Genomic DNA, 70,467 nt, shown 5'->3' on the forward strand with positions numbered 1-70,467 from the left:
GGATGTCTAAACATGTAGACACTCTCGGCAGCCCCCGAGCGATGTCCGTGCCCCTACTGTTGCTGGGGTCGGAGGCTCGGTAGTAGCATTGACATGCAAAGCAAGTAAACAAAGGTGCTTATCTTTCGGTAGCCATTCGTTTAGCGTTCACCTAGGCTGTTCGATCGACTGAGGAGGCCTGTTGGGCTGCCCTTGATAGAGGTTCTGTGGTTGGGTCGTTCTAGGTCCTGCCTAGGGAAGCGAAGATTCACCTGTATGCGGGTGCGCCTTGTTTCTCGTGCCTAGCATGCATTAGTGGTGGGCCATGCCCAGGCCATGTCCCGTTTGACTAGGTGCCGTTTCATTAAGCAGAGCATGTCCTGTTGGTCTAGGCGCGTCCCCTCAAATTCCTCTCTGCATTGAATAGGGGAAGGGAGAGGGTTTTTTGTCCCAACCTTTTGCCTTTCTCCAATTGATGCGTCTCCTCCTTAAATAGGGGGAGGGAGAGGAGTTCTCGTCCCATTCCTCTACCTATTCCTGAGCTGCCGCCTCCCCTCCTTCCTTTTCATTGAGCTCGTTTGCATGTTGTGATGGTTCCTAAGTGAAGAGGGTAATGCGAGGGAGAGGAGAACTCACAGATCCATTTGTGAATCTGGAGTGCGATGTTGAGCTGGAGGTCATCCAACATAGATGAGATGGTGCTGGCCACCTTTGCTGAGAAGGGGCCGCTTCTACCAATGGAGGAGGCACATTGGAGGGTGCTAAGCATCATTGGCTTTGTCATCGTCCGTGAGGCCTTTGTTGGAATGGAGATGTACGAGGACCTCTTCTGGCAAATCTTCTCTAGGTGAGCCTTGTTGGTGGGGAAGCCACCCAGGACTATGTCGATGGGGGGTTTCACCCTTGCAGCCACTTAGATTGGCCAATTCATGAAGCTTGATGAGATGTCAGAGACTTCCATCAGCCATGGTGGCCTTTCTTCGGTGGGGAGCGCCCCCTGTCTAGGTGCCGTTGTCAAGGTTGTAACTGATCACGATGGCATAGTCCCTAGATGCCTCAGCAAAGGTGCCATGGTCACCAACATGGTGCTCGATGTTGTAGACGACGACATCCTTAGGGATCCTACGGAGCGGTAGGACGTTGTTGATGGAGAGCGTGGCGTGTCGACCATAGTAGTACTTAGAGTAGATCTGGTTAGAAAGTGTAATCATTTAAGTTGTGGGGGAGCCCCCATGGGAATAGTTTTTTGTTTTCATGAATACATTAGTCCCTTTTTCTGATGAAATCACTTTGTAAGTGATGAATTTGTGCAAAAAATGAATAAGTTCGTAAATTTCCTTATGACAAACAACTTTTCAGCTCTTCTCCCTCTTTTTGTAAAAGAGGTTCAGTGCCTTCCGACCCTTCCTGTAGTTAAGCTCGCAAAAAACTCAGAGTGCGGGTAAGCCAATTCTGATCACGCTGGTGAGCAAGGAGACCGTAGCCACTGGGGCATGGATTTCCCATAGTCCTACCAGTTATACTCAGATTTTGTTCCCAAAATCCTAGTCCTTAGGACTTACCATGAGAAAAGAGGGAAAACATGGAGAATGTTTGCAAGATAACACAGAGAGTGTTTGCAAGATAAATGTACTCATACCAACCCCCGAGTGAGGTCTGACCCCTCACACTTGTAGGGGTCGGATGTCATGAAAGATTAGGAATTTTGATGACAAAAACTGATAAGAGAAAGTATGCATTTATTTAGGGGTAAAAATGACGTAGCTGCTCAATGTTCTAGGCGTTGGTGAAGACCTCACCGTCGATGGTTTTCAACTTGTAGGCGCCTAGCCGGAGTACTTCCATGATGATGTACGACCCCTCCTAGGGCGGGGAGAGCTTGTGACGGTCCTTGTTGCTCTACACGAGGCGGAGAACCAAGTCCCTGATGCTGAAGGCTTGGTCCTGCACCTGTCGGTTGTGGTACCATCGCAGCGCCTGCTGGTACTTGGCCGAACGGAGGAGGGCAATGTTGCGAGCTTCATCTAGCTAGTCCATGGTGTCTTTGTGGGATACCTTAGCTCCATGTTTGTCATATGCTCTAATTCTAGGCGCTCCATAGTCGAGGTCGGTTGGGAGGACAGCCTTGGAACCATAGTCCATGATGAAAGGCATGTAGCCGGTGGCTCAGCGTGTGCCAAATTTATTCAATCAATTGAAGATCCTAGGCTTGAGGCCCTATAGGAGCATGTCATTCGTTCGGGGGTGCGCAACGGCAGCCCAATCGACTTGGATGTGGTGTTCATCGTAGAATCAAAGGAATTTCTTATCAATGAACTGTGTGCCCTTGTCCGTGATGATGGAGTTTGGTACTCCAAAGCTATGGATGATGTCGAGGAAGAACAACATGGCTTGCTTGGATTTGATCATGGAGATCGACCGAGCTTCTATAGTGACAAGCAAGTGGGTGTAGCCCCTGGACGCCTTCTTGAGAGTTCTAACCAGATCAAGCCCTAGACCACGAAGGGCCATGTGATGGGGATCATTTGGATTGCCTAGGCTAGGAGGTGAGTTTGTCGAGCATAGTCCTAACACCCTTCGTAGATGCGCACGATCTGCTCGGCGTCGGCTACTGTAGTGGACTAGTAGAAGCCCTGTCGGAATGCGTTCTCAACCAAGGTTCTAGGTGTGATGTGGTGACCGCAGACCCCACTGTGGATATCACTCAATAAAAGCTTCCCCTGCTCGATGGGGATACAGAGCTATAGGATCCCGGCGTGACTTCATTTGTAGAGTTCCCTTCTACAAGAATGAAGGACTTGACGTGATGTGCGGGCCGTTGAGCTTTCATCTTGTCCATCGGCAACATGTCATGGAGGAGGTAGTCAAGGTAGAGTGTTCTCTAGTCGAACAGAGGGTCAGGCTCTGACGCTAGATCCTCTTCAAGCTCCATGACCCCGGGGCTAGATGGAGACATCGATTGGTTAGCCCCCAAGGCTAGATCAAATGGACCGTCGTCGGCCTGTTCTGACCCTTCATAGTGCACCGAGGGCTTGTGTTGGTCGCTGGTGAAGACACCCATTGGCACTGGCTCTTGGCTGGACACTGCTTTTGCAAGCGTGTCGGTCGCCTCATTGAGGCACCTTAGGATGTGATGGAGTTCAAAGCCATCGAATTTGTCCTCCAGCCGTCAAACTTCTTGGCAGTATGTAGCCATCTTAGCGTTGTGATAGCTTGACTCCTTCATGACTTGGTTGACAACCAGCTAGGAGTCACCTCGGATGTCGAGGCATCGGATCACCAACTCGATGGCAATGCGTGGGCCGTTGATGAGCGCTTCATACTCAGCCATATTATTGGATGAGGGGAAATGGTGATGGACCATGTACCTCATGCATACCCTAAGGGGTGATACGAAGACTAGTCCTATGCCGACACCCTTCTTCATCATTGATCCATCGAAGTACATTGTCTAATACTCTTGATCGACGACCGCCGGTGGTGTTTGGACCTCGGTCCATTCCACGACGAAGTCAGCCAACACCTAGGACTTAATAGCTGTTTGGGAGGCATACGTAATGCCCTGGTCCATCAACTCGAGCGCCCACTTTGCGGTTCTTCCTATGGCATCCTAGCTTTGGATGACCTCATCGAGGGAGAATGACGTCACGACCGTCACCACGTGTGACTCAAAGTAGTGGCATAGGTTCCTCTTCATGATGAGGACAGCATATAGGAGCTTTTGGATTTGGGAGTAGTGGGTCTTAGAGTCGGATAGTACCTCACGGATGAAGTACATAGGGCACTGTGCCTTGAGGGCGTGCCGCTTTTCTTCCCGCTCTAATACTTGGGCTGCGCTGACCACTTGCATGGTGGCTGCTATGTAAAGCAGGAGGGATTCTCCATCGCTTGGAGGAACCAAGATCGGGGCCCTTATCAGAAGCAGTTTGACCATGTCAAGTGCCTCCTAGGCCTCGGATGTCCACTCAAAGCGGTTGGCTTTCTTTAGGAGGCGATAAAGGGGGAGACCTCATTCACCGAGGCGTAAGATGAATCTGCTGAGTGCGGTGAGGCACCATGTGATTCATTGAACCCCCTTTATGTTCTAAATCAGGCCCATTCTTATGATAGCTAAGATTTTCTCCGAGTTGGCTTCGATACCATGCTTGGAGACGATGAAGCCGAGCAGCATGCCCCTCGAGACCCCAAAAATACATTTCTTGGGATTGAGTTTGATGCCATTTGCTTAGAGTTTTACAAAGGTTTGCTCAAGATCGATAATGAGGTTGTTAGCCCATTTGGACTTAACCACGATGTCGTCAACGTAGGCCTCAATGGTCCGCCTGATGAGGTCATCGAAGCATTTGAGCATACAGCGCTGGTACATAGCCCCAGCGTTCTTCAGACCGAATGGTATTAAGACATAGCAGAATGATCCGAAGGAGGTGATGAAAGATGTCACAAGCTGGTCGAAATCTTTCATCATGATCTAATGGTACCTGGAGTACACATCAAGGAAGCAGAGGGTTTCGCACCCTGAGGTAGAGTTGACTATTTGGTCTATGCGCGGCAAAGGAAATAGATCCGTTGGGCATGCCTTGTTAAGACACATATAGTCAACACACATCCTCCATTTCCCACTCTTCTTTCATACAAGAACGGTATTAGCTAACCACTCTGGGTGGTATACTTCCTTGATGAATCCAGCAGATGATAGTTTTGCTATCTCTTCACCGATGCCCTGCATTTCTCCTCGTCGAAGCGACATAGGCATTGCTTCACCGGCTTGGAGCCTGGGTGGATCTTCAAGGTATTCTCAATGAACTCCCTCAGAATGCCTAGCATATCCAAGGGTTTCCATGCAAAGATGTCTTTGTTGCCATGGAGGAAGTCGATGAGCGTGCTTTCCTATTCGAAGGAAAGTGTGGTACCAATGCGCACCGTTTTACCCTTGGTGCTCCTAGGGTCTACGAGGACTTCTTTAGAGCCCTCGACTGACTCGAATGACCCGATCAACTTCTTGGCATTAGGCACCTTTTTGGTGACCTCCTCCCTAAGGGTGGCGAGTTCCCTAGAGGCGACGATTGCTACGGCGTGGCCGTAGCACTCGACCTCACACTCATAGGCCTACTGGAAGGAGGTGCCGACGGTGATGACCCCATGGGGGCTCAGCATCTCTAGCTTGAGATATGTATAGTTGGGGATAACCATAAACTTCGGGTAGCATGGTCATCCCAGGATGGCGTGGAAAGTTTCGAGGAACCCAACCACCTCGAAGGTGAGGGTTTCAGTCCTATAATTGAACTGATCCCCAAAGGTAATGGGTAGGTCGATCTACCCACGTGGCATGGCCTGCTTCCTGGGCATGATGCCATGGAAAGGCGCTCGGGTTGGGTGGAGGCGTGTTCGGTCGACGCCCATCTCGTCGAGCGTCTTGGCATACATGATGTTGAGGTCGCTGCCCCATCCATTAGTACTTTGGTGAGTCGCTTTGGGCTGACGATTAGGTCAACCACGAGTGGATATCTCTTCGGGTGCGGGACGCTATCTGGATGGTTGGTTTGATCAAAGGTTATGGTGAACTCTGACCACCAGAGGAAGGCAGGCGTGGTCGGTTCAGTCGTATAGACCTTGCGGCGCGTGACCTTCTGGCGGCATTTGGAGTCCTAGGCCACTGATCCTTCAAAGATCATAAGGCAGCCGTCTGGCATCGGAAAGCTATCGTCCTTCTTCTCACCATCATCCATAGTGGGGGCAGGGTCCTTTCCCTACTCCCCTTTGTTGGAGCCTCCGAACATGAACCACCGCATGAGGCTACAATCCTTGAGCAGATGCTTAACTGGGAAGGCGTGGTTTGAACATAGCCCCTCAAGTAATTTTTTGAAGTAGTTTGGAGTGCCCTCTATAGGGTTTTGTCCACCCTTGCGGTCAGCAGCGGCCACGAGTGAATCCTCGCGCCATTGCTTCTTGTTCTTCCATTTGGCGGAACAATTGGAGGTGCCTTCACTGGCACCCTCGTTCTGCCTTGCCTTGCCCTTGAGGCGATCGAAGATCGCTCTGACCACCTCTTCTCCTAAGGCATGGCTGGCAGCGATGTCCAGGAGTTCCTTGGTGGTTCACGGGCCTTTGCATCCTAGCTTATGAACCAAAGACTCACAGGTCATCTCAGATAGGAAGGCTCCTATCACGTCAGTGTCGACGATGTTAGGGAGCTCGTTGCACTGTCGAGAGAAGCATTGGATGTACCCATGGAGGGCCTCACTAGCCTTTTGAAGGCAATTCTTTAGATCCCATAGGTTCCTAGGGCGCTTGTATGTGCCCTAGAAGTTCCTCTCAAAGATCTCCTTTAGATCCGCCCAACTCTGTATCGCGTTGGACGGTAGGTGTTCTAGCCACACTCGTGCCAAATTAGCTAAGAACAGTGGAAGGTTGCAGATAATAAAGTCATCATTATCCGCACCACTAGCTTGGTAGGCAAGTCGATAGTCTTTGAGACAAAGTCTAGGGTTTGTCTCCCCAGAGTACTTTGGGATATTGGTAGGTGGTCGGTACCTTGGTAGGAAAGCAGCGTTGTGGATGTGCCAGCAGAAGGGCTAAGGGTCCAGCAAGACATGGCTCAGGCTCTGGTCCTTGCCGCTGTCATAGCGTCTGCCATGATGAGGATGATAGCCATGGTGGGCTCCTTCTCTCGGGTCACCATAGGTGCATCTGCGGGCGTCAAGGGTGCTGCGGGGGTCATGGTTGCGGCCGAGACGCTGATGTACCAGGACCGCAGTGCGTTGCCTGTCGCCTTGCGGTGCCTGATGGACTAACGCATCCCTAGCGTGGCATGTTGAGGGCATGCGCTGGTTGGTGTCGAGCTCTCGTCACCGAGACAATGAGCTTTCCGCCTTCTGCGCCGCCGCACACTCGAGTAGCGTGTGAATCTCACGGTGGGCCTAACGATCCTCGGGCGTCGTGGCCTCCGGAAGGCCATGGAGCAAGGCCATCACAGTGGCTATGTTCTCCTTGCTCGGGTGAATTGAGGAAGGGCTTCATTGTCAGCGATGATCCTTCGGTTCACATCATAGGCCCTGGCGCGTGCGCGCCCGCCTTCTCCCGATTGAGCTCCATGCATTCCTGCACCAGCTGGATTCTAGCTTCCATGATCTCTCATTTTTGAGTTTTTAGCTGCTCCACCCCCATGCGAGGTGGGACCGCTGTCACCCTTTAGTTTTGTCAATGAGGTCTCCCACCGGAGTAGCCTCCTCCGTGGGGATGCTTTCGACATGTCCCTCAGGGGAACCCACCATGAAACATTCCTGAGAGGGGTGATGGCTCCCCCTACTGGAGTCAAAGCTAGAGTCTAACCTTGGCTCCTCAGTAAGGAGGCCATGGAGGGATTCTATGATGCTTTTGATCATCCCCATGGACTCGTTGTTCACGGGGAACAGGATCACATGTTGTGGCACAAGGTGGCTAATGGTTGCCGTGGTGTTGCGGAGTCCAAATAGAAGCACCATTGGGGCACTCTGTACGGAGTGTTGTGGAGAGAGGGTGAGGTAGCGTGGGCCCTCCTTGGACTGTTGGGGTCCAAGGGAGACGTCGGGCTAGTGCTTAAGCCTTCTGTAGTTGAAGCCGGTGGAGGGGAGAGATTGGATGGTGGCGTGAGCCAACACCAACTCTCCTCCCACCATGAAGATGAAGTCTAGGTCACTGAAATGCACATGTGTGCCTAGGACCTCACTGATTGCATGGCTAGCCATCCAAGGCCTGATATGGCACACACAAAGGTCTCCTACCTGGCATGCCAACTGTCGGTGTTTCAAATAAACACCAACTGGTAAATTTATATTTGTTGTGCGTTAGGCCTAGATGGTGTACTAAAGGACATAAGGTTTATACTGGTTTGGGCAGAATGTCCCTACATCCAGTTTACTACTGCTCATGTTATTAGCACTAAAAAAGGTTCGTAGTAGGTGGTACAAACGGTCGAGAGAAGAATAGGTCCCAAGTCTCTGATGGAAGGGTCGAAAGGGTGCCAAGAGCTTGGTTGCTGCTTGGCTGTGTGTGTAATGTGTTGTGTGTGGAGGTTGGAGCCCCTGTGCTAGATTGGTGTTGGAGCACGTTTGGGTCAGATCCTCTTGGATGTGGGCCGACGGCTCATGGAGGTCGTTTATGAAGACCCTGTTGGCGGGCGGTTCCTGTCTGGTCACCAATTGTGAGGAAGTCGGTGGCGGCATTGTCCTTTTGAGGGACATGATGTAGTTTGATCCCTCAAAACTTGTCCTCGAGCTTGTGCACCTCCTGGCGGTACGCCGCCATGAGAGGGCTCTTGCAGGAGGACTCCTTCATGACTTGGTCGACGACCAACTCTAAGTTACCGCGGACATACAGCCACGTGGCACCAAGCTCGACAGCAATACATAGTCCATTGATGAGGGCCTTGTACTCCGCGGCTATCAACATGGAATTTTGTCCTATGCTGAGGATACACGAGCAAGCCAGAAGAGTCTGCTCGATGGAGCTGGAGATCCTCCTAGCTTCAGCACATGGGTGGTCGATCCTACGCACTCCTCCCGACGTGACAGTCAATTTGACCCTGCAATTAACAAGGAGAGAAAGCTTATCAGTAACTAAGTGCGGAACATGCTAGTGTTGCCAGACAGTCCCGAATGTGCGGCTCTAAGAGCCAATATGAATAGAGATCGACTAAATAGCCGATTCCAGCATATTTGTAAGAATAAATTGGTTAAAGCTCATGGGGTTGTGTAAGAAGAATCGGTTATCATTATGAATATCATTGTTTAAACAAATAATAGTCACTGGCAAAAAATTATCAACAGTAATTAGTTCATGCTAAGCCAATGACTGCAAGTAATTGAACTCCTTTTTATAAAAGAAACAATTCATCATCATTCAACCATTTAATAGAGATAAATCTAATAAACATATTAGATCTCATCTATCGCTATGACTAGTGGGACATGAGGCAAAATCATGCAGGCCATAGAAACAACAATAGACTCGATGACTATAACTTATTACTAATATCAGTGGGGCATGGGGCAGAATCATGTAGACCATAATACAATAATAAGATCATGGGGCTAACACATCTTTCAACCTATTACTACTTCAATGATATCATGATACGAACCATTCGTGAAAGCTCTCGATATCGGCTAAAACAACCGATTCAGGCATAACGCACAGTTAAGGTCATGCCTTCTCAGGAACAGATCTACCAAATAACGGTCCCCACTCCACGATGCTAATAGGGGGTGTGAGGTAGAATCACACAGGCCATGATAATAGGCCATGGAACAGTTTTCGCTAGCCAATAGATTTACTCAAGATCAAACATGCCTTAACCGCATGCTATGCACGATCAAGATTGACATAAAACAACCGATAAAATATAACTCATCGTTTAAAGTGCAGATTAAATCAGTTTAGACTAACAAATGATGGGTTAACAAAGATGTAAGGCCGATCTAGATCAATCTCAATCGGACGAAGTGATATTGTTATAATTAAACAAACAATGAAAGCAATAAGCAATATCGGTAATGTAATGAATCTATCCAAAGGAACGCCACCCTTAGATAGAGCCGATAACTTGACCTTAATCTAGTTTGAGTAGTGGAGGTCGACCTGAATCGATGCAGCCGTACTTGAACTAGACAAGAGTCGATAACTAACTCATACTAGAGTCGCAGTAGAGGTCGACCGGATCGATGCAGACATACAAACAGAGGTATAAGCCATGATGGTACTTATAGACAAGCTGTGAAGGTTGATCGGATCGATGCAGTCATACTTACCGAAGAACTCACCAAGATCTACTCTACTCCTAGTCCTAAGAGGTGGCCAGAGCCAAAAAAGTAAATAACTTGTATTTGATTGATTATGTGTCTTTTTACAATAGCCAGGGTTTGATATTTATACTCAGGAGCTTAAAAATGAATCCTACTCGAGTATGACTCAGTACAATCTTTGGTACAAAGAAAACATTCCTATTTTAAGGTAACTTGGACTCTAATCTTTCCCCTTTTTGTGGAGTCTAATATGTATCTTCTCGATGCCAACCATATCTCATCATTGTTATCTGCTAACGTCATTCGGAGAGAACCGATCCTAGTATCGCATTCGACCCGGCAGATATCAATCCTTACTCAATCGACTCCTTGAATGGCATAATCTTGGAAGCCTATGAGTTCCTGCGCTCTTCTCCCAAATTTTGATGTAAACAATGGCATTGTCCAAGGTTGAAAAATGGAGACAGATTGCGTAGCGGAGCCTGCTCCCATCTAGGGAGATCAGAACCACTCCAGCCCCTGAGCCAGGTGCCATGTCTGCCCCATCAAAGTACATCATCTAGTACTCATGGGTGACGTGCAGGGTCAGGAGCTAGACTTCTGTCCATTCGGTGATGAAGTCGGTAAGAGCCTGAGACTTAATAGCGGTGCGGGGGGACATACCTGATGTCATGGCCCATGAGCTTGAGAGCCCACTTGGAGATTTGGTAGGTGGCATCGCAGTATGGATGACCTCCCTAAGTGGGTACAAGGTGACGACCATGACCTCATGGTCGATGAAGTAGTGCAGGACCTTTTAGGTCGCCATCAACACAGCAGTACAGAAGCTTCTGAACCTAGGGATAGCGAATTTTAGGCATCGGTGAGTACCTTACCAACTGAAGTACACCTAGTCATTGGACCTTCAAGGGGTGTCCTGGCTCCTCCCTCTTGATGATGAGGGCAGGTGCTCACAACGTAGTTACTTGCCGTGATGTAGAGGAGGGTATTCTCCCCATTCTACAGCGACGAGGATTGGGGCCGACAGTCGGTGATGCTTTGAGGCTTTCCTAAAGCCTATTGTGCCTCCTTTGTCTAGACGAATGCATTTGTCTTCTTGAGAAGTTTATAGAAGGCATCCCCCATTCGCCTAGTCGGGAGATGAACCTGGCTTAGGGGCACCAAACAGCCGACTGAGCCTCTATACGCCCTTGACATTGCGTATAAGGCCCATGTTAGAAATGACCATGATTTTTTTGGGGTTGGCTTCGATGCTACGCTTGGACACGATGTATCCAAGCAGCTTCTCCTTTGGAACCCTGAAAACACATTTTTCAGGATTCAATTTGACACTGAACCTTCGGAGGTTCGCGAATGTGGCAGCCAAGTTTGTGATCAGGTCACTAGCTTGAGCCATTTTCACTACTATGTCATCTACATAGACGGCGATTGTTGGTTTGGGCCGCTCGACTTGGTCAGTTTGGTTAGGCGTGTCGATTTGGTCGGTGAAGCATCACTGCATGCAACGTTGATAGGTGACGCTAGCGTTCTTTAGACCGAAAGGCATTGTTACATAATAATATGAACCATATGGGGTGATGAATGAAGTCACGACCTGGTCAGACTCTTTCATCATGATCTGGTGGTAGCCTGAGTAGGCATCCAGGAAGGAGAGGATTTCATACCCTGAGGAGGAGTCGATTATCTGATCTATGCGTGGTAAAGGGAAGTGGTCCTTTGGCACGCCTTGTTGAGGCCAGTATAGTCAACACACATTCTCCATTTCCCATTCTTCTTTTTCATAAGAACAAGATTAGCTAGTCAGTCAGAGTGGTATACCTCTTTGACAAATCCGACTGCCAGAAGTTTGGCAATCTCCTCACCAATGGCCCTACGCCTCTCATCGTCAAAGCGACGCAGGCGTTGCTTGGAGGGCTTTGAGCCTGAGACAACATGTAGTGCATGCTCGGTGACCTCCCTCAGTATGCCCAGCATGTCAGAAGGCTTCCACGTGAAGACATCATGATTTCATAGGAAATCGGCAAGCTCGCTTTCCTATTTGGTTGGGAGCTTGGTCCCAATCCACACCGTCTTCGTTGGGTTGCTAGGGTCAATCTCCACCGCCTTGGTTTCCTCGGTTGGATGGAAGGTGCTTGAGGAGGTCTACCCATTGTGGTCGAGGACTGCTGGAGTCACCAAATTCCCAAGCTCTGGGAGCTCGGTGGAGTTGATGATGATAGTGGCGAGCTCGTAATGCTCACGATTGCACGTGTAGGTGTGCGACTGTGTGAGAAGGTGCTACCTATGGTGATGACATCGTTTGGCCCTGGCATCTTTAGCTTAAGGTAGGTGTAGTTGGGGATCACCATAAACTTGGCGTAGCATGGCTGCCCCAAGATGGCATGGTAGGACCCCAGAAAGTCCACTACCTCAAAGGTTAGGACCTCTGAGCGGAAGTTGGCATGGTCACCAAACATGATGGGCTAGTCGATCTACTTGAGTGGGTATGCATGTGTCCCCAGGATCACCCCATGGAAGGGAGAGCTCACTGGGTGGAGCTCCGATCGAGGGATACGCATGGCGTCAAGGGTGTCGACGTAGAGAATGTTGAGGTCGCTGCCTCCATCCATCAGCACCTTGGTGAGGAGCATCTTGAGAATGATGGGGTCGACAATGAGAGGATAGCTACCTGGTCGAGTGACGTGGGAAGGATGGTCTCTTTGATGAAAAGTGATCAGGGAGTCCGACCAGTTAAGGAAAGAGGGCATGGCCGACTCGAACGACACATACCTCTCTATAGAGTACCTTAGTGCTGGCGCTTAGGAGTGGATGGCAGTCGGATCCCCCAAAGATCATGAGGCATTCCTTGAGGTCGAGGAAGCCGTCTTCATCCTTGCCCACCAGTGCCTCATTTCTTGGCCACCTCCTCCTTGCCTTTCCCTTCATTTAGTTTGGCGGCTTGCTGCAGGAAGTGCTTGAGGAGCTCGCAGTCCTTGTAGAGATGTTTGACAGGATAGGCGTGGTTCGTGCATGGACTCTCCATGAGCTTACCGAAGTGGTCAGGGTTGGTCCTACTAGGGGCTGCTTGCCCTACGCTAGTCAGCGCAGGCGATCAAAGCTAGGGTTGGTCGGTCGCCACCGATCCTTCTTGTTCTTCTTGCACTTTTGTATGGAGGGGCCCTCAGCCTTAGTCCTTGCGCTTGGCCTTGCCCCTATCCCAACCGCCGCTGAAGACTGCCCCCGACCGCCTCCTTGCCGAAGGCGTGGTTCGTGACGATGTCGAGCAGGTCACGGGTGGTATGGGGCTTCACATAGCTGAGCTTGTGGATCAGGGACTTGCAGGTTGTCCCAGAGAGGAACACGTTGATGATGTTTGCGTCGATGACATCAGGAAGGGAGTTGCACTACTTTGAGAGCCTACGGATGTAATCCCGTAGGGACTCATTGGGCTCCTGCTGGCAGCTCTTAAGGTCCCATAAATTCCCAGGATGGATATATGTCCCCTAGAAATTTTTGACGAAGACCCTCTTGAGATCCACCCAGTCACGGATGTTGTCGGGCAGAAGGAATTTGAGCCATGCTTGAACATGCTCCCTCATGTATATTGGGAGGTACTAGATGATGAAGTAGTCATCATCCACTCCTCTGGCTCGGTAGCCGAGCCAGAAGTCTTCAAGCCATATACCGCGGTTCGTCTCCCCGATGTACCTGGCGATGTTGGTGGGTGGTCGGAAGCGCTGTGGGAACGACGCTTTCTGGATACAGCAACCAAAGGCCCATGGCCTCGGGCCATCTAGGCTAGGGCTCCAGTCGTTTGGTCCACCGCCATGCTTGGTGTAAGTGTCCTCGCACTCCTCGATGGTCAGGTTAGGGTCCGCGCCGCCTGCTCTCGCTGCCATTCCATGGACGTCATCATCGTGCTGGGCGTGGCATCGATTGTTGATGACGCTGCGAGCATCATAGTTTGGCCTGAGCCATTCGTGGATAGGTGGTCAGTGTGGAGCGGGCGCCGGGTTAGGCTACGGTACAGACTCAGCATCCTGCTCCATGCCCGACAACTGCTGTGGTGAGTGGATGGAGTGATTCGACTGGTACGGCCCTAGTCCCCCGGCTAGGCAAGAGGTCACGTGCCATTGTCGCGATGCGGAGCTTTTTGCCTGCTGAATGGCGGCGGTCTCCACCAGCGCCTGGAGGTTCCGGTGGATCGTCTGCTCCTAGGGGTCGGCAGGCTCAGGGAGGCCACGCATAAGCATTGCCGCAGCAGCGATGTTTTGGCTAGCTCGAGCAAACTAAGGGGGATCATCCTCTCCGTTGAGGATGTTACGCTAGACCTGACGGGCATGACCCCGAGCGTCATGCGCCGGGCATGCCAGCACAGGCGGCGGCTAGCTCTGTCATCTTTGTCGTAACCCCTTGTCATGCTCCTATGCACGCACCAAGGCCTCCACTACCTCTAGTGGCTATCCCGGGGCATTTGCCATAGCGCACTCCTAGGATAGAGGGTGGCCTGGTGCCCTAACGTCGCCGATGCTGGAGCCATAGCTTTCGACCTCATCATCAACGAGGTCATGGAAGGAGGCAGGAGCATAGCCCGCCATACCCACAAACTCGGACGTGAGAGAGGGTGGCGTCAGCATCCTTTGGAGCCCCCATGCACACGCGTCCACGGGGGATTGCACGGTGGTCGCAGTGGGGACAATAGGGTCCCTCCGGAGAGTTGGCAGAAGGTGTTAAACAATGAGTAAAGAACAATATGTACATCACTGACCCAGGGGTTTGAGCCCAGCATGGGCTCAAGGCGAAGCGCGGGTGTCTCGACGTTGAGGTCGTCGAGTGGCCTAGGGCTAGTGGAGGGTGCTCCTCCTCTAGTGAATTCAGGATGAGCACCTCCTCGCGGAGGTAGAGTACGCCTAGCCGATCGGCGACGAAGTCCAGACTCCCAAAGGGGAAGGTCTAGAGTGGAACAAAAATAGGAGGAGCCCACATCCTAGTAAGTGGGAGCGTGGGAAACTCCAGCGAGCCGAAGTAAATCGTATTGCTCGAGCCCGCCATGCCAAAGATGGTGGAAAGGTGGGCCATCTGATGATCAAAAGCATGAACACACGTCGTCTCTCCCCATGGACGGCGCCAACTATTGGTGCGAAATGTGGCCGATAAGTAAATATTTGTAGTTTTGTCGTGCGCTATGATCGGATGTGGCCTAGCACGCGATGACACATGATTTATACTAGTTCAGGCAACGTGTCCTACATCCAGTTTCAGTCGGTCGGTGACTTTATTCCTGAGCTCAGGTGCTTGAAGTTTGCTATGGGGTTACAAACGAGTAAGGAATGAGAAGAGAGGTGATAGAGGCCCGATCAAATTAGGAACCGAGTGGAAGCGAGTGACCGATGCTCAAACGTGTGCTAAGTATTAGAGCATATGCTCTATGTGTCCGAGCTTATCAGCTGTTGAGAGCATGTAGACTGTGTAGCAGTCAAGTTCTAGAGCTATTGAGTCATCGAGCCGTGTTCTTTTAGGAGAGAGCACATCCCCGTTTATAGATGAAAGGGATGGCCTTACAAGTCAAAGACGGAAAGGGAGAGAGTGTGTCCGGGTGCTACCTAGTCTTGTTGCCCACGTCGTTGGGTACGGCACGCCATCGCCACCTTACTGTTCATGACTTGGTGTACCTGGCAGGCCGCATGGTGTTCGTCCACCATACTGTTCATGACCTGGCAGGCTGCACAGTGTTTGCCTAGAATGGCAAACGACGGCGCCCACAATACTGTTTGTGCTCTGCCGCGTCTGGCAGGCTGTATAGTGTCTGTCTGACATGGCCTTATGGCACCATCCTACAGGTGCGCAGGGCATGATAGGGTACGGTCCTCGGTATTGCGGTTGACTTGAGCGCCTTACCTTATCTGCTCTGCCTGCTCCCTGGGCCCACACTGAGCAGGCGTCATGGTCGGTCGTTCCCAGTCGGCCCCGGCCGTGTCGATCGAGAAAGAGAGGCGAGCAAAGGTCTAGCATATCCTTGGTCGGAGGAATGGGGTCGGAGTCAGACTACGGTCCCACCTCGGCCAGGCCTTCCGGTCGGGGCTCCGACCAGGTCTCCTGGCCACAGGTGCCGGTCGGGGACCAGATCGTGGTCTCGGCCTGTCATTGTGTATCTGGGCCGGCCTAGATGCGCGTTGTCGCTGCGCCGCCTGCTTGGCCAAGTTTTGTAGGAAAACAGGTCCATTGGGGGCTCCGGGTTTATGAACCCGATAAGGGTTAATTAGGGTAAATAGTTGAATTATTAAATCTTGGTGGTTGGATTGTTGTTGTTATCCACATAAGAATGAGGGGTCTTTCGATCTCATTTTCATTGGTTTTGTTGATTTTTTATAATAATATTTAGAAGATCAAGTATGCCCTAAGTCTTTGAAGGCTTTTTTGTGACACCTGTATTTCATTAAAGAACTGTCCATGAAGATTTAGAACTAAACATCCGCAAACAATGGCATGTTGATTTCTCACTGTTTTTTTTCCTCTCATTGCGCAAAATTTTGTTAAAACTCAAAATTTCGCTTGATAGTAGACGCTTATTACTTGATTTATCAATTAATATTTAAAAATAATTTTTAGATGGAGATCTGAATATATATATGTTACCTGTGTTGGTAGCAAGCACGGTAACTAACTGCGTAGCCATGGTAGCAACGGTGATGTTCTCCATATATAGCCCAGTTTTGTTATTGAAGCTAAAAACAAATCTTGAGTTGTCACTCTGCTCCGTTGGGCTTGCTGAATTTTGGCTAAATTAGCTGAAAAATACGATTCTTGCTGAAATGTTATGAGAGGAAAAACACTGTCCAGGCTGAAAAAAAGAAGCCGAACAAGCTAGATATGGAGTAAGCCGAACGGGGTTAGTTTAGAGACCTATTGGTTTTAATTTATAGCAAGCAGTGGTAAGACGGTCTCCAACAAAAGACTTACATGGACAGTCAAGCTCAAAATGGGTAGCAAGAGATCCAAAATCGATATTCAATAGAATAGCTATACGAGAGACATTTTGGGTTACCTGGAAGACATAACCCAAATATGAGTGTTCTCTTTCCTAAAACCCCATTTGCAGAAATAATTCTCTTTTTTATCTTGTTGTTATAGAAGATATCGAATGAGTATTGAATCATTTGCCTATAGCGATATCTAAAGGTCGAATGAGTCTTGTATTTTGGGTGTTGTTACCGGAGGAGGCAGGCTAATACTGGTTCATCACGCAAAGAGACGTAAGTGGAGTGCAGAAACAAGAGCAGCAAGTATCAGAAGGTTCTCCAGGTGCGTCATGCATGGTGTCCTCTCATCTGGCCCTCTCCAAGGTCGCAACCAAAGCAGCACCGTACTGTTGTAAAAAAAAGCAACACCGTACGGGGCCATAAAAGCGACGTCATACGTGATCCACATGCGCTGCCCCGCCACGCAAGAGCGATCGTATTCTCCACCGGCGGCAAGCGGCAGCACACGTACGCACAGTCTGACCGATCGACCGGCCGCGCGCCGTCCGTCTCCCAAGCTGGCCCGGCCCGTTGATCGGGACGCGCAGCTCCACCTCGACCGGCGCTAGTTTAATCGGGGCCCGACATGTGCTGGTAAAAAAAAACAACCCGCGTGACGTCTCGGATTACGGACGCCGCCGCTGCCGACGCCATCGCACACGCGAAAAGGTGGCCGCCCGACTACCACCCAAGCTACAGCTACTACAGCCAGCGGGCCCGGATTTGTCTGTTGACCGCTTCCCTTCGAAACTGGAGGGGTCATAGAATACGGTTTCGCCGTTGATCTAAGCGGTTTGGTTCTTTTTTTTAAGGCCATGTTCGTTTGGCAGAATGAAACTAGTTTGTTGCTATGGATATTGATATATTTTTCTATAAACTAAGTTAGAGAAGGTTATTAAAAAGGTTAGAGAAGTTTAAAAGGAAAACCAAAATGACTTGTAATTTGAAAACCGAAGGAGCGGCGTGCCCACCCACAGAACAAAAAAAAATCATGCCCGCTGTTCGCCGCCCCGCAGGCTTCTTCCGCTCGCGCTCGCACAGGATCAGGACCGGCCGCCTGGCCCGCCCCCATCATGCATGAGTCCAACCGCAACGCGCGCGGGTCCACGTCCGCGTCCGCCTCCGTAGCAGCTGTCGTCACGGAGCCGGCGTCCCCGGCGCGGCCCCGAGCCGCGGCTGAACCCCCTCCACGCCAACGCCACTCCTCCGGTCCTCCCCCTCCCCGAGCCCGAGACTCGCGTGCAGCAGTCACTCGGTCCGCGCGAACCGGTCGAAAGGTACCCCGCGTCGCGGTGGGGCCACACAGTGACGTCACCCGCCCACCTCACCTCCCCTGTATGTAATCCCCCCGCGTCCCGCGCCATTACACACACCAGCGCCCTAACGGAACCATCGCGACCCACACGAACCACGTCCCACGCCCGCGCGGAAAAGACGGGGTGAGAGAGAACAGAAAAAGAAAAGTTAGGGGAGGGAGGAGGACGAAGACTCGGCGGCCGGAACGTCAAACGCGGACGCACGTCGTCGGGAAGTAATGTACCAGGCCATCCCCTACAGCAGCGCCCGGCCGTGGCTGATGCCGCAGGCGGCTGAGGCGGCGGCCGTCGTCGCCGTGAAGCCGGAGCCGGCGGTGCTGACCATCGCGGAGCCTGTTGCGGCGGCGGCGGAGGAGGAGAGCGCCCGGCCCAACGCCGCGGCCGGGGCCGGGGCCGGGGACGACGACGGCGGCAAGGCGGAAGTCGGAAGGGCCGTGGCGGAGAGCCCGGTGCTGGTGGTGGGGCGGCGCGGGTGCTGCCTGAGCCACGTGGTGAAGCGGCTGCTGCAGGGGCTCGGCGTGAACCCGGCCGTGCACGAGGTCGCCGACGAGTCCGCGCTCGCCGGGGTCGTCCCGGCCGGCGCCGCCGCCGAGGCCGTCGCGCTGCCCGCTGTGTTCGTCGGGGGGAAGCTCCTGGGCGGGCTTGACCGGCTCATGGCCGTCCACATCTCCGGCGAGCTCGTGCCCATCCTCAAGAAGGCCGGTGCCCTCTGGCTCTAATTTTTAATCAAGTCTATCAGCGTATTTCTTCCTTCCTTTTTCTTTCCCCCCTTCCAGAAATGATGGCGTCGTGCTTTAGTCCTGGCCGTTGGATCGAGTGTATTACATCACATCGCGGCGGATGCGTTGGCATAGGACTTTGAGTTTTTTTTTCCTTTCTTTACTTAGGGGAAGCAATAAAAAAGAATGATGAGAATTCTAATCGCAAAATTTCCTGTTTGTGTAGGTGTAGATTTAGCTTGCACACTGTGTGTTCTTTGTATAGGTGTAGATCTAGCTTTCACACTAATATGGATGTATGTGTGAGTTTGTGTGCATGTGGTGATGTGAGTTAATGTGTAAGTTTAGATACTACGACTTATACTCGAAGAATTGAGGTATTAATAGCAAAATTTATCTAGCAGTAATAGCATGTCTGGTACCGTGTGTGATGCGTCTTCCATCCAACATGTGAATACGGACGACGAGCGAGAGTCGACAGAGGGACGTCGTCTGCCGCATCTGTACAGTCGTTTCCGTTTCAGATTTTAATGAGGATGAGCTGTCCAGTTTCGCATTTCCTGTGTGGCCTGGACCATTTGCGTACATCACCTGGTATACTACTACTCCATAGTCCATACGGTTCATGGCCGCCCGTATACGGCATTTGTCCTGTACGGCTGTACTCGACTGGCTCGATTCATGACCGGTTGCTGAAGTGGTATGTATGTGTGGACGTCACTAGCTTTTGATGCCATCAGAGATGACATGTCAAGACTGCACCTTTTGGGTAAGATTAACGAAGGTGACAGCATAAATAGTATGCAAACTTGAAATCCTGGATTAACTATACACCAAGCTGACTCCCAACTATTTTATGTTCCTAGTATACTCCTACTTGTTGTTCCAAAGTTTCAGAAAAAAAAAGTGCTGCTTCAAAATACGCTTATCATTTAGCTGCATGATTTTCACTGCTACTACCCCGTAGTAGAAACAGGTAAAGGTTGGTCCTAAAGATTACTGGTGCCAAATGGAAGGCGATGCGATTAAAAAATCAGGGAGGATGCTATGCTTGGTTGCCTTTATTTTACTACTACTCTGCCAGGATGAAAGGACGTACTACTCCACGCTCCGTTGGACTCTTGCGTGCGACAAACGTGGTATAGTACTATTTCAATTCCGTTCCAAAAAAAAGAACGTAAAACGATGCTACAAAGTGCGTAAGCAGTGATGAGCGCGAACTGGAAACAGCCGTAAAGTTTCGGTCGCAGGGAGTATAGCGAAGCACGCGGCAGCGGAGACATCGAACCTCTCGGCTCGTGGCATTTGCGTGGCTCGTGTACGGTTCCGGCTGGAAGGAAGTTGCACATACCAAACTGGCACATCCAACCAACGCTCTGTTTGCTTGACTTATAAACCATATTTTTTAACTAAAAAATTATATTTTTTTTTCACAATAAATCAACCAACGGTACTTTGGATCGTGGCTTCTCAGCCAAAGCGAACGGAGCGCAAATACCCGCGGCAATCGGATCTACAGTACCGGTGCAAAAGATCTTCTAGTCCGAGGGCGCGTTTAGTTGCCCAAACTTTGCACATCCAAAAAGCAATGTGCACTGTAGTGGTACTGTAGTATTTCGTTTGTATTTGGTAATAATTGTCCAACCATTGACTAATTAGGCTTAAAACGTTCGTCTCGCAAAGTACAACTAAACTGTGTAATTAATTATTTTTTTACCTACATTTAATACTCCATACATGTGTCCAAAGATTTGATGTGATGTGATGTGATGAAGAATCTTGTACTGTACAAATTTTGGAGGTGCAATGTTGGTGCAACTAAACAAGGGCCGAGGTGGATGGAGTGCAAAAGCACAGTACGGTACGGTACGCGGGCCCTTCTTCCTCGGACAGGGAAAAGGCGAAAAGGGCATACTTGTCAGACTCTGCTACCTTTCACAGTGGCCGAGTGGCGTGACGAGGCAAGATGCATCCACCTGGTCCCTACAGTAGTAGGAGGACCTTTTCACAGTGGCAGGCACAGAGGAATTTTCCATGGCAGGGTTTCTCAGGCAGGCAGCAAAACCCGGTCTTGTCGCGCGACCTTTTTTTTACAGTCGCTCTTGAGGTCGCTTCCGATGCGTACGGCCTCCGGGCGAACAGCCGGTGACGGTCGGAGCGACGGGTCGACGAATTGACATTTCTCTACCAGTCGAAAACCCTGGAGCAACACCGGCTGTACTAGCTACGTACGTGGCCACCACAGGCGCACGGAGCCGCGTCCGGCCACCAAACGCGCCCCTGCCCGCGGCCCACCGCACCAAATACGCCATGTGCGCCGCATCAACTGTATGTACTCTACATCTACTACTTGGCAGCGAGCTCGCCCGCGACAGGCGACGGTAGGAGTAGGAGTAGGAGTAGCCAAACAAACAGCGGTATGCATACCGCGTAGAGCGCAGCGGTACTGCAGTGCAGGTAGTCTAGTATAGTGGAAAGATTCCGCGCGCACTTGGTCGTGGTCGGTGGCCCTCCGTCCCTCCCTGGCTGCAGTGGAGAAGAGAGGCTACACTGGCTACTTGTTGTACTTGGACGCACGGTCATTGGCTCATTGCATTGGTATGTATGGCCAGGCAGGCCGCCACAGATGACAGACGCCAGTGAGACCACACGCCCACTAGTTATCCGAGTCATCTCCACGTACGTAATCCGCGCTCTTTTGTGTTTTCTGTTTGTGGTGGGCTGACGACGATTGTGATAAGATTCGATGAAACCTGCATCGCAAGAAGACAAAAAAAAAATTCAAGGCATGACCCATTACTACATTCATGATGATGGTCTTTTGTTTTCTGTAATCATAACGACAATCCTCCTTTTCATGATTACATTGACCCCTTCGGGTTCAGGCCACCGATGGCGATGGATCACATGAACTGTCGTTACGGTAGTGCTGGATCTCTTGCATTTGCCCGGGTACAGGCTTTAGGCTAAGCTCCAACCCAGTGTAAACCTCTCCTTTATTATGTCTCTGCAGCTGCCTTCAGGACTCATGACTGATCTGCAACCGTAAGCTTCTGCTTAAGCTACTAGCCCTCGAGGCATAAAAAAAAGCTACTATACCCCTTGCATGCCACGCGCCATTCTTGTATCGACTCTTATATATATTAAGATATACTAAGGGAGAGGAAACTTCATGCTGTCTCATATGGCAGAGGATTTGGAGATGATACGTGTCCCAGCCTCCCAGGTAACGTGCAAGTCAAAGCCACCCAATCATGGTCGACCGCACGTGGCTGACGGCCGGCCGGGATCGACGATATGGGCAGAGCAGTAGAGCACACGGGAGCCGCGCGCGCACGCGCACGCGCCACTGACGAGGCGCTGTCGGCGAGCAAGCGGACACGCTGCGGCTACTTGCCCCAATGCAACAACACCACCCCCGATCAGAGGTGATCATCGTCTAGCTAGCAGCCGTTTACAAATGCCACGCGGTGTCAGCGCAGCAGCGACCATGAACACGAGCTCACCGGACAGAGTCGGTCGTTTTTATTTAGTTTCACGCGCCGCCGGGTGCCGGCCGGGGCTCCATCGGCCGCCGGTGCCTCCTGTCTGCCGCGGTGCACACCGTATCGCTGCTCCTCTCCGACATGCAGCGTGCATCTGCGCGCTCGCTCGCGTGTGCGGTTTGTTTATGCGTTGCAATCCCATGGATCTGCACGCCTGATCCGCGCGCGCATCTTCTGAGGCCGCTTCCCTGTCCGTTCTGACGTACTGTCTGTACTAGACGCCGGCCACACGCCGTTCGTTCACTGAACCCATGCATAAAACTCCTGTAGGGCTGTGCCCTACACACATGGCACATAAATCATGCATGTTATTGGTGTACTAGCCATGTGTCCGGTCGAATGTGATTCCCAGAAAAAGCTGTACTCCCGATTGGAAAATCACTTCAGTCCCGATTTTTCAACCGAGAGCATGAATCCAAAACTAAAGGACCCCTTCTTTAGTTTCGGTTTCTCGTCTGGAACTAAAGGTCCACCTTTAGTCCCAGTTGGTAATACCAACAGGGGCTAAAGAGGCCTCCCGGTCTGGCCACGTGAGCCGGCCCTTTAGTCCCGGTTGGCATTACCAACCGGGACTAAAGTTTTTTTTTCTTTCTATTTTCACTTGATGATTCGTTTTGGCCATGCGAACAACTACTAGCAAACACACTGTGGGTTGCGAGCTCATCGCTGCAGCCGGAATCCATTGATGCATCCCCCGCACAAAGAATTGACCAATCTGCATAGAAGGATTAGCGCAAAGAATTAACCAATCTCCCCATAAAAAATGAATAATCTTTCTTGTTCTTCCCATTAAATGTTTCATTCATTCATGCAACCGCAACAAGAATATAAAGGAAAAAATACATTACTCTGACAAAGTTTCAAAGTTTTGGCCAACAAGATTAGGAATTTTACTAGTGTACTCACCTCACTTATCCAAGCACGACTTCAAGGCTCCACGGGGCTTTGTCTTCCTGACTTGCCGCAAGCGCTGCATGCATGGACTCCGTGAGAGCGACCACAGCGCACATCACCTGGCTGGAAATAGCCAGATCCACTACACCTAGAGTGTCGCTGCCGTAAGAGCTTGCACCACGAACTTGCTGGAGACGCAGCTCCTAGGCCCGCGTGACGCCACCGCCGCACGGCTGGTGCGCCGTAAGCCGGCGTGTAGCCGTCGTCGCAGCTTGGCTCGCACAATGGCGCACAGCTTGGAAAAGGAGATCCGGTGGATTGGAGATTGAAGAGAGAGGGTGAAGACTGAAGAGAGGATGAGATGCAGCACTGGTGTGAGGATGTTTAGAAGGTAAGGATGAAGAAGAGGAGAGAGAAACTGTTGGAGGCGGTAAAATTTTTGCCAAGGAAATTTTTGGAAGTCCCGCGTTCAACATAAACTGTTGGAGACAGTAACCGGGACTAAAGGTCCCTTTCTAGTCCCGGGCGGAGCCTCCAGCCGGGAGTAGACTTTTACTCCCGGTTGGAGGGACCAACCGGGAGTAAAAGTTAACCTTTAGTCCCGGTTGGTATTTTCAACCGGGACTAAAAGTCCCCTACAGCAAAAGCCTGCCGCAGCAGCCATTGGGCAGGGACTTTTAGTCCCGGTTGGAGCTACCAACCGGGACTAAAGGTTTCTCTAGTCCTGAACGTGAAAAATACCGAGACTAAAGCCAAATTTCAAAGTGGATCAAAAGTCGTTTCTCTACTGCGTTGTGCCACGTAGCTTGAACGCCCACATGGGCAGCGCCCAGCGGCTTGTACTTTAAGCCCCTTTCTTGTCCTAACTTAACATATATACAAGCTTAGCACTAACGCACATGGTTAACGAATGCAGGTAACACGATGCGCATGCATCCCCGTGTGTGTGTGTGTGGCGCCCATTGGTCCCTGCCATTTTTGTATAGATGTATAGTATATAATATAAAGCGGATTTGACGACGCTTTAGCTAGCGCTTAATTATACGGTACTTAAATTGGGGGAAAAGAAGAAGCATCGCAAGTGACGAGTACGGAAGTAAGCTACTATGCTGTCAGGAAGAGTGACAATTTAAAGCTAGCTAGCTAGATTACCAATTTACCATGCTGTCACGCTCTTGATTCGTCACTGGAGATATCATGATGAGCTCACGTTGGGTTATTATTCAAGTCATACTAAGGCAGCTTCAACGTGAGAAGCACGAGGAAACGAATGACACAGAGGAACGGGGAGATATACAAGGAGAAAAAAACAGCAATCGAATAGTGCAGGTTTCCACATCCACAGACACAGAGAAATGTCAATGTAAATCTAAACTACTAGAAGCTGGGGACGTAAACCATGCACGATTGCCGCTCTTCTGAACTCCCTCTAGAAGCTCAGACATGTGTGTACGTGACAGACTGCACCTGATGTGTTGAATTGACTCAACACCAACAGCCTATTCGGTTGGCTGTTTCGTATCGTTGCTGGTTCGTCAAGAAGTACTGCTGGCTGGTTTGTGTGAGAGAAAAATAATGTTCCGGCTGAAAATTTACGATCGTTTACGACAAGCCACAGCCAAACGAACAGGATGCTAGTCTTTTCCTCTGAATCACAACATCCTGGTAGGTGGTAGGTGAATGAATCGATCCTAACATCAGTTGCCAGATTATTTTGCTTCTGATATTTTTGGTTCGAACTTTAAAAAGTAAGCTCTTTTGGTCCTGTTCGGCTTACTTTAAAAACGGTACTATTCAGCTTATTTTTTCAGCGAAAACAGTGTTTTTCTCTCACAATAATTCAGTCAGAACAGTGTTTTCAGCTAGTTTCAGTCAAGATTCAGCAAGCCGAACGGAGCCTTTTAGTAGAGAAGAAAAAAATGTACCTAAAAGGGAGCTTTAGGTAGATGGAAAGAGGAAATATGCTTGATGCACTGTCAGGCAAAGAACGACAAGGATAGTTTCGGATGCATCCACTACCATGAAATGACAAGTGGATTGTGTGTGTGTGTGTGGGGGGTGGGGGGGGGGGGTGTTATGGTCCCGGTATCCATAAGATAAGACATGGGCCGTGCTCTAAAGATGGTCCAGCCCACAAGATCAAGGCGTGCGGCGCACGACACTGGTCGCCGTGCACCGCAAGACTACAAAAAGATATTGTAATACCAAATATGATATTTTCCTTGTAACCCTACCCCTCCAGAGTATATAAGGAGAGGCAGGGGTCGCCTTGACGATATATTGAATCTGATACACAATCAAAACAAAATAATAAAACACAGGATGTAGGGGTTTACGTCATGCTTATGGCCTGAACCTGTATAAATCTTGTGTCTTGTATCTCTGTTACCGTCTGGTTCGTATCACGCGCACCTCCACCGACAAATCTACCATCGTAGGATACCCCTCGGTGGACTGCCGAGCATCTTTTGTCGACAGTTGACGCGCCAGGTAGGGGTGTGCGTGCTGTTTCATGGCGAACAAGATGGTACGATTTTCGAGCTCTCCGTCCTCCCCGAAGCCTGGCCAAACCTTCTCGGTTGGGTCAATCTCCTAGTTCGTCAACGACAACGGTGATGGGGAAATCGTCGAGCTAGTGCAGAACTCTACTGCGTCAATTACGCATGCGCCTGCGCCAGCAGATCCGATCTCGGAACCGCCTCCGAGACGATGAGGAGTTTTCGCCACGTCCACATCGTCCAACGACAGGCTCCGACCACTCCGTACACTCCCACTGTCGTAAGCGGTCCGAGGAGCCCCTCGCCATCACCGTGACGCAGGAAGCGCGCACGATCCATCTCCGACCAAACGTTTTGACTAAAGCTAAGTACCTCTCCTATATCTGTATTTAATACATTCTCCTCGCCATGCTTCTCCAATTATTATTTCTTCAGTTATTCTCCATAATTAAATGTCTCCACGTTTAATATCTACATGTTTAAGATGCTCCATAATGCAATATCTTTTCCGTAAACTCGCCAACCAGCCACGTTCTCACTTGCGTTACCAGAAACAGCCCTGTTCTCGATCTCACTCCTACACGTGCACGAGCGCCAGCCCTCTGCGTTATGGGTGGTCGGCAATGGCTCCTCGACGACGCCTGTGCTCTTACGCGTACATGGGTGCCAGCCACTCCGCGCTATAGAGTTTGGGCTAGTTGGGGCTGGTGATGCGATACAAAACCAACTGGCATGAAGTTACTCGTATTTAAAATATGAACACTTCAAACAAACATAATATTTATCTACTCCGCTTTATTGCCTTCATCGTCGAGTCCATATATTTATTTTTACATCATGTACCACCAATTCTACATATTTATTGCAGGATCATTGTCCTGGTGGTCGTACCACTTGGCCTTAGGACTTCTCCGCCAATCAACTGGTCGGACTGCTAGGTTCATGAACTTCGCCGCCGACCAGTTGGTTGGGTTGCTCGGTGCACGTTTCTTCACCAACCAATTGGTCGGATTGTCCGTCGCTTCATCGTCAACTACGCTGGGGCTCCCTAGCTAAGCTGAGGACTCCTCAGCGTTCCGTCATTTCACGGTCGACCAATTGGTTGAGCTGCTCGGTGCACGTTTCTTCACCAACCAACTAATCGGATTGCTTGTCGCTTCATCGTCAGCTACGCTGGGGCTCGCCAACTAAGCTGGGGAGTCCTCGACGTTCCGTCACTTCGCCGCCGACCAGTTGGTTGGGCTGCTCAGTGCACGTTTCTTCGCCAACCATCTGTCGGATTGTCCGTTGCTTCATCGTCAGCTACGCTGAGGCTCACCAGCTAAGCTGGGGACTCTTGGCGTTCCGTCTCTTCACCGCCGACCAGTTGGTTGGGCTACTCGGTGCACGATTCTTCGTCAACCAACTGCTCGGATTGTTTCTCGCTTCATCATCAGCCACGCTGGGGGCTCGCCAGCTAAGCTGGGGACTCCTCAACGTCCTGATTCTTCGTGCAAGCGTCGCCAGCTAACCTAGGGACTCCCTTGGCGATCGGATCTTGCTACGTCTCATCGGTGTGCTATCAAGCTGCTCCATGTTGTTCGAATCAGGGTACTGATCTTGGGCAGCACGTTTGGGGTCTTGATACGCTCATGACAGATGACGTCGGCAAGCTTTCAGGCTTCTTTTCTTTGACCCTGCTACAAGATTCATTCTTCATCCTCCAGCAGGCTCGGGGACTAAGTGGCTACACTTTACCTAGCGGTGAATGTAATGCTTATTTCTTGATTTACCCTCCTTATTGATGGAGTCTAAGTGGCTACACTTCTCAGGGGAAGAATTTTCAAATTTTATCTTGAGCCCCTTACATCATTCTGGCAAGTCTTACTTGGCTAAGTCCGAGGTCTCCTAACCAGTTAAAATGGTCGGCTCCTACTTTCACCGCTCAAGTTACTGGTTACACTGGTCGGCTACGACTTTCACTGCCCAGGTCACCAGTTTAACTGGTCGGCTTCGACTTTCACCACTCAAGTCACCGGTTACACTGGTCGGCTACGACTTTCACCGCCACTAGTTTAACTGGTCGGCTTCGACTTTCATCGCTCAAGTCACTGATTACACTGGTCGGCTACGACTTTCACCGCCCAGGTCACCATTTAACTGGTCGGCTTCGACTTTCATCGTCCGGATCACCGGTTAAACTGATCGGTATTGATTTTCACCGTCCAGGTCGCCAGTTAAACTGGTCGGTTTCGACTTTCACTGCTCGGATCACCAGTTAAACTGGTTGGCTTCACGTCAAACTGCTCGGACTTGCTCAAGACAGCATTGCTCAAAGGATACAAGGCGCTCGGGGACTAGCTGTGGGGTATGGCCACCGGTATCCATAAGACAAGACATGGGCCGCGCCCCAAAGGTGGCACAGCCCACAAGATCAAGGCGTGCGGCGCACGACACTGGTCTGCGTGTACCGTAAAACTACAAGAAGATATTGTAATACCAAATATGATATTTTTCTTGTAACCCTACCCCTACAGAGTATATAAGGAGAGGCAGTGGTCCCCTAAACGATATATCGAATCTGATACACAATCAATACAAAATAACAGAACACATGATGTAGGGTTTTACGTCATGCTGACGGCCTGAACCTATATGAATCTTGTGTCTTGTGTCTCTGTTACCGGCTGGTTCGTATCACGCGCACCTCCACCGACAAATCTACTATCGTGGAATACCCCTAGGTGGACTACCAAACATCTTTTGTCGGCACGGATACTCTTGTAATTGAATGGCACGGGGACGTAATCTGCTGATGATATAATGACTATGACTTACTTTGTTTAACAAATCACAACTCAAAATTGTGTGACGTGACCGAGCATGGCCAGGGGAGATGGAGCAGGGTATTTGATAGATATCCATCAGCCTGTTCGCTTGCTCGTAAACGATCGTAAATTTTCAGCCAGGAACAGTGTTTTTCTTTCACACCAAACCAGCCAGCAGTAAATAATCCACGATACGATATGGCCTCCCGAACATGCTGCATATCCCTATGATGGAGTACGAATCGAATCAGAGCAGCTAATATATTTGTCAGATTGTTTCACTAGAGTTTCAGAACGAATGCACTTTCTGCTCCGACAACAGATGACGTAGGATTGAAATTTAGTGAGAACTATGCTTTGAAATATAAGGTAAAAAACTTCACAAAGGAGATGGCGGTGTAGTCGACGGGGGGGAAAAGTTTGAACTAACATTGAAAAGCCTAGCGGAGGCCGTACTGAAACACAGTATCTGAGGAGATCACACATTCACGCTGCATGTCAGCAGGCTTGACAATTTAGGAGAGCTCGTGGTCAGATCTCCAAATTCTAAGCTACGCAAAGACTATTCCGTGACTATGCAGCCAAATTTGCCACCAAATAGGACTCAATGACGTCCTTTTAGCTTTGTTAATTAACATTTTGATGGGCATTCCGAAGTCAGAACCTAACACGTGTCATTTGTTCTAACATACGTGTTGTCAGTTGTCACTGAACCAGTGGTGTCCGCGATACAGCGTCACTGAATTTGAAGGTTCTTGTGCCCGCTAGTACGTCATCCATATGTAAGGTCAAACGGAAACGGTGTTGAACAGTTCACTCGATGTATTCTGGAAGCCTACAGCCTACAGCCTACAGCCTACAGAGGAAGCTACAGCGTTCTTCTTTTTCTGATCATTGTTAATATGATGGTTCACCAACTGCTGCTGGCCTGTTCTATTAGGCAAGTGCATGTAATCGCCTAGGAGTGTCCGAGCACTGAGGTGAATCAATGGTAGAGCAGAAATGAAAGCATTTATGTAGTACCTGAGAATGCTATGCGTCGCCAGAAGCCCAGTAGATAAAAATGAAGAAGTATTTGTTGTTTTCAATCGGTGAGATCACAGGATATTCCTAGCGAGTTCCTACCCTCATGAAAACGAGCAGTGTACTTGTCGTGTGATTGGGCGTTGAAAGCAACAAGTTTAGGTGTGACTAGATGGTTTCGAGTGATGCAATAGACGACGCATCATGTCGACCTTGCTGACGCTAGATCGATTGGGATCAGCACAAGGTCTGTAGGGATATTATCTTCATGTTTGCGTTCGCAAGAGACCTGCACCACAATATAATAAGAGCAAGTTTAATACTCCCCCATTCCAATTATAATTCGCTTTGACTTTTTTTTTTGTACTTAGATTTTAATATGTATCTAAACATATGTTATATCTAGATACATAGCAAGATACATAGCAAAATAGATGTACCAAAAAAATCAAAGCGATTTATAATTTGGAACGGAGAGAATAGTTGAGATAAGTGCTTGTTTGTACAACTGCTTAATTCATCACTCATTCTAACACATATTTTCTTACTCTCTATCCATGTGTCTTTCATAGTATTTCTTATACTGCCTTCCTCACTCCTCTTTTGATAGGCCAGCACTTGCATTCACACTCTTGGCATTCGCGAGCTGATCAACGAATTGAGCCACAAGCTCAGCTCTCTCTTCCCTCCAGCTAAGAGAAGCTTCTGACGCGTTGGTTATTACGACAATTGTTGGACTTGCTCTATAAGAAGAAAAGAGAAGTCCAAGAAGACTCGTACAAGCCCGTTACGGAAAGGTCCAGTTCTCCAGGAAAAAAAAGTGAGAGAAGAATGCAAAAAATTTAAAAGAACTTCGATTAGCGACCTACCAACAAAATCATATGGAGAAATGCTTCGAAAGCCGGCCTTTTGCATACACTGACTTGATCCCAATGTCCTGCAAAATAGCACTAACATTAGGTGAGCTCCCCTCGAATCTAATGTAACTGCTCTTGTAATAAAAACTTTTGATATAATTAGGCTAATTGCTAGTCAAAGATAACAAAATTTGAATTTTAATACGCGCATGCCTCGTATTCGGAGGGAGTACTAGTTTTCATTTAGTGCATAGTCTGTCGCCACTATTCAATGAATTTGTAGTCAACTGGTTGTGGAGTTTGTTGCTGCAGACCAACCTGGGACAGAACTCAATGCCAAACTTGTTTGAGAACGCACATGTAGTGTGATTTGTGAAGGTGCTGCACATTCTCCTCTTGGGCATTTCTTAGGGTGCTCAAGTCCCCTCCGAGTTAAATGGTTCGCGTGCCCTTAAACCCGACTTATCCGCTTCTTTTTTCATCCGGAACAGTATTTTTCTCTCACAAATTTCTCCAGAATTCCTCCAAACGAACGGGGCCATAGGGAGGCCAATCAAATAAAAAATGAGACTGCAGCGAGGTGGAGCCCAAGTCTTCATATTTCCTTCCATGGCTGAAATTCTATGGACCCCATGGAGAAATGGCGACCCGATGCAGAAGGTAACTAACCAAAGGGTGCTGATCCTCCACTCCAGGACTCCTTCCCTAACATCATGAACCCAAGTATTATGTCAGTAAAAGCCTCTTGTACTGTTCTTCTGCTTTTAACTCTCTTTGAGTCTGTTGTATGCTTACACAAGGACGGTGCGCTTGCATATTCTTCGACAAGGCACAAGAAGTAATGGATGGTGAGAAATATCTCGTTACAAAGTGTGGCGAATGAACCAATAGATAAACATTATTGCACAGCAAAGACGTTTAAGAAAGCAGAGTAGCAGACTGATCAGTCATCATTTTGGTTGGAACAAGGAGGGGCTCAGATATATCATATCATACCTTCGAGAAACAAAAATCTTTTGAGGTTCGACAAAAAGAATCCTACTGCTTTCCGTACTTCCGATGGGTTTAGGTTTATGGTATCAGCATGTTCACGCCTACCAAATCTTCGCAATATTTTCAATGGGGTCAAAGCATCATAAGGAAATAGCTGAATCAGCTGGGGATGCTGATAAGAAACTATCTCAGTGAACCAAGGCAGAATAATTTGGATAACTTCAGCTGAAGAATTTAATCTGCTGGTGGAATTCATCTTGCATCATGCGAGGTTGTATGACGTGCTGAGCATATTCGGTTGATTACACACGAACTGAATCACACGGTGGTCCACTCCACTCAGACTCTGTCATGGAGAAAGAAGAGCCGCGCCTGGGCCTAGAGCCCTAGACATGATGATGGATCAGACCAAAACAGCACCCAGGTCCGCCTTGAGGCCCATATGAATTTCGAGAAAGAAGCAGCCCGTCCTGACCTTTTCTTGGAACCCCTCTTCTTCTCCCGTTTCCCCTGCGTGCGAAGCTCTCTCTCGTGGCGACGACTGGACGACCGCCGCCGCCGCCCTTCGCCAGGTCTTCTTCGGGCCCTTCGCCGGCGACGAGTACGCCCACCCCTTCTCTTCCCTTCCTGCTACGCGAAACTGAGCGTCCAAACCCTAGCTTAACCTATTTGTATTCGGATCTGATCTAATTACAGGAGTATACATGTGTTATGCCTACTAATTCGATTATGTTTCAAAAAATTACCTGGTGTAGTGTATGTATACACCCATGTCCTTTACTTGGCCGCGCCTGCTGTGTTTGTGTTCAAACCTTAACCAAGGCCACAAGGGGGCAAGTGTATTGATTTACCTCGCTGGCTTGTCTGGGGGATAATGATTGGGAAATAGCTTACTTTGTTGAGTGAGAAGCTCATTTGAAGATCTACCTTTTGCTGTAAATAAATCCTAAGGTGTAATGTATCTTGCCTGTTACAGGTCTGCCAGCCTATTTCTGTTCATCTTTGAAGTAATAGCTTGTTTTCTCCTATCCGATTTGCCTGTACAAGTCTGCTGGGCCATACTGCTGCCAATCAAACATATTAATCAGCATCAGGGAAACTAATTTTGATGTCGATAGCATTGACCATCAGCCATTGATGTTTCATAAACCAAGGTTGTATGTTTTTTATGAACAAAACTTATCGTTGAAGCTATCACTTAGTTTGTTTCATTACTGTGCTAGCATCTTGGAATCAGCAGCTCTTGCTTATGGCTGACTGCCTCATAGATATGATTCCAACACTACTTTACCTGCCTAATTAGCGATTAGGGGGTTAGGTGCAGCTCTGTGCATTTTAGAATACTGCTTTAGTGAGCACCTAGCAGGATTCTAGGTCATATCTTGTATCATGGTTATATTTTTGTACAGCAACCATGTACTTTAATTTACTTCTACACATTTTTAAGTGCTGTTTTATTTTTACATTAGTATTCTAAGGAGTAATATGCTTTATTTCTTTCCTTGGTTGTTTACTTGATTATATATTTTAATGATCTTAAACGGTGTGCAGATTAGGGTTTTAAAATTTCTGAAATAAAATTCTTTGCCGGATGGATATAACAAGGCCTGCCTGAGAAGGAGCTGCTCTTTTGCAAGGCGAAAAGTTGCTCTTTCTATCTTTTCTTTTCTTTTCTTTCTTTTTGCCTTGTTGGTCTCGTTGCAGTTGCAGGGACAGGGACAATACACACTTAGTGGGGGACTATCAGTATACCGTCTTTTTGCAGTTGCAGGGGTTGTACCTTTGGTGTTAACTATTTGAAGGAGTGAGTTTAGGCTAATAGACTGCAGATATCCGATAATGCTTTGCTCTGGAGAAATATTATATTCTCCTGTGTCATTTACTTATATACTCTCATCATTCTGATATTAACAATTTGAGTTAGTGTGCAGCTTAGGTCATAAGAAGAGGTTTGGCTAGTGTTGTTTTGCAAGAACTTGAGGTCTGCTATGTCTTGGGACTGCAGTAGTAGCTGCTGCCTTTTGAGCAGTTAACCTCAATGTTCAAATGGGTAAATATGCTGTATGCTAAATTGCTAATGTTTTGGGAATATTTTAAAACAAATAAACAAGTACAGTGCATCCACATAGTTGTAAAACGAATACAATGCATCAAGTTTGGTAATATTCTGGATGCTGATATTGTGTAACCGCATTGTCCATCAGTACTCTTAACTCAAATTTTCTTGTGGTTCACCAATTAAATTATGGGGGCTTTCGTGTATCAGGAAGAGTCCTCTTAATTTAGAGAGGTATTAATGATCTAATACTTTCTTTGCAGGCTTCTGGTCAGTTGGACTGATTTTGAATCATGGCGGAACACTTGGCTTCAATATTTGGTACAGAGAAAGATAGGGTCAACTGCCCATTTTACTTCAAGATTGGGGCTTGTCGTCATGGAGATCGTTGCTCACGTCTCCATAACAGGCCAACCATATCACCAACTCTTGTTCTCGTTAACATGTATCAGCGCCCTGACATGATCACCCCTGGGGTTGATGCTCAAGGTCAGCCAATTGATCCCCGCAAGATGCAGGAGCATTTTGAAGATTTTTACGAGGATATCCATGAGGAATTAAGCAAGTTTGGTGAGATCGAGAATCTCAATATCTGCGATAACCTTGCTGATCACATGATTGGTAATGTCTACGTCCAGTTCAGGGAGGAAGATCAGGCAGCTGCTGCTCATACAGCCCTTCAGGGCCGTTTTTACTCTGGCCGACCAATTGTTGTTGACTTCTCCCCTGTGACTGATTTCCGCGAAGCGACCTGCCGGCAGTATGAGGAGAACAGCTGCAATCGCGGTGGATATTGCAATTTCATGCATGTGAAGAAGATTGGTAGGGATCTGAGGAAAAAAATGTTTGGGCATTACAAGAGGCCGTACAGGGGAAGGAGCCGTAGCCCTAGTCCACATCACAGGAGGGAGCGCCGGGACCGAGATGATTACCGTGGCGCCGGTGGTGGCAGAGGCCGTGGCCGTGATGATTACCATGGTGGTGGCGGTGGGCGCAGGGGTGGAGGCAGCAGGCATGAAAGGTATGACGATGGAGGGAGGCGCAGGCATGGTGGCAGCCCCCCTCCCAGGCGGGCGAGGAGCCCTGTCAGGGAGAGCAGTGAGGAGCGCAGGGCTAAGATTGAGCAGTGGAACCGTGAAAGGGATGAGAAGCAAGGGTGAGCGTCACTGGTTCCGTTCTGGGAACTTACTATTTTATCAGGATTGCCTTTTGAGTTCAGTGATCTCTAGGGCATGGATTCTAATTTATTTTGCTGCATGAAACTTGTGAAACTGTCATTTTTGTGTTCCGTGACGTTTTGTCAGGCTGTTGTGTATTGCATTTGCTCGACCCTTTTGTTTATGCCGAATGTTTGGCATGCCACTGTGGTGGACTGATGGCTGCCTGATTGTACTGGAGCACTGATCATTCCTGGCTGGGGTGCACTGGCGGTCTGGCTCGCCTTTGTTTTCGTTTCTCCTGTGCTTTGCCTGTGCGGCCACCTCTGAGGTCGCGGCTGCATTGATTTTCTTCGTCTGTGATGGTCAGGATTCAGGATTCGAGGCTCTGAAAAAAGATTATCGTGTAGGAGGTTATCCCTCGTATTACGCCTTGTTACTTAAATTTATCGTGCTAGATTAATGATCTCAGCTGCTTTAGACTAACCTGACTTGCAATTTATTAGAAGCTGTATATATGCTAATGGAAAAAGTTTATTTTACCTTGCTGAACATTAGTTGTAGTCGGATTTTTCTTATCGAACGTAGACAAGTACCACCTAAATTCTTAAAACCGTACAAATTATCTCATTGCCCTGTTTTGGATTTGGTTCTAAGGAGGTTTTGTCCTTTTTCTAGTTAAAAGAATCTTGTAAATACCTCCTCCTTTTTCAAATTATAAGAGATTCTTGTTTTTTAAATACATTGATTTTACTATATACTCTAGTGTATTTTCAAGTGCATAGCAAAAATTATGTATCTAGAAGATCTAAAACGTCTTTTAACTTAGAATAGAGGAAGTAATAAGACGAAACCACAGAAAATGTCTAGAAGCATCTAAAAGTTACTGAAAATTCGTAGAGATAGATTGGGATATGACGAATCCAAATAAAATATTTAGAACTCGTGAAAACATATTTAGAAGCTTCCAAATGTAGCGATGACTGGTAGAGGAAGGATCAATCATCTCCTAAGTCCCTTCCAAGCTGAGGTGATCGCGTGTTTACAAGGATTCAGACTGCACTAAACCTTGGCATTGGTAAGCTGACTGGAGACCGACGCTCTGCTGATCAAACAAGCTCTGGCTTCAACTGAAGTATGTGATAGACCGGAGGAAGGTCTGGTGAATGAACTTAAGTTTTAAGTGTCTACTATCTTTATTCATTTCGAGTGTGTGTTCCAGGGTAGAGATTGTAATAGGGTGGCCCATGAGTTGGCTTCTTTGGGGTATGATTGTGTAGAAGGAAATGAGCTAATTTCTAGTTCCATTCCTGAGCACATTGATGTAATCGTAGCTGCGGATTTGTCAGCTGATAAGTAATGAAAATCCCCGGTTCAAAAAAAAGTTTGGATTTGGACAGAGTAAATAGACCCAGTCCAAACCTATGAGCTCCAAAACACCCAAGCAAGCAAATAGACCGTCTTATTGGATGGTCACCAAGTATTCTTTTTTGCCGACAAACATTTCGTGACAACGAGGTGTAGCACCAAACTTGGGGCCTGAGTATAGTGTGAAGTCGATTTCAAATGGTTTGACCGGTTTCAAAGGTGGAAGGACAAATAAGATACTTATCAGCCTGGCTTATTAGCCATGGTACAGTGTTTTTCTCTCACAACAAAACAACATTAGCTGGCTTATCAGCCGCAAAAACCATCAGCCGAACAGCTCAAGAAGAATATATTTCTCGCTAAATCTATAAAAAGTACTAATATTTATGATACCAAATAAGTAGCACTAAATTAATCATGGGATAAAATTTTATAGTCTATTTATTTGATGTCATAAATGCTAATAATATTTTCTATAAACTTAGTCAAATTACGAAAAATTGATCCAAACCAAATCTAGAATGACATCATTTTTTAGACAAGTAGTATATGACAATGAGGTACTTGTTGGTTGAAAATTGTGAGTTTATTTTTATAGAAGATTTGACCATGTTAATTGAATGATATAATGTTAAGGTTATGTTTCTTGATAAGCTCTATTGTTAACATTTATATTGTCTAAGTTTATAATAACGCCATAAATTTTAGTGTTTTCTCTGCACAAAATTTTTGGGAAATAATTTTGTGCAATAATTACTACAACAAGATCACTTAAGAGCACTAATTGTTTTTGTATTTAATCTTATCCAGATGACATTTTTATGGTGCTTTAGGAAATTTACCACATTAAGACTATATACAAGAATGCTCTTGATTTTTCTCATCTAATTAGCCTCATCATTTCTGTATTGAAGAAGATATATGATGATGAGGTACTGTTGGAATATCCTAAAAATGTATACCTCTCTCCTACCCCTCCACACCACACCCCCAGTAAATCTTTCTCTCTCATAACATTTCATGTATATCTCAATCCATAAATTTTACACATGTCGTATATGTGTTGTAGTGTTGTATATTAAGACACCTTGGCTACATATATGAAGGTCACCCATGTGTGTGATTCTTCATTGCAATAGTGGTGGCCACCTCTACACCTTTCCCTTGGCAATCTTGTCATCTTTACCACACTTTGGCATCACCACCTAGGGGATCCTCATCTATGTTTTCGTCAATACCCTTCACAAAGTGATAGCCATTACAAGTTCTAAATCATACACTCTGTCTATCATGCAAGTTAGCTAAGCAAGCATGTGTGTTTACCTTTTTCTAGTTATATGCCATGCACTTACCTTTTGAGTTCGTTCATTGTGATATCCGGATACCATCTATTGCCATCATATGTGGCAACTTATATTATTTTGTGATCATTGATGACTTCACTCATTTTTATTGGACCTTTCCTTTTAGGTGCAAATTCGAAGTTCATCGATAATTCATCAACATATTGTTGATCTTTGCAATTACATTTAAACCCAACTTAGCCTACCACTCAAATGTATCTTGATCGACAAGGGCGCTGAATTCGTCAAACATGCCACAAAAGCCTTCCTTGCATCTCATGGCACCCAACTTTCCCTATCCTTCCCATACACATCCTCTCAAAATGTCAAGGTTGAACACATTATACGCACTCTTAACAATATTCGACACACCTTGATCATCCATGCCCACATTCCAATTACTTACTGGGCCAAGACACTCGCAATAACTAGATACCTTCTTAACAGGCGGTCATTTTCATCTATCCATAACGCCATTCCTTATGAGCTTCTTTATCGCAAAAAACTGATTGTGCTCAGTTTTGTGTGTTCAGTTATCTTTGCTATCTAAACCATGCTGCCATGACCCCTCATATATTACCATGATCTACCGCATGCATGTTTCTCAGTTAGTCGACACTGCATAAAGTCTCGCATTGCCTCGACCTTGCTACTCGTCGAGTTATTATTTCATGTCATGTCATATTTGATGAGTCCTCATTTTCTTCTAATGCCTCAAGTGACTTCCTTATTGATGATGGTGGCATATCAATGCTCTAAACTATTGTTGTGGCCCTTGTGGTAGCTCCATCACACTGTACGAAGGACCTTGATGTCGTCTAGAAGGGATGAATAGGTGAAACCTACAGGTTAAAACAACTTTACATGCTTATCCGAGAGGCAAGAGCAATGTGAGGACCTCGAGCAGGACAGGAAAGATCTACAAACGAGTTTATTGGCTCAGCCCTAGCGTCGCATGCACGTGTTAGGCTATAATATGGCTCACTACCTTGCCTCTAGAGTCTAGAACTTGTTATCTGTCGTAGGCAGAAGCTGGTTGGCTTCATGGGTGCATGGTGTTGGGACAAGGGGGTGCAGATGAGGTTAATATCTGAAAATTCCTTTTGGTTGTGGGTGTGTATGCACCCACTATAATGCATATACCTTCACCTCTATGTGCATGGATATGCATCTTTTGCACTTGGATCATCTAGAGAAGTCCAACTACAAAGTTGAAAGTCTATTTGGGTTTCGGTAACTAATGACAACATTTGTCGACTAATGATTCCATGTGAGATGAAAGGTTAAGTATAGTCCACAAGCAAAACTTGGAGCTACATGATGGTCATGGTGGAGATGGCATGATCATATGATGCAAGAGTTCAACAAGGCGAAGAGATGGAAGCAAGGATGAGAAGCAATGGAGTGGAAGACAAAAGTAAAGGAAAAGGTCTATGCATAGGGCTTTGTCTTTCATTGGCCATGAGGTGATTAGAGAAGTTAATATGGTTGGATTGATAGGATAGTTAATCATACTATAAAGAGGGACAATTTGAATTTGCAAATTCAGTTATCTAGTGCCACTTAAGTTATCCAACTTTGCGTATGCATTAAGATCGAATGACGAGGTGATCAAGTGAAAAACTTTTAAAAATGTTTGTGAAATGCTAACTCAGTGCTAAAGGTGTTGGTCATCCCGCGGAGACCTATTGGAGTTAGTGATTTGAAAATATTTGAGAAAAGGAGCTCGGTGGAGTATTTTTACTCCCACCGGATCTCTAGTCACCTGAGCTTTTAGCGGTGACCTAGTGAAAGGTCCTAATATGGCTAGAGGGGGAGGGTGAATAGCCTATTTAAAAATCTACAAATCAACTAGAGCAATTTGATTAGTATAACAAGTAGCGAAATGCAAACTTGCTCTAGCTCTACAAGGGTTGCAAACCACCTATCCAACAATTCTAGTTTCTATGATCACTAAACACACAATTTGGTATGTCACTACTCACTAAGAGCTCTCACACTTGCTACACTAAAGAGCTCCACTAGATGAACTTAAACTACAAAGCAAGCTCTTAATTCTAGCTACACTAAATAGCTTGCTACAACTAGTTTGCAAGAATATAAATGAGTGAGTAGGATGATTATACCGCCGTATAGATGAGTGAACCAATCACAAGATGAATACTAAATCAATCACCGGGACAATAGCAAAGGGCAAGAGACAACTAATTTTTCTCCCGAGGTTCATGTGCTTGCCGGCACGCTAGTCCCCGTTGTGTCGACCAACACTTGGTGGTTCGGTGGCTAAGAGGTGTTGCACGAATCTTGTACACACAATTGGACACCGCAAGAACCTATCCACAAGTGAGGTAACTCAATGACACGAGCAATCCACTAGAGTTACCTTTCGGTGCTCCGCCAATGAAGGCACAAGACCCCTCACAATCACCACGATTGGAGCCAAAGACAATCACCAACCTCCGCTCGACGATCCTCGCTGCTCCAAGCCGTCCAGGTGGTGACAACCACCAAGAGAAACAAGTGAATCCCGCAGCGAAATACGAATACCAAGTGCCTCTAGATGCAATCACTCAAGCAATGCACTTGGATTATCTTCCAATCTCACAAGAATGTTGAATCAATGATGGAGATGAGTGGGAGAGCTTTGACTAAGCTCACAAGGTTGCTATATCAATGCAAATGGCCAAGAAAGAGAGCTTGAGCCGACCATAGGGCTTAAATAGAAGCCCCCACGAAATAGAGCCGTTGGATCCTCGGTCTACTGAAAATCGGGGCGACCGGATGCGCCGGTCAGATCGATCGGACGCTGGATCCCAGCGTCCAATCGCACGATGCATGCCACGTGGCACCTGCTTCAAATGCTGATCGCCCAATCTCAACGGTCATCAGTACATTTTAGTTGTGACCGGACGCGCTGCTTCAAAGTGACCAGACGCAGGACCTCAACGTCCGGTCGTTTCCAATAAGGCTCCATTCATGACCAGACGCGTCCGGCTGATAACGATTGGACGTAGGACCCCAGTGTCCGGTCACTTCCAGTAAGCATCCAGAGACAATTTTTTGTGATCGAACGCGTTCGGTTACCCCTGATCGGACTCATTCAGCATCCGGTCAGTCACCCTCTTCTCTGTGTGTTGCCACGTCAGCAGGACAGGACGTACCCCGTCAGCATCCGGCCATGAAGTGACCCAGCATCCGGTCGAAGCCCGACACCAGTGTCTTCACTACTTCCACTGACCGGACGCTCCGGTCCAGTTGAGGCCAGCGTCCGGTGCACTCTGTGAAAACCTATCTTTTCTGTATAGGGCGCCGGATGAAGTTTCTTACCCTTGCTCCCAAGTGCTAAACATAATATGTATCACCTTTGTGCATGTGTGTTAGCGTATTTTCACAAATATTTTCAAGGGTGTTAGCACTCCACTAGATCCTAAATGTATATGCAATGAGTTAGAGCATCTAGTGGCACTTTGATAACCATATTTTGATACTGAGTTTCACCCCTCTCAATAATACGGCTATCGATCCTAAATGTGATCACACTCACTAAGTGTCTCGATCACTAGAACAAAAAGCTCCTATCAAGTTTCACCTTTGCCTTGAGCTTTTTGTTTTTCTTCTCCTTTTTCCAAGTTCAAGCATTTGATCATCACCATGCCATCACCATCATCATGTCATGATCACCATTGCTTCACCACTTGGAGTAGTGCTACCTATCTCATAATGACTTTGATAAACTAGGTTAGAACTTGAGGGTTTTCATCAATTCACCAAAATCAAACTAGAGCTTTCACCTAGCCAATAGTGGAAACAACAAAAATGACCTTACCTTCTGGTGGCACTAGAGAGCTGAGCACCCGAGTTTGGTCATAATGAGTTTGGGCATGCGAGAGATTTCAAATAGGGACACCAGAGTCCTCTGGAGATCGACCTAGAGCTTGGCATTGGGTTATCTTTAGAGAGAGGGTGTTTTCATGCAAGTTAGGCGCTAACACTCACAAAAAATTGTCCGGTGGCTCATAGGAGAGAGCACTAAAGCTTACAGCACTGGTAATGGCTAGTTTAGAACTTTAGATAAGGTACAATCGACCACTGAGGGAGCTCCTGATGGTGAACTTTGGTGACCCACCAAAGGTTTCAAGTAAGGCTGAAAAAGCTACATTAAGAGCTCAACATCTAGTTTCTTGAGTGAGGATGTTAATACAGGGTGTTGCTAGGCTAGATAGAAATTTTGGACCTCCTAATTGATGTCCACACACATTAGATCTCAAGATTCACTTCCACTCACATTTTCCTTGCTTGAGATTGCATTTTTGGTTAAGATTGGAGTGATTCTAATGCATGTGCTTTTGAGAGATTGCATTGAGTGGCATTAGAGATCAAGTTTGTTGTGGGTTTGCTTGTTACTCTTGGTGGTTGCCACCACCTAGACTGGCTTGGTGTAGCAAGCCTCCATTCACGCACTAAATTGAAGATGGTGAGGTGCTCCGAAGGTGATTTGTGAGGGGTTATTAGGGTTCATCCCCGCTAGAGGTGACAAAAAATAGTGGAAAAGGGGCTCGGAGAGCACCTTGTGATCGATCTAGTTCAAGATCAAGTGCTCACGTCAGACCCAACCATGAGGGGTTGTTGACTTGATAGAGGAGCAACGATTCTCGAGTTTGCCTAAACATGGACATAGGTGACCAGCAAGTAACCAAACCATGAGGATATATTTATGTGTCATCCCTTGCGTGGTATCTCGCTTGTTCACTCTACTCTTGTGCTTTATTTTGTGTTGTTCAATTCATAGAGTAGAACAATTAGGACTCGTCCATCTTAGGAAGCAAGTGGAGCTTCGTTAGCGGATGATGTGGCACGCTGATGTGGACAACTAAATGTATGTTATTGGATGATGATGTGTGTATCATAATTGCCTACGCTAGTGGATCTAATTGTATCTGATAGTGGACTACTGAGGTGGAAGCATATCAAGATAGAACCTCTAGTGGGATTTAGGTCTATAAGATATATAGATAAGATATAGATATAGATATAGATAGATATGGATATAGATATAGATCGTTTACTTATTCTTGTACTTTATTACATTAAAGAGAATGCAAGAGTCAGGAAATCACCGTACATGTAACAACACAGTTCAAGGTAAGTCCTCTAGTATAATTAACTTTTCTTTCAAAACTAGGTAACCAGTATAAAATTGTTTATACGAGAACTTTGTTGGAGTGGATTAGTGTAAAAATTAAACTAAATTCCACTCCAATCCACTCTAACACATACAGATTGAGGCAGATATGAGTACATCTAAACAAGGCCATAGGATGTGTTTGGTAGGGTTCCAGATTCTAGTAGAAGCACTTTATATCCAAATTCTCTTCAGAAACTGTTTCTCTAATGAATTAGAATCACATTGTGAAACCATTCGACTAACTTTTGCTAGATTTTTTTTCTAAAGAAACCTCTTCAGAGAGGGTACAAAGCTCCTGCAATTCACTTTAAAAGGAAAAAATTGACCCGGTTTATAGGAAAAGCATATGATCCTAGATAACAAATTCTGAGTATCCAGTAAACACACAACACCAACCCATAAAAAGATGGATCCCGTCGTGTGTCATCGTCGCCGAGCTTGTCATAATAGCAACGAGCAACTCTGATTTCACACGACGAACATCAGCCAGAAAGGAGAAACCACATTTGGGTGTTTCTCTGGACCAGTGTTAGTCTAAACATTTAAATAGGACTAAACGGTCACCTATCGTTTAACTATTTATTTGTGCTAAATTGCCATTTAAACAGGACTAAGCAGGATAAATGAAAGATTAAACAGACATGACAAACCATTGTAGAGTTTACACAACGTGTAAATGGGCTAAACGACTGCGCCGAACATTGTTCTGGACTAGTAAAAAACAGAAATTGGTTCCAAATGATTGTCCCTAAAGCGTTTCTCACTTTGTGATGTTTAACATCAGTTCTACTTAGCTGAAACGTTTCTCGCTACTAAATGCACACTTTGCATCCTAAGACTCGAGCAGAGACCACAACATTAGTTAGGAACAGTATGTTTATCTGATGGCAGTGAGCAACTGTGGAAAAACTAAGCATTTGCAACAGCATAAAAGGTGCTACGGAGTCCCTTGGCACATAAGATCACACATAGAAACAAATGCCATGTTCGCTTAGCTGATAAGTCGTGACTGAAAGTATTATTGACTGATTTATTGTAAGAGAAAAATACTATGCATTTTAAAAAAACCTATAAACAATCGTACGGGACGAACGAAATTGGGCCATTGGCGTCGCACGCTCCGTCGCTCTCGTCTCCACTCTCTCCATTCGCCTCTCTCTTTCTCTCATTCGTAAAAGAAAAAAATAAACAAAAAGACAGCGGACGGATAAAAAAAGGATCGCAAATGCTATATCCCCCTTGTGCCTAAAAACGATACGAATCAGGGCCTCTTTTGCTCCTCGTCCTCTCTCGTCTCTCTTCCTCTACCACCACTCTTCTCCTGCTCGCTAAAAAAAGCTTCTCGAGCTTATAAATACGCTCCCCTCCCTCCCGGTGCCAAGTTCCTCCCCCCCGATCCTCTTGCCCCCCTCCACCCGCCGATCGCCCTCCGCTCGCTCCACCGCGGCGGGCGATCGCTCATCTCCCTCTACCCTCCCTCCGGCGCGCGATTCCCGAGCGAGGCGCCACCCACCGAAGATTTCCGACGACGGACGGCCGGCTCGCTCCCTCCCCTACCTTGCCGATCGGATCGCGTGCTCCCCGAGGTAACGATCTGCGAATTCCCTGCATTTTCTCCCGGTATTTCTTCCTCGCGATTCGCTCGGGCTAGCTCGATTGCTTTTGGGTGGGCGCGAAGGTATCTGTCTACTTGGGCGCCGGCCATGCATGCGCGAGTGGTCGGAGTGCGGGGGAAGGAATTAGATTCGCGGGAGCGTGCGATTTGAGTGCCCCGTAGGGCACTCCGTGCGAATTTCGTCGGTGATGGGATGAGGGAGCTGGTACCCTTTTGTCAAATAGGACATCCTTGTGTATGCTTTTTGCGGACGATGTAGTGCTAGTTGATGAAAGCCAGATAGGAGTGAATCAGAAACTGGAGTTATGGCGGGAGACTTTGGAGTCCAAAGGTTTAGACTCAATATAACTAAAACTGAGGATATGAGATGTGACTTCGGCACTACTACTCGAGGAGGAAGATATTAGTTTGGAAGGTCAAGTAGTGCCTAGGAAGGATACCTTTCGATATTTAGGATCAATGCTACAGAAAGACGGGGATATTGATGAAGATGTTAGCCATAGAATCAAAGCAGGGTGGATGAAGTGGCGTTAAGCATCTGGTGTCCTATGTGATAGAAGGGTACCACAAACGCTAAAAGACAAGTTTTATAGGACGCCAATTAGATCTGCTATGTTGTATGGTCCAGAATGTTGGTCGACGAAAAGATGACATGTTCAATAGATAAGTGTTGCAGAAATACGTATGTTGCGTTGGATTTGTGGTCATACAAGAAGGGATCGAGTTCGGAACGATGATATACGTGATAGATTAGGGGTAGCACCAATTGAAGAAAAACTTGTTCAACACCGGTTGAGATGGTTTGGACATGTCCAACGGAGACCTCCAGAGGCACCGGTGCGTAGTGGAATCCTAAGCTAGGATAGTAATGTGAAGAGAGGCAGATGAAGACCGAAGTTGACTTGGGTAGAGGCAATAAAAGGGGAGTTGAAAGGATGGAATATACCCAAAGACTTAGCCTAGGAGTGCTTGGAAAACAGCTATTCACGTGCTTGAACCTTGATTGCTTCTGCTGGGTTTCAACTCTAGCCTACTCCAACTTGTTTGAGACTTAAAGGCTTTGTTGTTGTTGTTGTTGTTGATTGTAGGCGGTCGTTCCCATCTCTGGTTAGTGGCTAAACTTCAGAGAGGGGTTGGATTCGCCTAACTCAGGCTAAACTTCAGAGAGGTGTTGGATTCGCCTAACTCGTTATGTGCATGCATGTTCTGATGGCGTGGAGAACTTTGCTAGGCTAGCTAGCATTATTTGCTGCTGTTGGTAGTCATCGAGGGGGATGCATCTGTTATGCTTGGGGTGTGCGGTTAGTGTGTAAATATACCATTTTATTGTGTATTAGTGTGCTAGTGTGCACATGCATGTGATTATTGCAGAGAATAGGAAAGAGTAAATTCCACCAAACTACCACATTCATGTCCTAAAATCTTCACAGAAATTCTGGTGCCAGTTTCGTAGAACCACTAATACTTTGCCCCTCCTCATGAACCTGCAGCATTTTCCTCTTACAGTATTCTGATTGACTGGCCCACTCATCAGCATCACATAGTGCAAAACCGAGTAAACCAAAGTAGTGGTAAAAATATGACACTGACGAGTCGGCCCATGTGCTCATGATAACGCAGGAGGCAAAAAGGTTGTGGGTTTGTTTAGAAGGGAGCCCAAAGTAGTGGTAGTTTCTGAAATGGGCACTAGAAGTCATAGTTTTGTGACATGGATAAGAACGTGGTTGTTTTGTGAAATTTACTCATTGAGAAATGTGGGCCTCGTTAGTTCGAGTTAGGTATGCTGAACTTATTGTGAGTTTGTTGGAGGTGAACTTTCTTTGGTTAAGATACCAATGATAAACAAAATGGGGACTACTTTCCAGCAAATTTTGGTGTGGTTTGGGATGTTGCAGTTGTGAAGTTGTGCGGTGGGTACCTCATAGCTGTTTGGTTGGTAGTTTGGAAATCAGATGCTTTTTGGCAAGTGAAGTTTGCACTTTTTGTTTCATGACTAAAAGCTACAGCTAGTGGATTGGGGAGGCGATTCTTAATTCTTCTAAGATGATGCTGACATAGTGATACCCTGAGTTACTTTTTGTGTTCTTGCACTGATGCCAATGTGTACAATATTTCTTGTGGATTGAGTTCCCTATGGCCACTTTCAATGCAGTTTAGTTGGTTATGGAGATTTTCCAGTGCATTTTTTGGGTGCAACAACTACACTGTTTTCCATGCCCTCGTACCCCTACCCCTAGTCTCTCCGCATATCGTTGTTTCTAACTTGGTCCTCTCAGGGTTTGATAAATCAAATCAAATTAACATACCTTGAATTGAGGTTTTGATTTTGGGGTATTATAAATATGTTGCAAAATTTCAGTGCATTTTAGGAAGTAATTGTGTTTGCACGACTGCATACATATAGTGGCTTGCCATGCTTGATTATGAGCATTATTGTATTTCCTGTGTCCTATTGTTATTGCATGCACGGTTGGCTGGGTTGCTATTGACTGCAAGTTGAATTGGGCATTGGAACGATAAGATTATCTCTTCTTGATGAGCATGCCACTTTCATACACATATAATTATTTTTCCATCCACACAGAAAAATCACCATCAAAATCTGCTTCCACTAGTTGTGATTTTAGCTTGTAGACATGGGCGCATGGCAGCAGGTATAAAGCTGGTTCCTCTGAAACTGGCTTGGAACAGCTAGCGGCAACAGAGCACAAATTTCAATCAAAATTTCAAATCATAACTGCATAAATGGTACCAAGATGTCTTTCTAAGTTTTATAGGACCTCACCTGAACACCTGATTTCATCGTTTCATAACTAGATTATACCCCGCGTGTGGCTGTGGGGATTTGTAGCACTGTACAGGGGGAGGGGGATTCATGGAGGGAGAATTGATATGTACCATCCACCATGACACCATAGCGAGTTGTGGCGGGATTGATGGGAAATTTAATAAAATTACAAAATAAAATCATTTTACTGGTTCACCTTTTAAAAAAATTGTTGTCAAACTACATTCTGGTTTAGTCACAAAACCGAAAGTGCATGTTGGGAAATTTAGCACATATCACAGTGACGTACTGATGTCACGCATAGTTGTATCTACAGCAGGACAGCTGTAACAGCTTGTGAGATCTTAACTACTTGGAAACTGTGAGCATCCATGCTGCGAGCACTGAAAACAATGAAGTTGGTGCAATGATAATTCCCAATAGCACTTTCAGCAACTATTAGAATGGGTATCACTCTTCTGTACACACAGAGATAAATACCCCCAATGTGGAATATATTTAATGAAGCAACATAAGTTATACTTTCTGAAAACTAGGACGCTGAGGAAAAAGTAGTGTATGAAAGTCAAAACATTAAATTTTGATTTGTCATTTTCTTTCATCGGCATCACTTGCTAGAGCTTATCTGGTAGCAAGGAGAAAGTAGCACAGGACTACATGGTAAACACACTTACGCACCTGAGTAATTTCAGAATACGTGGTCAATTTCTTGTGAAGAATCATTGGGTCAGGAAAATCATTCCCTAATTCACATGATGATAGGAAAGGGCATAATGAGAAGGAAAATGGTACATAAAATTGAAGGCAAGAAGTATAGGAATCTAAATTACTAATCTGATTAATTAAGGTAATGAGTGCGTCTGCTGCTGACAGGGGTGCGAGATAACCTTCTATGGAGCAGAAAGCTTTTGGTGAGACAGCGAACTCCATGCAGAACTGCTAGCTCAACATCACTGGCTGGGAGGCAGTGAAGTCATCAGTAATGGAGGATGTTTAGTGCGGCTAGCCTTCAGGTTTAAGGGTGGCAGCGTAGGAGGCAAAACAAATGAGCATGCCTTTCTGTGGAAGACAGTTCAGATATAAAGGGATATGGCACCCCGTGACGGGGGAAGCTGGGCAGATGAAGGAGACCGACAGGCAGCAACAGCTGTGCAGTTTTCGTGCACCAGGATTGTGAACAGAGATGTCCACTGAGCCGTTGATGCAGATGGGTGGGGACGCGTCGGTCACCCTTGTGTGATCGGTGGGTGACGTGGCCTCATGAGAAGCTAGAAAAATCAGGTAGTGGGGCTCTCCAATTTAGGCATAGAAGATTTGACCAGGGGGAGAGATGTCCCCCTGATTTTCATCTTAAGAAGCTGGTGCCGTGACTCGAACCCGGGCTGGCTCAGCCAACCGCTTCTTTGGCGTGTTGTGCTGACCAGTTGCACCGTGAGAGTGTTGGCATTTAGGCATAGAAGATAGAAGATTCATTGCCTTCTCTGTTCAATGCAGAGAAGAGTAGTCATTTGTATCTATTTGTGTTACCCATGCTGCTTAATACACCAGAAGCCTTCCCTTCACACAATATGCATGTTTGTCTGTCTTGTTCCTCACAAATGTTCCATGAGCCGATAATAGTGGTCAAAAGCACATGTGAAATGCACAATCCTGTTAGTAATTAGCAGTGAACTGATTGGTGCCGGATTGGACTGTTGCTATTTCTATTTCAAAATGGCAATGATTACTTGTTACAATTATCTGTATGTATTATAGTGCTGGTTTCCTTGTGCTTATTATGCAACTTGCATATACTATAGGCTGTGACGTATCCATGTTAGTATCCTCCCCTTCCTCTCAGGCATCCATTCCTTCAATTTACCTTGCATGTTCTGCTCTTTGAAAGCAAAGGTTTCTTAGGTGAGAATGGACTGAAAACCAGCAGGGTTTTCCCTAGGTCTTGTTGAAGCTCATTTTTTTGAAGAGTTTTTTGTTCTGTTTCTTTTTTCTCTTTATGCCTTTTTGAGTTATTAATGCTGCCTCTATGGGCTCTCCATCCCGAAGAACCAAGCTTTCATGACGAGAAACAACTTGATTTCTTGTGACTACTGCAGCATACTAATATTGCAAGCAGCTGGAAGCATCACTAGTTATGGATCCAGTTAGATCCTCAAGAGGATTGGATCCAGGTACATTGCATATGGTTGAAAAGATTGTTTTGGAAGTTACTTTAGTGGCTTGGTAAAAGTGGAGCAGATTAATGTACATCATCAGCATATGGCATGATTCTGTCAGTTACCACTATTCCTGTAAGTCCGCTAAGCATTGATGGCTGAGAAAACTAGGATGCCCTGTCGCCGTGATACCATTTTGGATCTTCGTTTTCTGATGCTAGAATTAGTTTTAGCAGGATCAGTTGCCATTATTTTGATATAACTTGCTCTGAGCCTAAGACAGCCCAAAATCAGTCTGGTCAATTGTTTACTTTTGGTTCTAACTGGATCACATCAGTAGTTAGCTGATGATCAGAGATATTCTCCTTGTTGATTGCATTTACTTGTGTTACTTCTCATTGCCTATGCATATCCTCCCTTCTAGCAGTAGTCCTTTGATGTTGGGGTATGTAATAGCAGTTGTTATCATGTTGGGGTATGTAATAGCAGTTGTTATCAGTTCTCTTCATTGATGTCAGACCATTTTCACTGATCCACTCACTGTAACACACTACCTGTGACTATTGTATCTTTGAATCATGTGCTTGGGGTGAGCAGCAAGAGTGACTGCTACAGTCTCTTCGATCTTTAGCATCCCACTCTTTTCTGATTGGTATGCAAAAATGATGGATATGTCTATGAGTGATATTTTTTGGGGGCAAGAAATCATTTTGGTTCAAGACTGATTGGATTACATGGTTCTATATGAGTGATGCATTGCTGCTTAAGTCCTGAGGCAATCTTCAACTCTAACTATCATTGGTTGAATGTGTATGCATATGCATTATGTAGTGTTAGGTTACTTCAGTAAGGTGTAGTTAGCATTGTTCCTTGTGATTGGGTTGCGTTAGAAGAGAGTTAATTTTGTCTTGCTTGCTTATGATATATAAAATAAAATCTCTACATTGAGAATCAGATTAATGTTTTGCCGGGCTTAGGGAAGCTGCATGTTTTTATGTGGTAACTGTAGTATTTGAGGGACACTGATCCATGGCATGTCACCTAGAGATGTCCGTCTTTACCTGTCAATGTTCTGTCTGGCAACTTCTATACTTCTCTATCTATATCTGTGTCGACTTTTTGAAACAGGTGGAACTTTGTAATTTCGTTGTGTGTTTTCGTAATTAAATTCGGGATTGCCTATGGTGGAAAAAAATTCTGTCTATTTTTCTATCAATCATCTTTAGCTTATTTATAACATTACTTTTTTTTAAGATATGAATTTTAGAATTTTCATGTCCTTTACCAAGCAAATTCCTAAATTTCACAACCTTGTCGCTTTGCATGTCACATTTGAGCCTGTTAATTTTATTTAACCTTACCTATTTTTTTATGTGGTATCAGGTAGAGGTGATGATAAGGCATAGTTTTTTGACTTAGCCTGCCTTAGCTATTTCTTGAAGCTAAGGGAAATAATAATTGGCGTTATGGCATTTAGAAATATGGTTTACACTCCCCAAGTTATTGATCTTACGTCAGAGAGAGGGCAAGCTCGAGGAGGCAATGGTAGTGAGATACCTGAGCAAGGTGCACAACATGCTGTCAGAGTTGTAGGAAATGGAACGAATGTTGGTCTCTCTGGTGTGCGAAGTTACTATGATGTGGGCATAAATCATCACCATCAGCCTGTTCCTAACCCACCCCCGAATTTAGGTGTTGATTCTGGTTTTGTCTTCGCATCAAATATGTACAATCCCTGCATGTCATCAGCATCAATCAACAGACATGTTTCTCATGCTCAGAGCTTTGGATCAGGGAATCAAACATTGCCCTCTAAACCAAGTTCCAGGAACTATGGATGAGAGTAGCAGAAATGACAGTGTTGGTGAAAGTGCTAGAGATCATATTAAAAGGAAAAATGCTGCAGTTGCTGGAAGCTATCCTTTTGTTAATGGATTTGCAAGCTCAAGCTCATCTTCTCATGCACCTCAGAATCCTATGCTTAGGCCTTGGGACCCTTCTTTTGAATCAACAGTTTCTTCTAATGTTGCACCGTTCAACCCATCAGAATATCATGGACACAGCAGTTGGCCGTCCTTAGAAGGATCTTCCATAACTGGAACTAATGGATTCAACTCAATGGCTGTTCATCCAGAATCAGCACAGCGTGGGAACTATACATTTCCATCCAATCACATTGGTCATTCATGGATGTCCCATGCTACAAATGGTATTGCTGATGGAGTTCCCCAGTGGGAATATGTCAATGCAACTACTAATATTCAAGGTAAGGAGTTCATGGACAAATGCCAGTTTTTTTTTTTTTTATTTTTTTTTATTTTTTATTATTATTATTATTATTATTATTATGAGACATCTTTAAAATCTATTTCTGCTATCTAATTGAACAATCAATATTGACACATATAAAATCGTTGCCAAGTGTACCTGATAAGTCAACTCATAGTTGATTAGCTTTGTTTATTTAAAAAAAAAGAAACTCGAGTAAGTGGTCTTCTGAGTTCTTTACTGGGGTGATATGATTTCAAACGTTTTGCTTTTAACAGGCAGATTTGCCCATTCAGGAGCCACAGAAATCGCAAATGGAGGCTTTCAGGAATATCAGAATGGCCCTTCAACTGTTTCTCGGGGACCAGTACCTTATTTCCACCAGCATGCGATGCATGGCATGCAAGCTCATAATCTGCTTGATCCTACTCAAATGCAAGTTCCTTACCAACAATGCCACAATAACGGTGTCTTGCATGGTGGTGTTAATTACCCTGGAAACCGTCTCCACTTAGGTCCACGAATTCCAGTTCTCTTCTCGAGTCCTGAACGTACTTTTGGACCTCCACCGCATCCGTTCCTGGCAAATCCAGTTAACCACCGCAACATAAGGATTCTACCACCTGAGGTAACATTACACTTCAATATGTTCTGTCAGTTAGCTTTCTGGCTACCTGCCTTTGTAGTTGGGAACAAAAACATTTTACCACCTGAGGTAACATTACACCCCAAAGGGAATGCTGGAATCAGCTTGCTGTTGCAGCTGCTGCTGCAATTTGTCAACTGCCAGCACTGTTGCAGCAACAGCAGCTGCTGCTGCAAGTAGAAGCGAACACAGCCTTTAAGGTTTTGTCCTGTTGCATAGTAACTGCGCATATTATATGACACAGCCCTTTCTGATTTATGACAGCATATAACTTTCTTCTGTCATTAGTACTACATACTCCCTCTAGCTTTGTCCTAAGTGAAACTTCTATAATTTTGACCAAGTTTATATAAAAAAAACGCGCCAGCATATACAACATTGAATTAGATTTGTTAAATTCTTCATGAAATGTGTCTTGATAGTGCGCGATTTGAATTTGTAGATGTTAATACTCCGTAATGTTTTTTTATAAAACTTGGTCAAAGTTAGTTAGAGAAGTTTGACTTAGTACTAAACCAATGGAAACTATAATTTGGAACGAAGGGAATAGTAAGTAGCTAAACTACGTTTTGGCTATATAGTGAACGGATGTACTCTTGGCAGAATTTTTCGCAGCTGCTTTTATTTTTGTTATTAAGGACATATGTTAACAGCAAATGTAAGCTCATATGGCTATTTTGTTTGTCTCAGCAGCATGCCACAATAATGGATTTTTCGAGACTGTATGAAGTGTCAAATGCTGTAGATGAGCATAGAGATATGCGTCTAGATATAGACAGCATGACGTATGAGGTATTTGGATGCCGCTGCTCTGTAAATTTCACATCACATATTAGCTATTGTCTGACATGCTTCTTTGTTTTTTTCACTACAGGAGCTTTTAGCATTAGAAGAGCAGATTGGAGATGTCAATACTGGCCTGACAAAAAGTCACATTGTAGATAAATTGAGGACTAGCCTATATGTTCCAGGAACATCGAGCATGTCTGATCAGCCATCTAAATCCTCTCTAGAGAATGATGCTTGCATAATATGCCAGGTTCTACTCCTTCACTGTATACTTTGTTTATTGACAACTAAATTTCAGCTGTTCCAAACAATGAATCATCATCAGGCTATCTGCCCCAGGTTTGACATGAACATTACAGCTGCTGCGCTCGTATAGCCTTGCAATCAGCCTTGCTGATTGCATCACTTCTCTTCCACATGGTCTGAACTAAACAGTTGTGGATCTTAGTTACACTGGTAGCTTGAATAATGTTTAGTATGCATCTATTGACGCTGCAGATGAAAATATGAAATATCTAACACAACACCACCGTAGGGGCAGTAAATAAAACCCAGATCCCACAAGTTGGGGGTCTTTCAAATAATTTCAAAGCATTATGTTTTGTTTATGGTTGTTGAGAAATAAATTAGTGATCGATTGCTTATTCAATACTATTACATAATCAGTGACATATATACAACCCATCTTCAAGGGAAATGGTTTGTACATGCTTCAAGCTGCTTCCACAATAGTAAGTAGATATAGTGTGAATAAAGCATTAGCAGAAAGATCCATGAAGTGCGTCATCAGGGATGAATTAAATCAGAAGCACTTTGTCACGCGCCAGTTCATAGTTCTAAGTAAGTTTTGCTCGGTGCATCTCGCAGGAGGAGTACCAGGTTAGAGACTGCGTTGGCACCCTTGACTGTGGTCACAGGTACCACGCAGAGTGCGTGAAGCAGTGGCTGATGGTGAAGAACTTGTGCCCCATCTGCAAGACAACAGCATTGTCTGCCAACAGAAGACAAGGACAATGAGCAGGAATGAAATAAGCCTGTAAGATATTTGCTTCGACAAACGCTCAGCTCAATTTTGTACATAAGAAGTGGTAGACAATGGTGCTACCTGTATTTGTTGTTAACTTTGTTGTGACCGGGAGGGAGTACTCAGCTTCCTGAAACTGTACAGCCATAACATTTATTATTTTTCTTCAAATGTAGAATATTTAAAATCCGCTCAGTTCGCCCCCAATGTGTATGATATGGCGAACCAGGGAGACAAAAGCTTCTGTAATGGCATCTCTAGGCAGCCTTGTATCTATTAACTTTGATGAAACTAATAGAACATGGATCCTCCTGTACATTTTTTAGAAGCTTGACGGCACCAAAATGGCTCTTTATCACTATAAGTCCGGCCAGTGATAATGTTTCTCTGCAGCTTTAGTGCAGTCGAATGTTGGTTTTCCTAATACCCCGTGCGGGTATACCGTGCACTCTTGCTCGAAGCTGCCAAAACATGCCAATATTTCATCCAAATCAGTGGAAATCGCTTTCGCTATATGTATGACATTACAAAGGTCATAGCCTGCCACTTTGTAAATGTACATATATACTACTAGTGTATCAATCAAATAGCCCGAGAAATCCAATCGAGGACAGCGATTGCAAGTTTGCAAAACATCATGGCGCCCTACGTTGTCAATGTCGAGCGCCAACCACCCCCGACCGCTTGACAGTGTCAAGAAAGAAGATTGTCATCACGTTTTGTCTTCCTTAATCAGCAAAGCGTATGTTTGACCAGCAGGGCTAAACCGAAAAAAAGAAACTGAAAAGCTAAGCCGAGCAGCAGCCGCCCGCGTTCACGGGGGAGACCTCGTCCTTGGCGGCGCCGACGTCGATGGTCTTGCCCCTGGGAGGCGCGGCGGGGTCGTCCCCGATGTCGAGCGCGTTCCGGCTGACGACGTGGTAGATCTGGCGGAGCACCTCGGCGAAGGCGCGGTCCACGTTGGTGGCGTCCAGCGCCGACGTCTCCATGGAGAAGGTGCCGTGCCGCTCCGCGAAGGCCGCGGCGTCCTCCGGCGTCACGGCGCGGAGGTGGCGCAGGTCGGCCTTGTTGCCCACCAGCATGACCACGATGTTGGCGTCCGTGTGGTCCCGCAGCTCCCGCAGCCAGCGCTCCGCGTTGTCGAAGGTGATGCGGCGGGTCACGTCGTACACCACCAGCGCGCCCACCGCGCCGCGGTAGTATGCGCTCGTGATGGCGCGGTACCTGGAGGAGACACAGGCAGGCAACGCAATCAGCTGCGATCGCCGAAAGGGTCAAGGAAATTGAATGGCACGCTAGCGAAATGCAAGTAAAGTTTTTTTTAAACGATAATGCACGTAAAGTCAGCTGGAGTTGAAAATGAGATACGCAAGCAAGAAACTGAAAAGCTTGTGATGATCATGGACAAACTTAATTGTTCGATTCATTTTGGCATGAACTCCCAGCTGGAGAAGTACGGAAATCAATCCCGTTTTCAGCCACAAAGCATGAAGCAATCATCAACAGGCCAGTGGTTTGGTTTTCATTTTTTGAAATGCGAATCAGAAGCACAGCTGCATGTTCATTCCGTCAGTTACGCTTAATTTTCCATATTAACAACCATTTACTAATAATCCATATAAGTTACTAACCAAACCAGGAAGCCCTGAAAATGGTGCACAAGTCCTAGAACTGCATCTGCAATCTGCATAACGAGCGAATAGCAAAGAAGGAAGGGCGTAGTACCTCTCCTGCCCGGCGGTGTCCGAGATCTGCGCCTTGACGAGCTTGTCGTCGACCTGGACGGTCTTGGTGGCGAACTCGACGCCGATGGTGGACCTGGTCTCGAGGCTGAACTCGTCCCTGGCGAACCGCGACAGCAGGTTCGACTTCCCCACGCCGCTGTCCCCGATCAGCACCACCTTGAACAGGTAGTCGTACTCCTCCTCCGCGCGGTACCCCGCCGCCATCTCTCTTTCCTCTCTCTCTTTCTCCTTCCTCCCGGCCCGCAACGGAACTAACGGAGAGGCGGAACGCGCTCTCGCTGATCGAACTACCGGCCGATTGATCGATCGATTGGTTGGCGCGATTCGATCGCCCCGCTTCCTGTCTAAATAGCAGCGCGGCGCCGGCCTTCCTCTCTGTTTGCCCCCGCCTCAATATTAACCCTTCCACTTCCACGCGGACGCGGCGCTGGGCAGGGCAACGCGGTGCGGTGCGGCGCGGCGCGGTTCCTCTTCCTTTCTGGTGCTGGTGGGCTGCGGTGCTCTGCCTCTGCTACGGGGAAAAGGGGAGGAGCGGGGCAGGGGGGACGAGGTCGCCGCGTTTTGCTACGGGTTTGTGTGTTGCGCTGCTCTGTTTGTTTGTTTGTCTGTGTATCGGGCGGCGCGGGAGGAGGTTGGAGCCTGGAGCCAGCCGGGCAGCTATGGCCGTGGCCTTGGAGATTGCGTTGGCACGCGTGGTGACTGCTGAGGTGGACAGACAGACAGACGACGAGGCGTTGTCTCGGTCCTGGTTCCGTCTCGCGGACTCGGCTGCTGCGTACACATGTGCACACGGTTGCTTGATCGTGATTGGTCTTCATGTCGTAGCTGCCGACGGGTGGGTCACCCTCCTCCCCGAGAAAAAAATACCAGCAACATCGAGCTCATTAGACTCTCTCCAAGAAAACAGACCTAAATCAGAGACCTATTTTATGACTGAGTCTGTCTATTGTACACATGTGTGTTTTAGCGCGTGTTTAGTTCGGCGAATTTATGAATTTGGGCTACTGTAGCACTTTCGTTTTTATTTGGCAATTAGTGTTCCATCATAGACTAATTAGGTTCAAAACGTTCGTTTCGTAATTTCCAACCAAACTGTGCAATTAGTTTTTTTCGTCTACATTTAATGGTCCATGCGCGTATCGCAAGATTCGATGTGATGAATACTGTAGCACTTTTTGGGAATTTAGGGTTAAAACTAAACACGCGCTTAACATAAGGTTGTTGGCTATATATAAAACACACAGATTTCAACATAGAAAAAACCACGTGTTTTTGGACTAATTAGCACATGGTTGTTAGATGCTTTAGAAACACACGAATTGAAACACCAGAAAAACGTATGTTTTAAGAGAACGCAACACACAAATTTCATCAGACAAACAAGGCCCACAACTGTCGTTCAGTCCAATAAAGACGTGCCAGAGAAAAAAAGATATGAAGGTACATGTTGAAAGACAAGAAGAAGAAACTGTTACAACAAGCTCATTGTTGAGATTCAACATATTATCCAGGAGATCAACAATACTGAATTCAAAAGGATAAAAAAAATTGAGAAAGCCATGGAATACCTTATGATAGAATTCGACAAGATGGAAATCAATTTAGATAGAATAATATGTGCTCAACAAGAAAATGAAGAAGAAGAAACTATAGCAGCACAAGCTGGAGATCTACAGACTGAAATAGATGATCCAGAAAAAATTCAGAGAAAAGAAAGGCTACCTAAACCTGTCAGAATGAAGACACATATAGAAGAAATAAAGAAGAAACTGGTGGCAATAGAAAAGAAGAAAAAGAAGAAAACAAATGACACAAACAGTGCAGGTATAAAATTTAAGGACATATAAATAGAATTTGAATCAAATACAAAAATTCTTATTTATATGAACTAATAATGTTTTGTAGGCTTCCCGGTGAAACCAAAAAGAAAGAAGAGGAAGGAAACATCAAATGGTAGCACTGATCCCAAAGCCACACCACACTAAGGACACGGTGATCAAAGACATGCAGCAATTCACGATGATCAGCAGATAGAAGCAAAATTTAAGTAGCCAACATATTTATGTAATTTATGTAATGAGCAGGATATTACAAACCTTAAATTAAATTATGCCTACATCTAAAATTACATATGCTAAGAACTACAATTGCAGTGCTCAATACCTACAATTTATATTATCGGTGATTGCAATTGTGAAACTCCAAGTAGTACTGATAGAGTGATAAGTACAGTTACCCAAATGTACAGATGAAAGGGCCATAGGTGCCTGAGTAAGTATTCAGAATCTTACCTGTTTCACCTCTCCATACCACAGACAGGGAATAGCGACGAAACCGACAACACCAGCAACAAGGCATAGTAGAGCAGGCTGCAATAAGCCCCAAAAATAATTATAGTATTAATATTACAGGGATCACAGAAACAAGGGGAAACAAGACAATATAAACCTGAGTAACTTGAATGTCTTCGAAACTGCCTAAATTCATATTATGTTCTGAATGTCTTCGAAACTGCCTAAATTCAGATTCAAATACCACATTTTTGTATACAACTTGAATCAATTGAAATTATATTTTTTTTTCTATTGATACATATTGTGTGGTCCTCCGGGGGCCAGGAATGGACACATATATTGGTTGTATTGGCAATAACTTAAGGCTGCATGCAACGAGATGGCCTAAAAGTGTGTCTGAGCATGGTTGTACCAATATGGTGCAGAGCATGATCTAAACCCAGCAGGACCAATTCTAGTTACAACATTGATTCTCTGTCAAGTGTTACAAAGAATATATAGATACCAAAAGTAACCATATTATAAATCTAAAATTCTGATCAATCCCCATGAATCAACAAAAGCAAGAGCTCCATTGATACAACATATCAGTAAATGACATTCTAACAATGTTCCAATATATAGTAGTTTTGTACAGATAACCTAATCATGTAGAACAAAGTTGGCACTTGACACTCCTATAGAGGCTGATATTACCATTCAATAAGGGTTAAAGTCTGCGTCACAGCAAAGTGGAATATAACATAGCACAAGGACAGAAATTTTTATTACTAACCAGGTATTACAATGTCACCAAGGCCAAGCATGGAGAATGACCGTGCAGCATCTGCAGTTGGAAACAGAAGCTGCACATAACCAAGCAAAGCCAGATCAGCTGAAGCATCAAGATGAGAAAATGGAACTAATTGACAATGGTATTAACAAAGACCAAATTCAGTAGGAAAGAGCACTGACCTTTATATGAGCATCAAAAGATTTAGCCACACTGACCATAACTAGAGTGAAGAACACCCAGAAAATGTCATACACAAAAATATAATAAAAGAACATTAGAATATGCTAATAAAAAAGGAAAATACATTTAGATATGAATGTAATAAAATAACAGAGAATGTAATAAAAGAACATGAAATGGTTGTAAAAATTATTTTCAGAAATAGTGCAGTAAAAAATGCAAGGGCCCAACCCAAATTACTCAAGAAATCAGAATTATTAATCTATTATACATCAGACAAAGGTTCGATATTTTAATATTCATGATTAATAACTCATTCATTACATATGCTAAGAACTAACATTACATATGCTAAGAACCACAATTGCAGTGCCCAATATCTGCAATTTACATTATCGGTGATTGCAATTGTGCAACTGAATTTTATATTTGTCTTGTTTTCATCATTAGCAGGTAATAATAGTAACAGACCACTTTCAACTTTTGTAGATAGCTAATACTACCAATTTCCTCCCACTTACCTACCCCACCATACAGACTTACAAAATATAAAACATGCCAGCGATCCAGGACCAGGACACTAGTGGCCTAACCAACACAAGAGAGAATATTTCAAGGTAGGAGGAGCTGAGTTTGTGGGGTCTGTGTTGACACAAATCACAAATAACAGATTTCATGATGTGTTAGAACAAATCACAAGAGACATTTTTTCTATGGAAGGACAAGGACAAAAAAATAGGTTTGTGTTGGCACAAATCACAACTAACAACTCAACAACCATAGAAAGACAGAAAGACAAGTGAAAGTATCCGAACAGCTATACCACCACAAATCATGCACATGGTTGAGCTGCCAGCACCAGAAAGGAACGAGCACTGGTGAGCAATGCCACCAGAATGAGGTAATTGCCATCTATGAGACCCCTCGCAGCATGTATGGCAAGATCCAACAAGTTCCCACCTGTAGAGATTCCAACCATGCTCAGTCATCTTAGAAAAACTAGATGCACCTCCTTCCAACATTAGCTTGGAAAAAAACAGTTACAAGTAAATGGGGAAAAATTACATTTCAACTAGGTTTTGGATGAATCACATCCCAGATGGCTTTCAAGAGATAACTCTGTTTCAGCCAAATCAGTTGCACCAACAAATGTGATGATAGCCAAAACAATCAAGTGCCTACAGAAGGTCAATTTAGATTCACTTCACTAAAAATACAGATAAAGATTGGAAGTCCAAACATAAAATGCACAATGCTAAACTCAAATAAACCATCAAATGATCAACAACTAAAAATCAATGAAATCCCAAAAGAACAAAACAAACAATTGCATAGGATCAACAAAGCTGATAACTAAATATCACCACCTACAAAAAATAGCATAGGCACTCCTAGGACTTTGTTGAAGAAAAAACAAAAGCATAGTTTTTCCTCTACTCATCGGACCAAGCACCAAGAAAACAACAAAATCAAAAAGATGCCACGAGCAGTCATACACCACAAGGGAAAATAGCAAGAAAAACTAGCGAAACATGAACACAAAAAGGCTAAAACAAACATCTAATATTAGACATGCTACAAACTTGAGAAAAATCATCTACTCTTACACATTTAGAATTAAATTACATTAGATTATCAAAATAACAATTTTCTCAAATCATCCTTGGGAAAATATAGAAAATGATAACACTCTAAAAACAGCGATACCTGCAATCCCTACATATTAAAAGGCACTCAGATTGAATGCCATCCAAACAAATAGAAGCGAAGTCATGCAACACACACATCAAATGCCTCAACGACACACACTGAAGATGTCAGCAACAACACACACTAAAGAAAAACACAACTCATATAACCTGCAGGGAATGACCAAAATCCTCACACTTGCAAGGAATCATCACATATAAAACGCAAAATAAATAGACCATCACAGCTATGAAAATTACATCTAAAAAAAGTCAACTCCACCTTCTAATGCTCCCTCACAAAATTAAGTAATCACCACATCAATTACTGAACCAAGCAATATACGTCAAAACATCAATAGACATCCCAGAAACAACCTAAAGAACATACCTGAACATAAATTTGTACACCAATTGGCCTTGAGTATCTCAACCAAGAACCACCCAGCAGCAGCAACAGCTTTCAACTACTACATCAGCAGCAAAAAACAACTTCAAGAAAAGAATAGGTGCAACATACATAGCCAAAGTTCTCGCCTTGATTGCCTAATCGAAACGATTTCAAGAAAGAATAGGATACCTCTTCGTCCTTGCTGATAGGTGTAAGAGCAATTATCACTGCATGGCCATCCTTGTCCTACAGTGGTATTCCAACAGTTCAGATCTGCCTTGCTGATGGCAAAATGACATGACAAATGAACTGGTCCACTCAGACAAAAATGCACGCACTCACCTCATCTCTTAAATGCTTTAGTATTTGGACAACATGAGTGGTTCATGCAGCTCTGCAAAAAGGAAAAGAGCGTCATTCCTGCCCGCGAGAAATCACTAGGGACGTTGAGCAAGTCTGTGGACTACTGAAAAGGATACAAGGTGCACACTCAGGATCAAATATTGCATCCTTGAGAAGCTGCAGTGACTACAAAGCATAGAGCTTAACTAGACCTTGGTCATAAAACATAGAAAATATATAAGATTCTATGATGCCATTATTTCTGAACTCTAGTCTCAATCTACTTGTGAGTCACCTTATGTGGATTCAGTTCAATCAGTAATAATGCTCCCTTCAGCATGCCCATGCCAAGGAATAATAAAATTATCTAATCATGAACTACAACAACAATCAGTGATTCACTAAAAGCACCCAAGGATTGGCGAACAACTTGACACCCATGAGAGGTGACAAAGTCACTACAATAATAAAAACACATAGATTAAGTCATACAAAAGACCACCTACACAATAAATTGCCCAAAATCATGATAACCATCCTCAGAGTCTGAGAATGCAAATGAAAGTCAACTAATAAATGACAAATTCTACTTGAAGAAGAGCAACTTATATATTGTTTATTCCACCACAACGAACAGGAAAACATCTTGGGTGGTTCAACTAGAGCTCTTAATTATAGCATGGCTCACATGGACTTGGAAGAGAACTGAAAAAAACCCACACCCAAACACACATAGAAAGAAAAAGACACACACACACACACGAGAGATTTCATGATAGCTAATACTACTAGACCACTTTCAACTTCTGTAGATAGTTGATACTATCATTTTCCTCCCACTTACCTACCCCACCATACAGACTTACAGAATATAAAACATGCCAGCGATCTAGGACCAGGACAGTAGTGGCCTAACCAACACACGAGAGAATATTTCAAGGTAGGAGGATCTGACTTTGTGGGGTCTGTGTTGACACAAATCACAAATAACAGATTTCATGATGTGTTAGCACAAATCACAAGAAATAATTTTTTTTTCTATGGAAGGACAAGGATAAAAAAGAGGTGTGTGTTGACACAAATCATAATTAACAGATTTCAAGATGTGTTAGCATAAATCACAAGAGACAATTTTTTCTATGGAAGGACAAGGAAAAAAATAGGTGTGTGTTGGCACAAATCACAACAAACAACTCAAAAGTTCCACTGAACATGAAAATTTCATAACAAATGCAATTGCATCCAATAGAGAAGAGAAGGGAACGGGATACACTCAAGAGAGAAAAAATGGAATTATTGTACGTCCAGTCTACCTGCTCCTTAAATAGTTCTTCTTTCTCTTCATAACTCGATAGAACAGTGACCTCCACCTTTATATTGTAGAAAATATGAGTCAGTTGATGCATGAAAGCCTTACTTTAAGAAAACTGATGCACCGACATTGAAGAAATCACTAAGCGCTGCTTCCTTGTAAGCTTCTAGTTTTTGAACAGAGTCCCATATCTGATAACAAAAGACAGTGATTGATGAGCATTGTGACATGACAAAGAGGAAAGCAGGTAAGCAGAAAATAAAGCATTACCACCTTCTCAATATCCTCCTTGAGAGCTTGTGTTAGGTACTCCAGTGGAGTCTGCAAATACATCAAAAAATCAGAACACGAGAAAAGTCAAACAAACTGAAAATATCAAACTGTAGAAATAGAGAAAGAAACTAGACTCAGTCCCTGGAACTGTACAAACCTTTGTTTTATCATGGATAACAAGTAGCAGTGTCATCTTGCGAGGGCTGAATAAACGCATCAAGAGCTTAATAAATAGACAAATGATAATAAGTGACTGAACATGGGAGAAAAGGATTACGGTGTCTCACTGTAAGAGAAGTATCACCTGAAATACTATTCTCAAAAAAGGCCTGTTAGCAGCATGTTCTTGCCCAATGTCATGACACCACCTTCAGATCATATAGTAATTAAATATCTCCCTGCTCACCAAAATTTTAACTTTCAGTAAAGCAGTATTATGTGAAATAGAAACTCATAAATTTATCATAACAATGTCTGAAACTACAAGAGCAAACAGAGCACTCTGCTTCTCGAAAGCTGTATCATCCTGAAAGAATAAAACATTAGTATATAAGCGATAGATAACATTAGGAAATTAGGTACTTGCAAATTGTAATTTGGTAACCCGTCAGCACATGACAAGTCATGGTAAAGCACAACGCACAAGAGAACACAATAACATACTATAGGGGGAGGACCACAACAGTGAATTAGTAATGTCGAACATGGAAAACACAATTTGATGAGAAAGAAGAACATTGTTCGGGAACATTTAAGTGGAGAAATGGCTGCAAGTACAACTTTCACCTGCCCTCGCTCTCTCCCGTCCATCCCCTCCAGGCCCAGCACAATAGTGAACGATTCGATCCCAACAGCCTTGGTGATCCAAATGCCCTTGGTGGTCTGGTGCCTGGTGTGGAACAAAACGAGTAGCACATATCACACAAACAAATGCAGATGATATAACAAGCAATACTTCTGTGCTCAATAACAGAATGACAAACGAGTAGCACAAAAAATAGAGAAAGCACACACTAACCAGATCAGACCATCATCTTTAGAAGAATAAGAGGAACCTCCACAAACCTCACGCTTGTCCTTGTCTTTGCTCTCAAATGTTAGTATATTGACACATAGAGGACAAAAAAGACACACTAATAGAGAAAGCAAGTCTGGAATGCATGGAAAACAACTATGTACTTTCAAGCCAGCAAAAGACATAAACTTAGTATAATGGTAAACAAACAGTTAACATCAAACATCCAAACATAACATGCATCTTGTTGCAGATGCAAATAGTACCAAATATTATCATCCACTTTAGTTTAGCCTCTTGACTGTAGATTAATATTTACAACCATTTGAGCACCAACTATTCTCATCAACGTAGCTGCTTCTTTACAAAGTACCATGCACTCATAGCATGAACCTACACCCTATATGACAGGAACCTAAACACAAGATCCAAACACAACACGTAGGTCATGCTCTCTTATAGTACTCTTCGTAGACCTAAGAAAAAAATATTAGAAACAAAAATCAATTGAGTACATGATGGAACAATACACAAAGTGACATTGCAACTAGTACTACCTCAGTATCATATTTCATCACTTTAGATCGACCATCATCAGAACTATTGTATTCATTGAAAATCATGTCATTGACGTACTTGATACGAGATGCCCAATATCAGCTTCAGAAAACTTGTCCATCAAATACACATTTAGCTCCCAAAGCTCTAGATTCTTCATCGCAAAGATACCACTATCATTGCTAAAGCTGAAACAAGATATGAGAAAGACAAGACAGAATATTATAAGCACCACACAAAATGATATGATCTAAAAAAATAAAAAAGACTGTACACTACCTACTTCTCAGTCTGCTGAGGTACATCTGCATAGATAACTTCATATCCATGGAACCCAAAGTCAATTTGAACAACTTCACTCCAGACTGTGGTCAAGTTTGGTATCTAAAAGCATATAGAGGAAATAATTAGAGTGCAGATATATATATATTTTCTTATTTGAACAAAATTTCACATTGCATTCAAACAAAATGATGTGAATCCATGTGCTGCTGCCACTTACAAATTCATCACGGACGGCTTTATGGAAATGTGAGTCTACTCCAAAATATAGAGTACAGGAATCCAAGATTACAATCAATCTTCGAGTGATATACACAACAACCACATACCACCAATCATGGAAGAGAATTGAAAAATAAAGCTAACAAAATAACACAAAATGAAAAAGAAGGGATTATTAGCACAACTACAATGCACACAACATATGTGCTAAAGGTTAAAAAAAATTAAAAGGATGTGTTACTCACATATTGGTTGTATGCTAATGACCTTGCACGACCAGCACCCTTAAAGCATTTCACTGCATTATCATATAGCTCCTTCTCCTTGCTATTATTAGGGCTGTGATTTCCAATAAAATAGTCCTACAAAAATAGATTGGTCAATATTATTTTATTTGACATAGTTACCACATGTAATTAACAAAAAAAAAACAAATGACACTTACACCAACTTTAGAGAAGAAATGATGCTTGTAAGAATTCTTAGGGTGTTTCCTATGGAATAACAATCTATACAAAGCATTCACTACAAAGTAATGGACCTTTCCTTGAGGCTTAAGAGAACTTGCAAGTGCACTTAATTTCACAACCACTTGCCCATAATCAATTACTACAAGACTGAAACAAATGAAAACATTTCATAATTACTTGATTCAAGTGTACTCAAGAGTGGTGAAAACGCTAAGGATGTTGTAAACATTGAAAACTTACTTGGAATGTTCAGTTCCTGCCATCTTCAAAACAACCTCATATATGTCAGTTTCAAGTCTAGAGACTGTTATCTTCGAATGAGGCATCATATAAGGGCTCAACTTGTATTTGCTTGGGATCACTGTCCTCCTAGGACGATGAACAACCAACTTTGCACTAGAAGAGTGCCATGGACCTTAGTTTGAAAAGGACTCAGAGTCGTCTGATAAACCATTGCTTCCCATACTTTTTGCAGAAATAGAAGTCCCACCTTGATGAGATGGAAGAGGTGTAGGTGCCTGCAAAATCAAGAAAAAAACATAAAGTTGTTCGAAAATCATAAACTAAAAATTGACATAATAGGTACCTCTATTATGTCTGATTTAAAATTAACATAATAGAGGTATAAAGAATGGGACAATAGAAATGCTTCTATTGCCTTTATTGTCAATATATACACCACTAGTACCGCTAAGGTACACTAGAGTATCGATACTACATGACTGAGAGCACTTGTACTAGCTATTACATGACTCAGAGCAGCCCTAACTACTAACAAATTGTTCGAAATTGATAAAACTACAAATGCCATTTTATAATGTCAATGTGTACTCCAGAAGGGCTGATTGCAGCTAGAGAAATAGGAGCAATTGATTCTTCAGGAGTCTCAGTAAAAGGTAAAGACTCCATTCGCACAAGGTCCTAATCAAGAAATACTACGATATTAGTTACAGAAAAGCGATCACAAGATATGTCACAATATAAAATAGATCCAATCTAATAAACAAGCTTACAGTTTCAACATTGTCATTTCTCTCGGTCTCAACAGTTTCATGATTGCTCACGCTACCGCTTGGACCAAATGGATTAGAACTCATCCAATCAATAAAAGTCCAATTTTCTAGTCCAGGGCTAAATCGGAAGTAGAAGCTGCTCTCAGATTGAACCTATCAAAAAGTGAAAATAAATCAGGTGCTATAGTATAGTGAATAAGACAAACATATTACAACCACGAATTTAAAAAAAGAACAAGTTACAAACATATTACCATATAATTGACTTTTTCATGCATGTCATTGGATACAGCACGTCGAATCCCAGATATCACTTGATCAATAGGACAAGTTGTACTAGCACCTGATAACGGACCAACAGGATGCCACAGTTTAGGGTCTTCAACATAACTTCCCAATTCATCCTCAGATTCAAATATTCTAAAAGATGGAATGCTAGGACTATTAAAGTAAGGAGCCTTATTCTTTATACAAGGTTTCTCAATAGCTGCTTTCCCTGGTTAATAAAAAAGAAAATGGTAAAGAAGATTGAAAATTACAGGTGACAACAATGGATATTGCACATGTCAAATACCATAATTGCTTTATTTAAATTGTGCAATTTACTGCTAATAAAAGTGCAATCTAAAAAGTGCTAACCGTTAAGAATTTCAAAAGTGCAATTTACTGCTAAAGAGAATGCAATCTACAAAATAGGTACTAACCATTAAGATCTGGAGCAGGAGCTGCATTTTCATCCAATTCAATTTCTTTTAAACTGCAGGGGATACTTTTTTGATCTAAAACATGAGGAATAGCACTTGAAGCAGCTTGGGCATTCTTCACTCCACAAAGACCGTGACCACTCAGATAACCAATAGGATTCTTTAGACTGGGCACTTCTCCTGTTTGTCCTACACAGAGACCATGCTCAAACATGTGCCTAGTTCATATATCATAGATTTGTTAAGCATTTTTTTCATCAGCAGAACAAACCTAGGGCCTTCTCAACCGTACTCATCGAGGGGGCAGCAGCAGCTGCACTAGTTGCTTCGCCTTCCTGAACCATAGGAATCGAGGGGGGAGTAGCACCTCCACTAGTTGTTTTTCCTTCCTGAACAATGGAAAACAGATGTAACAAGTCCAGTCAGTAGGATATTTTCTTTACTTGATCACTGCCTTAGTACTGTCTAGCAGGATAAGACACAAGAGAAGACCAGAGCACACTATCACATGGATAAGCATTCAGCTTCTAGTGTCATCCTTCAAAAAAAAAAACAAAATTGACAAACACATACTCACTTTTAGATGAAGCTTCTGACGTTTACTTGCACCTTTAGAAGTTTGCACTAGGACTTCCTCAACAATTATAGGATTGTCCATCGTACCTCCAATTCCAGCATTATCAACATTTGTGCGACTGAGGGGGGATTTGCGAAGCCTTGTAGAGAGTCTTCGTCGAGTCATAGAGCCTACACTGTTGGGACTCAAAGATTGGGATGCTTTGCTTTTCCTCTTGCTACTCCTTGTACCAGAAGCTGCACCTAAAAATATACAAAAAAATATATGAGCAAGAGATAAAAAAGTTAACTGAATGCTGAACCAATGTTATAGAACACTTCAACTACCTAGAGCTGGTGAGTCATTAGAAGGAAGAATTTCAGTTGACTGGGATGATGCATTTTTTTCCTCTTCTGATTCGTTGCACCTAATTCTGCACATGAAAAATATGCATAAAGAGTATAAACAAGATATACAAAAGTTAATTCAATGCTGAAACAAATGAAACATAACACTTCATCTACCATGAGCAGATGAGTTAGTCGAAGGAAGAATCTTAGTTGGCTGAGAAGCAGCACAATACTTAGTACCAGAAGCATTGTATAAGCCATCTGATTTCATTTTCTCAGTCACAAAAGCTTCTTCCTTGGGTTGGACATCTTCCACAGTGCCATCTATACCAATAGCAGCATCAACTTCTTTCACAGCTGTTTTACCTCTAACAGCAGCCATTCTCGGATCCAAGACATCTTCCAGAACAATACCATATGCTGGAGAAGGCAGTGGGGCTTCATCTTCAGTAGGCACAACATCAACACCTCCATCATCAGCATTATCATATGCTGGAGAAGCCACTCTAGCATTAGAATTCTAAACCTTAGCAGGTGGGTCGGCGGCATGACAATAACGCTCATGCATGTACTTGAACATTTTGGCAACAAGTGTGCCGGGACTCCTATAGCCAAGGTTTGTCAAGTGGTTTTTGAAAAGCTCACACATAACATCTTTGTCCTATAATGTCAAGTTAATAGTACCATATGAATCATGTATTTTCAATATAGAAGAATACTCATAAACATACTAGACAAGGCACCTACCTCTATACGGATGAAATCACAATGTTTATCCAGAGTATTCCTAAAGGAATCACGAGCATCTACCGGTAGGTATGCTTCTGCATAGCAAGTGTCCTCAATGGATTTCACCTACACAAAATGTATTCAAGTCAGCCAGTGATCTAAAAACAACAAGAGATGTATGTGTCATGTAATACAACAAGAGAACTTAAAAATAATGAAATCATCACATAGTTTGGCGGTGATATAACAGACAACACTTACCGGGCGCTTTCCATACTTCTCACCAGACACACGATCATAAGAAGCATATTTGTTAATCATCGAGCCCTTCCAACAGAGGATCCTTGGCAGATTTAGGGGGAGCTCATTACGTTTTCCAAAGTTGACAAAATCAATCACTAAAATAGGGTACATATCCAAGACAAACAACATAATACAGAGAAGAAAGGAGCAACACAGAAACACTTACAACAAGAAAGTATCTGCAGCCACCAATAGTGCTTCTATTCTTCTTTCTATAGTTTGAAATCGAAGCAAACAACCAATCAAACACAAACTTGGACCAATCCCATTCTTTCACCTTAGATACATCAATCAAAGCACCAAGGTACTATGGGCTGGGAAGAGTACTAGAGTTTGCACATAGAAAAGTGGACAAAGCAACAACCATAAAGTACCGAAACACATCATCATCTGACAAAGTGTCACCTAACAACTTCTCACCAAAGATCTTGATCAGGGGCAGAGAAGCCTCATCGATTTCAAAAAGAAACTTGGTCTTTGCAGAGTCATTATGATTTTCCCTAATGTCTTCACCACCTATTGGAAGGCCTAAGAAAAGATGAACTGCCTCTGCAGAAAATGGGATCACTTTTCCTCCAACAACTATGTCATAGCAATTCAAATCAACTTGATTTGCTATCCACTACACAAAGCCTTTAGGTGCAGAACAACCATCATACTCCAGCAAGATACCGAAACCCTGATCCCTAATAATCTTCTTCTTACGCTCATCCAATTTCACAATTATCTCTCCAAAATACTTACTATTGAACCTAGAGGATGCTCTCTCTAATGTACTTGCAGCAGCACTTGATTTCCCTTTACCCCTGCCTCTGACAGTTCTATTAATCTAAAAACCGATGCAAAAAAATAATATAAAAATTCTAGTTAAGCTACTAAATTTAGTAAACATGGTGACAAACAAAAAAGAAGATTAGTTAGGTACTGAATTTACCTTTCTAGAACGCGTCCGGATGCCAGACCGTCTTTATTTCCCATTGTTGCCAACAAACTTAGCAAACTATAAGAAAAAACAAATAAATGGCTTGCATCACACTACAAAAGATAGGGTGTAAATATATTATCATTCTTTCAACTGTTTAAAAATGATTAACATAAAAATTTTGTAAAAATGATTTCCCTGGCCTAAGAATTTGGTAACTAGTCTATATCAAACAACTGCGCTACAATTTAAATACAGGAATCTTCACCACACAAATTTCAGAACATACTCTAGATAAGGCTTCCTGCACATGCTTGAAAGTCTTCAGCATCTTAGCAGTATCAATATCATCATCTATGGGGTTTCGATCCTAAAAAATGCAACAACATATGTCATATTATTATAATAAACAAGTGCACAAACAAAACAAAATCAAGTGAACTTAGTACCTCGCCAACATTCATAGAATCAGAGTTGTTTTCTTCTTCACAGTTCATAGCAAAGTCATCCTCACTCTCACCATTTCTAGAATCAGCATCAGAA

The 70,467-nt window shown here is 44.7% G+C and overlaps 4 protein-coding genes across 8 annotated transcripts; 3 read left to right on the forward strand and 1 right to left on the reverse strand.

The window, feature by feature from the left end:
• Nucleotides 1-18,112: 18,112 nt before the first annotated feature.
• Nucleotides 18,113-19,198, forward strand: LOC136458672 (monothiol glutaredoxin-S5-like). Its single transcript, XM_066458597.1, has one exon. The coding sequence runs from the start codon at nt 18,291-18,293 to the stop codon at nt 18,789-18,791; it is 501 nt and encodes a 166-aa protein (XP_066314694.1). The 5' UTR covers nt 18,113-18,290; the 3' UTR covers nt 18,792-19,198.
• Nucleotides 19,199-31,864: 12,666 nt separating this feature from the next.
• LOC136458673 (splicing factor U2af small subunit B-like) lies at nt 31,865-34,914 on the forward strand. Of its 5 annotated transcripts, XM_066458600.1 has the most exons (4): nt 31,877-32,009; nt 32,960-33,212; nt 33,340-33,458; nt 33,728-34,914. In XM_066458600.1, exon 4 carries the CDS (start codon nt 33,758-33,760, stop codon nt 34,622-34,624), a length of 867 nt encoding a protein of 288 aa, XP_066314697.1. In that variant the 5' UTR covers nt 31,877-32,009; nt 32,960-33,212; nt 33,340-33,458; nt 33,728-33,757; the 3' UTR covers nt 34,625-34,914. The 5 variants fall into 5 exon arrangements, with proteins under 5 accessions (XP_066314696.1, XP_066314697.1, XP_066314695.1 ...); XM_066458598.1 differs by having other exon boundaries at nt 32,960-33,458; XM_066458602.1 differs by lacking the exon at nt 33,340-33,458 and having other exon boundaries at nt 32,960-33,052.
• Nucleotides 34,915-43,860: 8,946 nt separating this feature from the next.
• On the forward strand, nt 43,861-54,117 carry LOC136456340 (probable E3 ubiquitin-protein ligase ZFP1). The gene is given in 7 exon segments (XM_066456171.1): nt 43,861-44,103; nt 50,457-50,881; nt 50,883-51,339; nt 51,620-51,969; nt 52,678-52,779; nt 52,862-53,026; nt 53,644-54,117. Coding segments are annotated over 6 exon segments (1,566 nt in total). The 5' UTR covers nt 43,861-44,103; nt 50,457-50,539; the 3' UTR covers nt 53,794-54,117.
• Nucleotides 54,118-54,278: 161 nt separating this feature from the next.
• On the reverse strand, nt 54,279-56,159 carry LOC136456341 (ras-related protein RABA1f-like). Its single transcript, XM_066456172.1, has 2 exons — nt 55,526-56,159; nt 54,279-55,024 (listed from the first exon to the last, which is right to left on the reverse strand). Exons 1-2 carry the CDS (start codon nt 55,747-55,749, stop codon nt 54,589-54,591), a joined length of 660 nt encoding a protein of 219 aa, XP_066312269.1. The 5' UTR covers nt 55,750-56,159; the 3' UTR covers nt 54,279-54,588.
• Nucleotides 56,160-70,467: the final 14,308 nt, after the last annotated feature.

Source organism: Miscanthus floridulus, chromosome 6, assembly GCF_019320115.1.
Source record: "Miscanthus floridulus cultivar M001 chromosome 6, ASM1932011v1, whole genome shotgun sequence".
Classification (NCBI taxonomy): Eukaryota; Viridiplantae; Streptophyta; class Magnoliopsida; order Poales; family Poaceae; genus Miscanthus; species Miscanthus floridulus.

Excerpts from the sequence above, each read along its gene's own strand:
- LOC136458672 (XM_066458597.1), top strand. The coding sequence starts at position 18,291 with ATGTACCAGGCCATCCCCTACAGCAGCGCCCGGCCGTGGCTGATGCCG.
- LOC136456341 (XM_066456172.1), bottom strand. The coding sequence starts at position 55,749 with ATGGCGGCGGGGTACCGCGCGGAGGAGGAGTACGACTACCTGTTCAAG. Across the intron at positions 55,025-55,525 it reads GACACCGCCGGGCAGGAGAG|GTACCGCGCCATCACGAGCG; the intron begins GTACTACGCCCT and ends TGTCTCCTCCAG.
- LOC136458673 (XM_066458599.1), top strand. The coding sequence starts at position 33,758 with ATGGCGGAACACTTGGCTTCAATATTTGGTACAGAGAAAGATAGGGTC.